Source organism: Neoarius graeffei, chromosome 21, assembly GCF_027579695.1.
Source record: "Neoarius graeffei isolate fNeoGra1 chromosome 21, fNeoGra1.pri, whole genome shotgun sequence".
In the NCBI taxonomy this organism is placed as follows: Eukaryota; Metazoa; Chordata; class Actinopteri; order Siluriformes; family Ariidae; genus Neoarius; species Neoarius graeffei.
In genome coordinates this window covers 55,606,201-55,678,289 of record NC_083589.1, presented here as the reverse complement: position 1 = coordinate 55,678,289, position 72,089 = coordinate 55,606,201, and the positions used below count along the sequence as shown (strand labels likewise).

Genomic DNA, 72,089 nt, shown 5'->3' with positions numbered 1-72,089 from the left:
GCAATGACAGAGGTCAAATGTTTTCTGTAAGTCTTCACAAGGTTTTCACACACTGTTGCTGGTATTTTGGCCCATTCCTCCATGCAGATCTCCTCTAGAGCAGTGATGTTTTGGGGCTGTCGCTGGGCAACACGGACTTTCAACTTCCTCCAAAGATTTTCTATGGGGTTGAGATCTGGAGACTGGCTAGGCCACTCCAGGACCTTGAAATGCTTCTTACAAAGCCACTCCTTCGTTGCTCGGGCAGTGTGTTTGGGATCATTGTCATGCTGAAAGACCCAGCCACATTTCATCTTCAGTGCCCTTGCTGATGGAAGGAGGTTTTCACTCAAAATCTCAAGATACATGGCCCCATTCATTCTTTCCTTTACACAGATCAGTCGTCCTGGTCCCTTTGCAAAAAAACAGCCCCAAAGCATGATGTTTCCACCCCCATGCTTCACAGTAGGTATGGTGTTCTTTGGATGCAACTCAGCATTCTTTCTCCTCCAAACACGACAAGTTGAGTTTTTACCAAAAAGTTCTATTTTGGTTTCATCTGACCATATGACATTCTCCCAGTCCTCTTCTGGATCATCCAAATGCTCTCTAGCAAACTTCAGACAGGCCTGGACATGTACTGGCTTAAGCAGGGGGACACATCTGGCACTGCAGGATTTGAGTCCCTGGCGGCGTAGAGTGTTACTGATGGTAGCCTTTGTTACTTTGGTCCCAGCTCTCTGCAGGTCATTCACTAGGTCCCCCCGTTTGGTTGTGGGATTTTTGCTCACCGTTCTTGTGATCATTCTGACCCTACGGGGTGATATCTTGTGTGGAGCCCCAGATCGAGGGAGATTATCAGTTGTCTTGTATGTCTTCCATTTTCTAATAATTGCTCCCATAGTTGATTTCTTCACACCAAGCTGCTTACCTATTGTAGATTCATTCTTCCCAGCCTGGTGCAGGTCTACAATTTTGTTTCTGGTGTCCTTTGACAGCTCTTTGGTCTTGGCCATAGTGGAGTTTGGAGTGTGACTGTTTGAGGTTGTGGACAGGTGTCTTTTATACTGATAATGAGTTCAAACAGGTGCCATTAATACAGGTAACGAGTGGAGGACAGAGGAGCCTCTTAAAGAAGAAGTTACAGGTCTGTGAGAGCCAGAAATCTTGCTTGTTTGTAGTCGACCAAATACTTATTTTACCGAGGAATTTACCAATTAATTCATTAAAAATCCTACAATGTGATTTCCTGGATTACTTCCCCCCATTCTCTCTCTCATAGTTGAAGTGTACCTATGATGAAAATTACAGGCCTCTCTCATCTTTTTAAGTGGGAGAACTTGCACAATTGGTGGCTGGCTAAATACTGTTTTGCCCCACTGTATAAGTAAAACATTTTACTTCGGTTGTAAATCGTAAGAGCCCTGCTCACGTCTGCGTGCCGAGGTTGTTCGTTTATAAATCGTATAATTTACGTGATTTCATTCTTACTCTTTTATAAAGGAGAAATGAACTTCTGAAATATTAAATTGTAATTTAAACAACACCAGAGGTTAAAAATATCGGGCTGTTCTTAGCTTTGAAAAACAGGATACCTGTTGCTATTTGACAGTTATTCCTTAAAATCAAGTCGTACATGGCTATAAGCCATGTATGCCAAGATTGAGTGGAATAACTATTTTATTCTATCTACAGTCACTGGATTTTGAGAAACGGAGAAGTTTTAGTTTTTGCAAATTCGATCAATAAAAACTTTCTACGGCAATCAATTAAAAAAATCTACAAGATGTTGGCGTTGATGTCAGTATTAGCATAAATGTCGTCGATGCTTTGGAAGCTGATCTGTTTGAGCAAAGTGTACAGACAGGACTAAAGCGCCGCCGCATCACTCTATTTAGGTAGAGATGAAGCGATGGATAAATCCACTGCACCAGTAATGGCAGATATTTGAACAGCATTGTGAGTAAAGTAGGAAAGCGTGAAGTGAAAATAGTCCAACGTGTCCAACAACTGAAACAAATACAGTGTTTTAATTATATTTAACAGTTATTCCATGAAATCGAGTCGTACATGAGCTGATAGCCGATGAGCCGCATAGCACCGAGTTGTCTATAAGCCATGTACGATGAGATTGAGTGGAATAACTGTTTTATTCTATACACATTCACTGGATTTTGAGAAACAGAGCATTTTTATTTTTATTTTTTGCAAATTCAATAAATAAAAACTTTATACAAAATATCATCTCATGATCTCTAGCCGCTTTATCCTGTTCTACAGGGTCGCAGGCAAGCTGGAGCCTATCCCAGCTGACTACGGGCGAAAGGCGGGGTACACCCTGGACAAGTCGCCAGGTCATCACAGGGCTGACACATAGACACAGACAACCATTCACACTCACATTCACACCTACGCTCAATTTAGAGTCACCAGTTAACCTAACCTGCATGTCTTTGGACTGTGGGGGAAACCGGAGCACCCGGAGGAAACCCACGCGGACACGGGGAGAACATGCAAACTCCGCACAGAAAGGCCCTCGCCGGCCACGGGGCTCGAACCCGGACCTTCTTGCTGTGAGGCGACAGCGCTAACCACTACACCACCGTGCCGCCTACTTTATACAAAATGTCTGACAAAATCATTTCTGTTTAGAATGTAAACAAACTGGCGAAATGACAAGTAATTTGTGGAAAAAATGTGATGATAATAATTCTTGAAAAATAAAAAAAGCTATGTTCTTACCAGGGCGGCACGGTGGTGTAGTGGTTAGCGCTGTCGCCTCACAGCAAGAAGGTCCGGGTTTGAGCCCCGTGGCCGGCGAGGGCCCTTCTGTGTGGAGTTTGCATGGTCTCCCCGTGTCCGTGTGGGTTTCCTCCGGGTGCTCCGGTTTCCCCCACAGTCCAAAGACATGCAGGTTAGGTTAACTGGTGACTCTAAATTGACCGTAGGTGTGAATGTGAGTGTGAATGGTTGTCTGTGTCTATGTGTCAGCCCTGTGATGACCTGGCGACTTGTCCAGGGTGTACCCCGCCTTTCGCCCGTAGTCAGCTGGGATAGGCTCCAGCTTGCCTGCAACCCTGTAGAACAGGATAAAGCGGCTAGAGATAATGAGATGAGATGTTCTTACCATCAAATACATTTATTCCATATTTTGTTGCTTTTTTTAATATATTTTTTGGGGTCTTCTACTTCTTCTTCTTTTGGGTTTTTTGGTGGTTGGCAAACCAACTTAAAGGTGCGTTACCGACTGGGCTGGAGTGTGGAACAGGCGATATTTGGGGGGGGGGGGACCTACAGTATATTCTTTTAGCTATTTCTGTCTTTTTTAAATACTTAACAATTTTGTGGTTTTGTTTGCGAGTCGAGTTTTTATTTCGTCCTCGGGTTGGTTCAGCAACACGCTCCGCCATTTTGTTTTTCTCTACTCATGGTATATGAGCTGATATCCTAGTAGTAGCCAATCAGAGCATGCGATTGCTCATATCCAGTGAATGTGGACAGAATAATAAGCAGACAGCTCCATATGGCGGACACCTGATCCAAAATGTATGAAGGGAGAAGATGAAAAGGAAAGATGGTTGTATGTCAGCAGTACTTACAGCAAACGCTGTGTCGTGCTTCACTGTGTGACTGCTGGAAGGTTTCCCCAACCACGGGTAGGTACGAGGTGTGAAACGGAAGTTATTCCCCCCCGTATTGAACACCTGTTTGATTGTGTATAATTTATTACAGAGCTCATGATAAAGCACCAAAGCAAAACCTACTCATTTGTTCACTCGGTTTGTTAATTCATGCCTTGTAGCTTTAGTTTTTTCTCTCTGCTTTTAGCATGGATCGTTCTGGTACACGCAGATCATTTCACGGTCGATAAAGCTAAATAAACTCTTCTTCTTTCAGCTGCTCCCATTAGGGGTCGCCACAGGGGGGTCTGTTCCGCATATTTGATTTGGCATAGGTTTTACACTGGATGCCCTTCCTGACACAACCCTCTGGGCTTGGAACCAGCACTAAGTATGTACTGGCTTGTACAACTCCAGTGGCTGGGTATTTTACCTCATGTACATGTCTTTGGAGGAAACCCACAGGGAGAACATGCAAACTCCACACAGAGAGGCCCCGTCAGCCATGGGGTTCGAACCCGGAATCCTCTTGCTGTGAGACGACAGTGATAACCACTGCACCACATCTATTACCAAGTGCCCTTCTAGTCAGTTCTGCGTGTCTATTATAAATATACAGTCACACCTAAATGTCTCATAAATCACAGCCCATTAGTCCTGACATCCACGCCATAGCAATGATCAATAATATTTATTAGTATAAATACACAGGTGATTATAGAAAATCGTGTGCTGATTGGTCGAGAAATTCTGACTATTTCTCGATAATCACCTCGAGCGACTCGGCAAAATGGCGGCCGATCGCTGTGTCACCGTAAGTGAGGAAGAATTACAAATGATGAAAGAAAACGCTGTTCCTAAAAGCAATAAAGATGCTATGAAGTTTGGTCTAAAACTATTCAAAGTAAGATGGAATTGTGATATGTGGCTCGACATAGATAAGTGAGACAAGTCTGCGCCACCAAGTTATTACATTTACATGTCGCTTTTGAAGTTTGAAATAAAAAAGATTTAATGCGATTTTTTGTGTTTCTTTTTAAATAATCATCTGTGTATTTATGCTAAAATAATTATTTGCCTCAATCTCAGTGAATATTTAAATAACATTGGCTAGTGTTGAGTGGTATATCCGATATATTCCATTCAGCTAGCATGATATTGAACAAGTCAAAGACGAGGAGCTGAATGGAATATATCTGATAGGCCACGAAAAAAAGCCAGCCAATATCTCATCTCATCTCATCTCATCTCATCTCATCTCATCTCATCTCATCTCATGATCTCTAGCCGCTTTATCCTGTTCTACAGGGTCGCAGGCGAGCTGGAGCCTATCCCAGCTGACTACGGGCGAAAGGCGGGGTACACCCTGGACAAGTCGCCAGGTCATCACAGGGCTGACACATAGACACAGACAACCATTCACACTCACATTCACACCTACGCTCAATTTAGAGTCACCAGTTAACCTAACCTGCATGTCTTTGGGGGAAACTGTGGGGGAAACCGGAGCACCCGGAGGAAACCCACGCGGACACGGGGAGAACATGCAAACTCCGCACAGAAAGGCCCTCACCGGCCACGAGGCTCGAACCCGGACCTTCTTGCTGTGAGGCGACAGCGCTAACCACTACACCACCGTGCCGCCAATATTATTGTTATTATTATTATTATACATTCCTTTTGGGTGTTCAACGCATCTTTCTTTTTCAAAATTCTCTCAAAATCTTCCGTATTTAACCAAGCAAACCTGGCGGCCATCTTTGTTTACAAATTGTCCCAGTCGCTCACTAGCAAGTTTTACATCTCTGACATGTGACGTCATGTTGTCTTGACAACCATGCAATATCCATCCATCCATTATCTGCAGCCGCTTATCCTGTTCTATAGGGTCGCAGGCAAGCTGGAGCCTATCCCAGCTGACTACGGGCGAAAGGCGGGGTACACCCTGGACAAGTCGCCAGGTCATCACAGGGCTGACACATAGACACAGACAACCATTCACACTCACATTCACACCTACGCTCAATTTAGAGTCACCAGTTAACCTAACCTGCATGTCTTTGGACTGTGGGGGAAACCGGAGCACCCGGAGGAAACCCACGCGGACACGGGGAGAACATGCAAACTCCACACAGAAAGGCCCTCGTTGGCCGCTGGGCTTGAACCCAGGACCTTCTTGCTGTGAGGCGACAGTGCTAACTACTATACCACCATGCCGCCCCATGCAATATTGTAAACTATTTTCAACGCTCATTCTCCATTGGGTAGAGTGACATAATACATGTCGGATAAGCGATATGCTAACAATATTGCTTGCTATCAAACCAAATGAATGAAACCCGCTAGAAGGGAATAGAATACGTTTTTATTCCATCAAAAACATGTCCTGTATGTATAATCTTCTTCTTTTGGCTGCTCCCGATTAGGGGTCGCCACAGCGGCTCTTTCGTCTCCATTGCTCCCTGTCTTCCACATCCTTCTCTACCACACCTGCCACTTTCATGTCCTCTCACCACATCCATGTATCCCCTCTTTGGCTTTCCTCGTTTTCATTTGCCTGGCAGCTCCATCCTCAACATTCTCCTTCCAACATGCTCTGCATCTCTTCTCAGGATGTGCCCATACCATCTCAGCCTCATCTCTCTTAACGTAATTCCCAAGCTCTCCACATGTGCTGTCCTTCTGATGTGCTCGTTCCTTATCCTGTCCAACATCCTCAACTCCGCCACCTCCAACTTTGCCTCCTGTCTCTTCATTAAGGGTCCGGTCTCCAATCCATACATCACAGCTGGTCTGGATTGGAGACCGTACCCTTAAGGAAGAGACAGGAGGCAAAGTTGGAGGTGGTGGAGTTGAGGATGTTGAGGTTTGCGATGGGAGGTTGGACAGGATAAGGAACGAGCACATCAGAGGGACAGCACATGTGGAGAGCTTGGGAAGTAAGTTAAGAGAGATGAGACTGAGATGGTATGGGCACATCCATACCATATTATACGGTACATACACGTCCTGTATGTATAATAATGGTGAATAATAACCTCAACTTTCTTTGTCTCAGATATTATTCACAGCTTCAGCTTCAGGGAATAATTGTTCATTAAGCAAATAAAACTAGACATTACAGGGTAATTGTACGTTCTATGCTAAATATTAGATACATTTCTTTCTTTCATTTCTTTCTGGTCGCAGGTTCCGCTGTCCGGCCTGTAAGACCCAGAGGAGGAGAGCTGTACAATACTCTCGTGCAATATCACATGTCCTGATGTGCAATATTACAACATCACCTTGTCACTTTAACTACAATGTCACTCTAATCATATTGTCATTTTAATTTTATCCACGCGTCATTTTATTTATTTGCCATATTTTATCTGCTGCCGGGCGGCACGGTGGTGTAGTGGTTAGCGCTGTCGCCTCACAGCAAAAAGGTCCGGGTTCGAGCCCAGTGGCCGGCGAGGGCTTTCTGTGTGGAGTTTGCATGTTCTCCCCGTGTCTGTGTGGGTTTCCTCCGGGTGCTCCGGTTTCCCCCACAGTTTCCCCCAAAGACATGCAGGTTAGGTTAACTGGTGACTCTAAATTGAGCGTAGGTGTGAATGTGAGTGTGAATGGTTGTCTGTGTCTATGTGTCAGCCCTGTGATGACCTGGCGACTTGTCCAGGGTGTACCCCGCCTTTCGCCCGTAGTCAGCTGGGATAGGCTCCAGCTTGCCTGCGACCCTGTAGAACAGGATAAAGCGGCTAGAGATAATGAGATCACAAAGCAGTTTTACACATCCTGATGAACACTAAAAACAACAACAACAAAGGTTGTGTCCATGACACTTCCTCTGGCTGTGGTGATCTGCTCAAGTGAACACATTTGACCCTTTAGTACATATTTACCACAGAAAATGCATGTAGTTTACAGTTTAAACATTTACAGTCCATTAAATCATTCTTGGATGGCTACAGCTAGTTTAGGCATGGTGGTGTAGTGGTTAGTGCTGTTGCCTCACAGCAAGAAGGTCCGGGTTCGAGCCCCGTGGCCGGCGAGGGCCTTTCTGTGTGGAGTTTGCATGTTCTCCCTGTGCCCGTGTGGGTTTCCTCCGGGTGCTCCGGTTTCCCCCACAGTTTCCCCCAAAGACATGCAGGTTAGGTTAACTGGTGACTCTAAATTGACCGTAGGTGTGAATGTGAATGGTTGTCTGTGTCTATGTGATGACCTGGCGACTTGTTTTTTTTTTTTTTTTTTGCCCACCCATTTTTGTGATTATATTCTTTTTGTGATTTTATTTTCTTGCTCTTTTAATGCACCGCTCTTCGCCCTTCTAATTGCCCTTCGGGGATAAATAAAGTTTTGTCTAAGTCTTACTGGTGAATCAAAGGAGTCGGACTCGACTAAGAATCATTTGAACCGAAAGAATCGAATCACTCAAATGAATCATATTGCCTATCCGAGCTCTATAAGAGACCGTGCTGCCCCCTTGTGGCCAAAATGCTGAAGTTTCCCTGATGTTAATTGTAGGCTGGGCTTTATTAGCTCTGAATTGGTTGCAGGTGTTAAAGCTGGCTGGTGTTCTGACCCTGGCACCCTGTTTCAGTTGGTGGTGTGATGATTTATGGGTTGTTTTTTGAAACTGTAATTCTATGCAAGAAAGCGATGTTGGTTATTGTATGCCTCGTTTTCACGTTATTTAATAGTGGAATCGGTGAGTTATGTGCTTCTGTTTATTCTTTGAGTGGTTTAGGCAGGTAGAATTCAAGGTGTTCTAAAAAAAAAAAAAAAAGCTGACGTCACAGCATGTCATCATTATAACTTGCTATTTCATAATAATGAGATGTGAGTAAATCACAAGTCATGGTTATAAGAGGATTTGGTTATGATCTAGCAAGTCATTATTATGAGAGATGTCATTGAGTCTAATTATGAGAATGATCTCATATTATGAGATCAAAGTTATTATGGGAAACCTCATCATGGTGGCAGAAATGGGTTTTCACAGTTTAAGCTTTTGTTTCAAAGTAAAAACTTTGTCAACAGCAATTAATTTTGTCTCTCTCTCTCAACATTGAAGCTGGCAAACTTCCCACTCTGAATGGAGCTACATCACATCAGGTTTATTATAGAAACACGACATATGGGAACAATTTAGATGGTATGACTAAACTATTAAGCATTTTTGGAAGTCACTTGTATCTATTATAATGCTGCTATTAAGTCTAACATTTTCCTGTGTGCTACAGCTATAGCAGGTGTGAGAGCTTTCATTCATGAGGACGAGGCAGAGTCATGGACTGTGGGTGGGAAAGAGGCATGGCCTCACTCATGGCCATGGCAGGTAGTATTGAGTTTTGCCAATGTGCCAGTCTGTGGTGGTGCCATCCTCAACCGGTACTGGATCGTCACAGCCAGCCACTGCTTCAAGCGGTAAATCTGTTTGAATGCAAGTTGGATTGGAAATGAATTTGGTGACTTGTCCAGGGTGTACCCTGCTTCTCACCCATAGTCAGCTGGGATAGGCTCCAGCTTGCCTGGAACCCTGTAGAACAGGATAAGTGGCTACGGATAATGTGAGCAGAACCTTTCTCTGGAGGCGTGGGATGGTGGTGCAGGAGGTAGCTTTGCTGTCTCCTAGCTTAGGGTTACTGGTTTGATCCTGGGCTTGGGTTAATGTCCGTGTAGAGTTTTGCATATTCTTCCAAATGTTCTTGTGGGTTTCCTATTCTCTGGTTCTGTTCCACCTCTAGTGGACGGATTGGCTATGCTAAATTGCCCCTGTGTGTAAATGGTGCTCTGCAATGGATTGGCATTCGCACCTTGTTCCCAGTGTTCCTGAAATAGATTATGAATCCATCTTGACCCAGGATGGTTACGACTATATGAAGTATCATCTTGGCACTGATCTAATACGGAGTCAGTCACTGCTGGTTGTGATCCCTAATATCCACTTTGAGCTATCCCATTGATCAATAAAGTACTTTTGTTTGGAGTTCTGTGCTTTGTATGATGTACAGAGAAATCTGAAGTGTGCTGGAACACTTGAATTTTGGTAATTTTGTCACTCTGCTTCCATTGGTAGATATACTAAAGAATCACTCTGGTTAGTGAGGGCTGGAAAACATGATTTGGGGAATGAAATGGAGTCCTGCCAACAGGCAAGTACATACATGTATCTTAACCCTTTTCCTACCTCGGTGTTTAGTTTTATTTCAGCTCTGAAACTGTTTTGTCCGAGCTGCGCTGGTTATCTGTATCTCCCAAGATCAGATTTAAAAGCCTTCAGTGAATGTCTTTCTACCGATGACCTGAGATCTGCTACTGTATCCTTCAAGAACAGGTCTCTGTAAAATAGACAAAGGTGCGAGGTCTCGTTGCTGCTCTGCTTCAAAACTGTGGAACTTGACACCACTTTGCATTAAGCATTCATTCTCTGTACACTTATTTTTTTTAAAAGGCCTTTATTTGAAGGCACTTCCTCTGTTTTTGTATTTATAATTTTATCTAATTGTTTATGCCTCTGCCACTGTGGTATGTTTTTTCGTCCGAGAGCCTACTCTCTTGTTAGTGCTGTAGCTCAAGAACAAGTAGTTGAATGTTGGATATAGAGACTTGAATTTATCTAAGGAGTGTCAATCGCAGTACGGCCAAATATGAGTGTGTTGCAATAGTTTCCTTCCTGTTTTTGAAGTGTATATTTAAAAGCTAGACAGCCTTCCGATTTCGTGAAATTTGGTTCCCTCTGAAATTTGGTCATTGTGATGTTTTTCTGTAATATTTCACAAAATATCAGACCATTATGTGGCTGGGAAGTTATTTAATTTGTGAGGGTTCCCGAGCAAATAATATGCATGAAATCGCTCGCTTCGTGCAGTCAAGCAGACAGAGGAAGTCTGTGTGTGCGCATGCGCAGGTTTGCCTTTGACCGTTCCATCGTTCTGTTGCTAAACGAACAGCTGATCACACCGAGGTGCTCGCTGAGTGCCGATGTTTGTTTATTAGTTTGGTCCTGTTTCCTTTCCTTCGTATATAACATAACGTCTTCTCGCTTTCCATTACTGTAATCAGTCTTTCACATTTCGCACACTCAGGTCCTCTATTTTTCTCTCCTGTTTCAAGTTTGTATCCCACAATGCCTTGCGCGAACGGGGGAAAGCCCACCATGTGACGATGCATTATGTAGTATCTTGAATTGGGTCATGGTGAAGCAGGAAAAAATAGCAGGGAATTTGGGGCCACATGGTGCTAAATTCATTAACTTTTTTCTATTTTAAAAAAATAAAATTGGAAGTCTGTGACTTTGAATTCAGTAGCTTTTGGTCCACTAAACAAAAATAATTGGGTATCGAGGAAAATGTATGACCTGCACTTAAAATCTGAAAGGCCGTCTAGCTTTAAGGCTTTTTCGGGCAAACAATTGGTAACGAAGGACTCAACTTATTTGTACCAGTGCATCACTATCGAGTTGTATTTATTGCTGATTATTTTTTTTTTAATACTCTCTCACTTTAAAAAAAAACACTTGATCATTTGTCTATTCTATTTAGCTACCACATGTAAGAAAAGTGCTCTATAAATATAATTTGATTTAATCTATACTCGTATCTTCAGGATGCCAAAGTGGATAAAATAATCACTCACAAGGGCTATAACAGCATAACCAAACAGCACGACATCGCCCTGCTGAAGCTGCAGACTCCACTGCTGTTTGATGAATGTGTGAGGCCCGTTCCTGTCTGGAGCACAGACTTGCCTTCACTGAAACGATGCACCGTTACAGGATGGGGTTCCACCACTGAGAGTAGGTATCTATCCAGTGACCTTCACCAGGCAGATACAGAACTGGAGAACATGTACCGTACAATTGAGTGCAGGCTTGCACTCCCAATGTTCTTTTCTAAATGGGGGGGGAAAAGGAAAATGTGCCCGTTTTTAGTTATTTAACAAAATTGAGTTGTATGTGCTGATGGCTATAAGCCATGTGTGACAAGATTGAGTGGAATAACTCTTTTATTCTATCCATATTTGCTGGATTTTTAGAAATGGAGCATTTTTATTTTTTGCAAATTTGATAGCTTTTTTTATATAAAACGTCCGATAAAATCACTTCCGCTTAGAATGTAAACAAACCGGCGAAATGACGGCAGCAATTTGTGAAAAATGATGATTCTTGAAAGATGTGTTCTTGCTGTCAAATACTTTTGTATTTTTGGGGTTTTGTTTTCAAGTAGTTATTTCATCCTCGGTTGGTTCAGGAATACATGCTGCCATTTTCTTTAGGATTTTTTTGGTGGTTGGCAAACTAACTTAAGTGCATTACTACCACTGACTGGGCTGGAGTGTGGAAAAGGAGTTGGGTTTTTTTTTTTTGGGGGGGGAACTATATTCTCTTAGCTAGATCTGTTTCTTCTAAATACTTGATGCACTCTGCCATTTTGTTTTTCTTTACTCACGGTATATTAGCTGATATCCTAGTAGTAGAGTAGCCAATCAGTGTGTGATTGCTTCTATCTGGTGAATGTGGATAGAATAAAGCTGGTTATTATTCAAGTACAATGTGCCAAGAAGTTCAGGAAAGATTGATGGTTTTTTGTCTTAACACGCTCAATTTGACCATTTTGCACCTTGTGCTGGTAAACCTCCTATTTTATTTATTGTTTTTTTTTTTTTTTTTTTTTTTTTTTTTTTAAATAACCTTGGTGGAGGCAATTAAGTTTGTTTTAGGTTTGTCTGTAAGCAGGACTGCTGAATGACCAAATTTCCATGAAACTTGGTGGAAAGGTGTTGCATGGTCCAAGGAAAAACCCATTAAATCGGAGAGGCTCAGTCATGGGGCAGATCCGTGAATTCACTTTCATGAACGTTGCGAGATATGGCATTTGGCCTCGGCAGAAGTCTGTGTTCAAAAAATGCCGTATGTTTTTAAAATCCAGTAGATGGCCATCAAGTTCGATAGTAGAAAAAACATGGCCAGTGTAGAAATATGATGACTCCATGTTCACAGGTACCAGTAATCCTCTGGGATGCATGTAGGGGCATAATTCTAGTAGTTCTGGAAATATCCAAACTTGTATAATGGTTGCAGGTTCGCATATCATACAAGAGTCGGTTATTGTCCACGGTGGAGGTCTGCACTCTGAGTGCCCTTCTAGTTTGTTCTTGTGTAATGTCATTTTCCATCACCAACCCCTTCCTTCTCTCTCATGAAGTAAAGACAAAAATATTCCACCTTCTCATGTTATTAGGAGACCACAAAACTGTTCATCCTGACAATTTTCATGTTGGAGAACTGTAACAGGGTTCTGACACTGGAGACTCCTTCTATAAACTCAAAATAAACTACTTTCAGCTGCTCCTGTTAGGGGTCACCACAGCAAATCAATTTATGATCAGCATCTTTGATTTGGTATAGGTGTTTTTAACAAAAAAAAAAAAACACGCATGCAACCAAACTCCAAACATGTCTGTGTATTTAAAAAATAAATAAATCACATCAAATTTATGCATCTCTTTTCCTCAATATTTGTGGCATGTCACTTTTTTTTTCCTTTAGAAATGTATTAAAATGAACACCTTTTAGCATATATCTGTTGATGCTGCTGTTAGAGAAAATCAACAACTTCTGGCCTGTATCAGCAGCATTGTGGTATCGTAATCTGTAATTGATATTGCATGTATGACCTGTTTTTTCTAACATGTATTCTTTTAGACATGAACAGATGCAGAACATTCAGTGACTTTGTTCACTGCAACCTCACAACAATATTTGAATCTTTAAAAAAAAAAAAAAATGCTAAACAGCTCTCATCTGCCCAGGTGGCCCCCATGTCAACAGGCTTCAAGAGGCCAATGTTACCATACTGGAGTCTGATACATGTGTCATGTTTTATGGAGGGCTTATCCATTCCTCTATGGTGTGTGCTGGAGACATGACAGGACGTTTGGATGCGTGTCAGGTACACTATAGGATTTTGTTCAGATAAGAGCTGCACTGTGTCCACTTGCAGATTTTGTTGCTGCATGTTGACTATTAGCTTCTTGTTAGTGGGTCTATTGAAATTTGTTTAGTTGAACTTGGTTGTGACAAATGAAGTCTTTCCCATTTTCTTTTGATTTTAATTTCCCCGAACTTGGGTGAAAAGGTAAAGTGTGCAGTTTTTTCTTTCTTTGTGCCCCCCCCCCCCCCCCCCCCCCCCAACCCCACGCTTTCTGAACAGGGGGATTCTGGAAGTCCTCTGTCCTGCTTCACAGGAAAGGGGTATGAACTTGCTGGAATTGTTAGCTGGGGAGCAGGCTGTGGCCAGACATGGAAACCAGGGGTCTACACTAAGGTTGTGTTTTACATCAAGTGGATTAATTCCGTCATTGATGGTATGAACCCCCCTCAAAAAATTGAATCATAAGTAAGGTATGAGAGAATCTACCAATGCTCTTTTCCACCTTATGGTCAAATTGGACCTGATGGTTTGTGGAAGGGATTAACAGGTTATGATGTTTTGAGACATTGTACTTGATAAATACATTAGTACAATACCTTCTATAACATCAAAATTCTGGATTTAAGATGAGAACCATGGTCTACTGCAAAAAAAAAAAAAATCAATCAGCATTCTGTATTTAAAACAGACCTTGAGCATGAACTAGCCTTAACATTCTATACTCTGTGCAACCACACAACTTGGTGTGACTTGAACTGTGTACCGTTCTATATTTTCTTGGAGCTATAGGAAACTTGAGACCTTTTCTTTAGCTAAAGATGATTCAGTGTTATGGGTATAAATTTGTTCCAGCTGTGCGTTCCATGCAAGTGACAAAGTGTGGCCAGGCCAAGGTGAAACCCTGCAGGCTCGATCAAGGCTATATAGGTTTCAAGTCAACTGAGCCCAGTGGAGAGCAGAGACTGGTAAACCTGACTGAGGCATGCCCTCACTCCTGGCCCTGGCAGGTCAGCTTACAACGTGAAGACTCCCACTACTGCAGTGGTACACTCATTGACAAATGCTGGGCTCTAACTTCACGCCACTGCCGTGTTGTGTAAGTCAACCAAGCAGCATACGTTTAAACTTTATAATAAACCAAGATGTGATATGGGTTTTTTCTTTTTGTACCTTTTGACTGTTCTAAGTAAGAAATTAATTCCATTTGAAGATCTTATTTGAGCTCTTCTGCAGAGCTGGAGATACGGTGGTGCTTGGTGCCCATGAGCTCAACTCCACAGGAAGTCAGCATGCATCAGTCAAGGCGGTCTACAGCCAGGCTTATGATAGCGGCTACCCTCCACTGCATGACATTGCTCTCATCAACCTCAGTGTTCCAGCTCGACTAGGTACAACACCCTAGACTATAAGTTCCCAAACCTGGAGCTGGAAAACACCCTGTCCTGGACATTTGGGGGTTTTCCTTGCTCAAACACATCCACTTCAACTCAGGAAGGGCTGTTAATTAGCTGATTGTTTTGAATCTGGTGTGTTTGGAGCAGGGAAAACACTAAAATGTGCAGGACAGGAAAGTACCCCTTGCTGCAAAACCAAAAGACCAGGAAATGGAGTCAGACCTGATCCAGTGCCTTCTACCTAGAGCTAAAAATCCACAGGGCAGAGACTACTTGGTGTTTCAGGCTGGATAGGTGTGTGCTTTGTGTTGTACAGTGCCTCATGGGTCAAGGTTAGGCTTGTAGGAGTTGAATCAGGTCCAGCTAAACCCCCTGGAGTTTTGGTTCTGCAGTAAGGACTGTCTCAGAGCAGATTGTATTCCAGGACCATGGTTGAACAGTTACCCTAGACTGTTTTCTTCAGAATGATGTTTATTGGTTTTTTGATGGTATGCTGGGTTTCCTCCAGGATCTTCAGTATTCCCAGTTTGTATCCCAGATAAAGACATGAGGTTTGATCACCACTCATCTTGTGTGACCACAGGATGGGGTTATAAAAGGTCAACACGTAAGCATCACTATTTGCTTCAAACATGCATACCCTCTATCTGCTCGCTTGTCACGTGACCACTAGAAGTTTGACCCTTTTACTTCTGTCCCTCTTAGCAAACCTAAGACCTGATGTTCTGCATCAGGCCCTAGTGAATCCACTACAGGAGCAGGCCTGCTGGAGTGGCTGGGGTCAGATTTTCAGCTCCAGTGTCCTCCTGTGCACACAACCTGCTGCCTCATCATCCTGCCTGGTACTGTAGTGCAACTGAGAAGAATGAATAGACCTCAGCAAGGGCCACTGATCACATTTTGGATATAGTTAAATATTTATGAATTACTGAAAGTTTTGGTGGATAACAAACTAACATGAACACCCACTCTTTGATCCCTGTTTCTTCCACATAGGGTGATGCTGGAGCACCACTTTTGTGCCAAAAAAATGGCCGGTACTATCTGGCTGGCATGATGGCATTGGAGGTAAAGTGGTGTGATCTCCAGAAACCAGCCATCTTTACTAGTCTTTCCAGCTTCCGGTCCTGGATTGAGAATATTATGACCAATGAAGGACTATAATAAAAAAATGCATTTTTTAAATGTTTTGTACATATTGGAACATTGTCTCCATTGAAGACCTTCAAGGAAGTGTCACCCTGAAATGCATTAAACATGTTTATACTACACTTTATGATGCTAATTTGTTGACTGTTGCTGTATTTCTGTTGTTCGTTTTGTGAAGTTAGTGGGTTTGTGCCAGTCTGATGTCACAGGGGGATATTACTATTGCAGTTATGTTTTGTTTTAATAGGAAGAATGAACTCCGTAATTTTGGACATGGTCAGGTTTTGCTGTTTAGCTCTTAAGAGCAAGAGAATGTAGTGTAGTTTTATGGTGTATCTGTAACAAGTTATGTCAGAGGTGTGACTTGGCTATTTAGCAATCTACAAGATGGCAATGTGACATGACGGTATTAGCATGAGAATTCTGAACCCTGGTAGCTGATCTTTTGGAATGGAAAAGTAGGAGGAGCTCAGTGCAGATCTGAGAAAGAGGATTGTAGATTTACACAACTTAAGAATGTCTCCTGGAGCCATTTCTAAATGACTGCAGATTCCAAGATCATCAGTTCAAACAATTGTACAGAAGTACAAGTTATTGGGAGGTGTGGCCATTTTGACAAGCCACTTTAATGGAAGAAGACCTAAACTATAAATCTTAACTGAGAGGAAATTGGTTTAGTTGGTCAGAAAGAACCACCAAGGCACAGGTTTACCATTTATTATTAGCTTATTTGACAGGGACCATGTACAAGACAACGCTAGTACCAGAGTTAGCTAGAAAGCTAATTTGCATCTGTGGTCTGAAACCATGAGCTGAAACACTGTAATCAAGCAAGTTTTACATCACCCTGGACTGGGAGGGTGCCTTCCATGTAGGAAGATCCTGCTCCAAAGTTGACACCTTCAACCTTGACAAAAGTTTGCAGCAAACCATATGGACCGATGAAAAGCCTTATGGAGGAATGTTTTATGATCAGAAGAGACACAGATTGAGTTGGTTGGCCACAATGACTGAGGTACAGAGGAACACTTAAGCGTGGTGGTAGTGGGACATTTAACCAAATATTAGGTGTGAGATATATATAGACTCTGTTGATTTCAGAAAATCCAAACTAAATTAACCTGTACACCAAGTTATTTTTTTGTATTCAACATGCATAATCATTCTACCACAGAAAAATAACAGCTCAAAGAAATCACTGAAAGCCGAATAGTGCCATGAAAGTAATGTCCATGTATGTAAACTTTTGACCTCAAGTGTATATTTTGGGTTGGACCTTATTCATTTTTGCAAAACTTCACCACCACCACTTCACAGTGGCTAGTTCTGGATCATTAAGTTATTTTTATCATTCTGAAGGGGTTCTAGAAAGGACCATCTTTGAAAGGGACAGATTATAGAACAGTGGGCTTGAATAACTGGTAATTGTATGGATGTCCACCACGAGCTGGCCTAGTCGTTAGCATGTCTGCGACTCGATTGGCAGATCGTGAGTTCTACTTGCAGTTGAGTCATACCAAAGACCATCATAAAAATGGTACCTGCTGCAATCTGGCAAGGCATGCTGCGATACAGATGCGAGTGGGGAGTCAAGCTATCATGGTTACTAGAGGACTAGCCCCTCACTGTAACTCTAGCTATATAGGCAAGAGGCTGAGGGCTATGAAAACGGAGATCAGCGCCACCCAATGCGCCTTGAGGGCCTGGTTAGTACTGGGATGGGAGACTGCCTGGGAAGACCAGGTCCTGGCACAGGAAGGACTTATGACTTGTATGGATATCCCCAGCTGCCTCTCAAATAAATACACTCTATGAAACTAGTTTTAACCTCACACCCTTTGGTTTAACGTAGAAAGCTACAAAATGTAGGGATTCTCTTTCAGAAAAGGTTCCAGGAAGAGACTTTTAAGGAACCCTTTCTTTCTTGAAAGTTATATTATAGCTTTTGCTCAGAGATGTTACAATGGTGGTAGCTGACTCAAACTTCACCAGCTACTTTACACTTTCTCTGGATTTTTTTGGGGAGGTTAAAGGCTTTCAGCTTTTTAAGTGTTGAACTTGGAACCATCTCTGAAAGGGAAACAAGGTGTTGTGTAGATTACTCCAGTAGTACGAGACATCCTCCCTTGGGTGGGACATGTATGTTCTAGAGAGAATTTAATTGGACAAAGACTTGTAGAAATGAATTATCAAAAATATTCTTCCAGAAATTACAAACTCTAAAATTAGAATGAAGTTATCTCCAATACTGTTTAACATCAGGGCCACAACCAGACATTTTACAGCAGAGTGGCAACGTTTATTGGGGTGCCAATGTAGGCTGGAGCAAAATACTAATCTGCCTCCATAGGAAATTACAATGTGGCTACTTATTGTGTACAGCCTGAATAGGTTCACCATTGAACATAAAAGGCATATGCCTAAGCCACATTTCTGTTATAACTCCAATATAATATTAGGCTACATCTTATGAACTGCAGTAGTGTTATGAACTCAATATCTTTAGCTAATAGAAGCTTTAAAAAAATAATGTGTTAATTTGGCATATTAACTGCTCCGTTGTTTCAGCTTTCCAACCGAGATCATGACAACACAACAAATCTCAGTCTAGACCTGGTCCTGTGGTCTACCTCAGAGAGGTCTTTATGCATTGTCGAGCTAACAGTAACTTGGTAGGCTGCAGTGGGTGAAACATGTACACGTAGCCACTGAAGCAGTACAGCTGGGGTGGAGAGCACGAGTGCTCCCAGTGAAGGTGGGTTGCAGAGGTTTTGTGGCCAAATCAACTACCGGACTGCTGAAAGAGACAGGAGTGTGAAGGTAGGCCCCATGGCAAGCCATCAGCAGTGGGTTTCCCAAAAGCCTCTTAACGCTAAGAGCATCTTAACTAGGAGAGAGAGCGTTCATTGTGCTGCTCACGCTACCATTTAACGATGATCTTTGTGCTGTGATGCTTTTGGGAATCTCGGCACAGGTCATTACTGGAGGCTGCTGAGTGTAGCAGCAACTGGCTTTGCCTGAAGAGAAAGGACCTGATCTGGGGTATTGCAATGCAAGTGTTTCCCCAAGACCATAGTTCAAACTATTGAGGTAACTACATTAATAACTTACATGTGGGCTGCAATATGACCATCGACCTTTAGGAAGGGGTAAAAGCAGAGTGGGGCGCATCTGGGACACCTGATGTTGCCATTGAGCCCTCTGGAGGTGTCATAGGCTTATCAATGAAACACCAAATAAGGAGGATGCCTACCTGATGACCCTGAAGAAGTGATTACACCCCCACCCCCCTCAAGGAATCAAGGCAGTGCTGATTATTGCGAGGGATAGTTACAAGAAGTCATATGAGCTCAACTAATTATTTAAGTCAGGCAAAATCATCATCTGCTGGCAGGGTCGTGTAGAGGGTAGCACTGTTGCTTCACAGCAAGAAGGTTCTGGGTTTGAGCCCAGTGGCCAACAGGTGCCTTTCTGTGTGGAGTTTGCATGTTCTCCCCGTATCTGTGTGGGTTTCCCCCACAGTCCAAAGACATGCAGGTTAGGTTAATTGGTGGCTCTAAATTGACCGTAGGTCTGAATGGTTGTTTGTCTCTATGTATCAGCCCTGTGATGACCTGGTGACTTGTCCAGAGTGTACCCTGCCTCTCACCCATAGTCAGCTGGGATAGGCTCCAGCTTGCCCACGACCCTGCACAGGATAAGTGGTTACGGATAATGGATGGATGGAAAATCATCTTGTTTTATGGTGGTTGGCATCCACCTGATTGGTGCATTACCACTAACTTCTGCTCCAGATCAGACAGTAGATTTACAATCTAATCCCCCCCCAAAAAACAAACAAACAAAAAAACCCTTCACATATCCCTCAGTCTACATTTTGTCCTCCATGTTTAACAGCCTAGCCTGATCCATGTCATCCATCCTAACACCTTATTCCCACTCATCCATCATATCCTATTAAAAAAACCCTTTTCCCTTATAAAACCTAACAGAATCCTAACCTGTGCCCGCTCACTCGTGCTCAATAATCCTTTTAATGTGAAATCCTGTAGCTCTAACCCCCTCAGATTAGTCCTCCAGCAAGGCAAAATAAACAAAACCAATAACAAAAAAAGGTTTCTAGTCTTCTTCTTGCAGCTGCTCCCATTAGGGGTTGTCATGATCCACATATTTGATTCGGCATAGGTTTTACACCAGATGCCCTTCCTGATGCAACCCTCCCAATCTATCTGGGCTTGGGACTGGCACTAAGTATGCACTGGCTCATGCAACCCCAGTGGGTAGGTATTTTACCTAATCTGTGGGGGGAAACCGGAGCACCCGGAGGAAACCCATGCAAACACAGGGAGAACGTGCTAACTCCACACAGAAAGTAAAGGCCCCCCCATCGGCTAGGGGGTTTGAACCTGGAACCTTCTTGCTATGAGGTGACCATGCCAACCACTACACCATCGTGCCACCAAAATAAGGTTTCTACGATCCATCCATTATCTGTAACCACTTATCCTGTGCAGGGTCACGAGCAAGCTGGAGCCTATCCCAGCTGACTATGGGTGAGAGGCGGGGTACACCCTGGACAAGTCGCCAGATCATCGCAGGGCTGACACACAGAGACAAACAACCATTCACACTCTCGGTCAATTCAGAACCACCAATTAGCCTAACCTGCATGTCTTTGGGGGAAACTGGAGCACCCATACAGACACGGAGAGAACATACAAACTCCACACAGAAAGTTAAGGCCCCCATCGGCTGTGGGGTTCGAACTTGGAACCTTCTTGCTGTGAGGCAACAGTGCTCACCACTACACCACCAAAATAAGGTTTCTACTATCCATCCATTATCCATAACCACTTATCCTGTGCAGGGTCACGGGCAAGCTGGAGCCTACCCCAGCTGACTATGGGCGAGAGGCGGGGTACACACTGGACAAGTTGCTAGATCATTGCAGGACTGACACATACAGACAAACAACCATTTACACTCATGGTCAATTTAGAGCCACCAATTAGCCTAACCTGCATGTCTTTGGGGGAAACTGGAGCACCTGGAAGAAACCCATGCAAACTCCACACAGAAAGGAAAGGCCCTCGTCGGCTATGGAGTTCAAACTCAGAACCTTCATACCCCTTTTCCACCAAATCAGTTCCAGGGCTGGTTCACAACTCGTTCAACTTGCGAGCCAGCTGAGAACCAGTTTGCTTTTCCATAGCTTGGGGTGCTAAGGGGAGCCACGTCATTACGTCACTGTATATGTCAGTTACGTCGCTGCGTTTGCATAAACCTTGGCGCGAACATCGAAGCAACAACAACACGGAGAAGAAGAAGCAGCAACAACAACAATAATAATGGATGACTTCGCGTTTGTACAGCTGCTGCTTCTGGCTTTACGGTGCTTCATTGGGATCAGAAAACGGCAGATCCAATATGTTTGTGTTGATCGACAGGTTTTGAGTGGACGACGATTACGTTCTAAATAACCTAATAACATTTTGACTCGATGGTTATGTTAGCCTTTGTTATGAGCTAACGTTAGCCGGCGTTATGTTGGCTTTGGCGGTCTTGCTATTGTTGTTGGTCTTAACAACTCCGCCCCCCCCGCTGACATAAGCAGTTCTTTCCTCTAGCCCAGCAAAGAGCTGGTGCTAGCCTGGAACCGGTTTTTCTGGCCCCAGAGCCAGTTCTTTGTCAGTGGAAACAGAAAACTCGGTTCCAAACTAAGCACTGGGCCTGAACCAGCCCTGGAACTGATTTGGTGGAAAAGGGGCATGTGAGGCAACCAGGCACATGCACACATAGGGTTTTAGGGGTGCTTGAGCCCCTGCCCTTTTTGCCTTGAATTAAATGTTGCCCTTTTAAAATAATAATAATAATCCTAATAATAAATAATACAGTCCTGTTAGAAGTTTAAAACAACGCTGGTACAAAAACTCCACGGCAATCTACCAATTTTCTTGTAATACGGGGTCGTTGTGTGCGTTGAGCTGCCGCTTCTCTGTCCATTGCTGCTCCGCTCGAGTGCGGCCAGAGAGAGGGGGCGCGCGGACGTGAGTGAGAGGGAAGAAGCCGCTGCGCTGCTACAATGATAACAGAGGAGACGCGACAGTGAGGCAGCTTGAACATGTGAGTTATGGTCTAACAGTTAGGCCTTTCAAACCGTATGTACATGACATTTGGGCGTTTGTAGGGCTACTGACATTTGTGCGAGTAATGCCCCTGGAATGTTAGGCTTCTACCTTATGAGAGAAAGGACTGATTTTTATCATTTTGTCCATTAGGCTATTTACTTATTTGTTCAAAGTTCAGGTTTCACTGTTCAATGTTAAATCTTTAATAATAAAAAAGCCTAATAATGCACCAGTGTTTTCAGGGTACCCCCAGGATTGTTAAACCAAAATTTAAGACTTTTTAAGACTTTTTTAATGCCATTTCAAGTGAAATTTAATACCTTTGTCGCACTCATTAGGGAAGAATAAATCATATTGAGCACCAGATTAAAACTCAAATAATTACTATTTACGAGTGTTTGAAATAACAAAATTACATTGATTATTTTAATAAATCAGAATTCATTCTACTCACACCCCCTGGACACCATGCAGAGGAGAGCACCCCCACGTAAGTCCAGACAATCACCCCTCATACATGCATACACACACACACACGCCAGAGAAGCATTCAAAAGACAAAAAGAATAGTATAGCTATAATAGTATAGCTGCCTGCTTCTGAATTGTGGATGCAAACGAAATATGTTTACCACTTTTCATGTGAGAATCCAGAGCTGTAAGCCCCATTGTCCCTAGTTGAAAGGTTTTTTTACACAAAGTGCATAATGCCTCACGGTCATTATTTGGAACCCCCTTAACCCAGGCGTATTTAGGCCCCGGTCACACTGCCCGAACTTTGCTGGAGCGTTCCTGGAGCGGTGAAAAAAATTCATCACCGCTCGTAACCGTTCACCACCGTTTAACAAAAGTTGGCCCCCGTTAAAGCAACACCGTATACGCTCGGCCACCGCTGATGTTTCTCGAGGGGCCCTCCTACCGCTCCGAAAGTTTTGAGCTGCACAAAATATTGCGAGCGGTGAGGAGGGGGCAATTTTCCGCCCTGGCAAAGTTCACCCCCGCTCCACCAACGCCCAGTCAAAGTTTGGCACTGCTAGACGCAAGTTCGTGGACGCTTGGGTCCACTAGGCCAATGCAGAAATCTTGAACGCTGGACCACCGCTGCTTCGCCAGCGTTGCCCGGGCGGCGATTAAACGTTGCACAAACTTCGGTGGAGCGGTTGTAAGCGTTTTACGAGCGGACACGGGGTTGCTGGAACGGTGTCGGGCGTTGAAGCAGCTATCCATGGCGGCGATGAACTTTGGTTTGGCGTTGGTATAGAGGTGTCGGAGCGGGACCAGAATTTGGCTATAAATACGGGAGAAATGGACCAGGAGCTCATTTGGAATCCAGCTGCCGTTGAGTTCAGACCTCATCTATATCGAATTTGCTCAAAGTTACAGTAAAACTGTATCACCATGGATGCTGAGAGACTTGCTATGATTGGTGCTAAACCAACTTTATACCCCCGCCGAGCCAAAGCCCGCATGCGCAGAACGCCGCTATACCAACGCTCGTGTCACCGCTAAACCAACGCTAAAGCAACGCCGGCTTCAGCGGTGCACCGCTAAGCCAACGCCCGTGTTTTCGATTTTTTTTTCCATTTTGTGCGCGGTGACGAGCGTTGTTGAAATTCGGCCCCCCCTCCCTACTGTTCAAGGAACGCTCCAGCAAAGTTCGGGCGGTGTGACCGGGGCCTTAGGGTCGATCGGCCACTTCGGGTTGAATCTGCACTTCCCCATGCTCTCTCCCCCTCACCCTCTCTGCTCTATGTGCCTGCTGCTCTCGTTTCGTGTGAACCCTTTACGGCGCGACGTGAATTTCCCGCTGTTTGCGTGTGAATGCCAGGGCAGCGCAAAACATTTTAGATTTTGCTTCATTTTCACCACAGAGAATTTAATCTAGGTTACGCAACGATGTTAGACTTTCTTTGGAAAATTAAGACCTCTGTGGAAAAAATTAAGACTTTCAAGATTAAATTTAATACTTTTAAGGCCTTAATTCTGGAAAATGAAATTCAATACTTTTTTAATACTTTTAAGACTCCGCGGGTACCCTGGTTTTATTGCTTTGCATGTCTTCCAAGCCTATGATAATGTGAGTGGCAATTTTGCTGACACAAAAGAAATGGCAATTGCATATCACTTTCACCAACACAGGACACATAGCTAAGTACTTACCTTCCTATTAGTACGTTAATTTTAATTCTACATTTCCATATTTTGGAAGGGACCGGGGAAAAAAATCATGCACTTACTGCCCTTTTTCTGACTTTGAGCCCCTGCCCCTCTATAATCCTGTGCACGTCCCTGGAGGCAACAGTGCTAACCACCATACCGCCAAAATAAGGTTTCTACCGTACAAGTCCTGTCTAATTTTTCTCCTTACTAAAACCATTTGAACACACAGACTCTTATCGGGGTGGCCATACTTGACGCTCGGGTGGCACTGGACACCCCTTAGCCACGCCCATGTGATGTTATATGACATACCCGATGTTATAATTCTTCCAAAGATTCCTATCAGACCCAAGACCCTGAACAACCAACGTGGTCTCGATCTCAACGTGGCGCTCGCGCTGCTTTTGCTTTGCAGACGAGACGTCACGTCGGTGCCGCACGCGCATGTGCTCCATGTGCGGAATAAGCCCCACCCACGCGCTTCCACTCCACTCCAAGTGCGACTTCCCGCTCACGCGCCCAGGAGAGGAAAGATTCAGTTCTGTCTTTTATCCAGAACTTCAGCACATCTGATCTGTCGCAGTTCAATTCGGAAATGGGGGGAGTTCGGATCCCAAGGCAAATGTTTCTGTGGAGCATGGCGAGCATATATTTATTTGCTTTTGCGTCTCTCTACGTCCAGATACCAGGTAGGAAGTGACCCTCAGCCATGCATGGAGGGTTTTTTCTGTTCATGGGCGCGGCGCTCATTAAATCACACAGCTTGCCTGTTTGGTTTTTGTATGAGATGCGTGTGAGTTTTCATGCTCGTGCATGCTGTCAGGGGAAAGTCAAGTTAACATGTTTTTATAGATTTTTTTTTTTTTTGAACCACATGCCAGTCTGCAAACTGATGCAAAACCTATATCGAGTGCATATCTGAAAACGGGTGTGTTTTAACCACCACCCAGAAAGCGTGGTGTTCATGTCAGCTAGAAGAGCTGCTGCACGCCAACATCAAGCGCATGCGCAGTCTTCCTTTTTTTTGGGGGAATGCGCGCGCGCTAAACTGACCCGTCATCATTGTGCGTGCGCGATGACGTCACTCCTAAGCAGAAGCGTTTGTGGGATTGCATGCTCTTTGAATTTCAAAATACAATCTACACTCTGCTAATATTAATCACTTGTTAATTTAATATTTTATATATTTTTTTATGTATTAGACAATTTTGTTTTAAATTGCAAACTAACTTTATCTCTATCATTATTCTTGGCTAAGGTCATATCACTGTTCCAGTCCTTTATATTTTGTTAAATTGCATTTGTTTATTTATTTTTCTTTTTTCCTATCCACATGCACTGGATATGAGCAACCGTGTGCTTTGATTGGCTACTCGACTACGAGGATATCAGCAAAACAAAATGGCAGAGCGTCTTGCTGAACCTACTGAGGACGAAATTAAAAACTCTACTCAAAAACAAAACCCCAAATATACAAAAAAAGCAACAAAATATGGAGTAAAAGTATTTGATAGTAAGAATATGGTGTCCCCCCCCCCCCCCCCCCCCCCCCAAGAATTAGCATTTTTCACAAATTGCTCCAGTCGTTTCGCCGGTTTGTTTACGTTCTAAGCAGAAATGATTTTGTCGGACGTTTTGTGTAAAGTTTCTATTTATCAAATTTGCAAAAAATAAAAATGCTCTGTTTCTCAAAATCCAGTGCATGTTGATAGAATAAAACAGTTATTCCACTTAATCTTGTTGGACGCAGCTTATTGCCGACTCGGTGCTATGTGCCTCGTCGGCTATCAGCTCATGTACGACTCAATTTCATAGAATAACTGTTATTTATTTGTTTGGTCCGGTTTCCATCAAATCCTGTGCTCTGATTGGCTGGCGAGTGGATCCGTATCCTACGATACGGACCCTGGATACGGACCTCTGGTGACTCGCTCGTTCACAACAACATAGTAGCAATTTTTGTCAACATTTATTTTCACAGTTCTCAAGAGAACATTAATTTTATAGCATGAATAGCGATAACGACAGTGTTCACAGCGAAAGCGAGTTTTACTACCCTGAGGAAGAAGAAATGAAAGAAAACATTTCAGGAGAAAGTTAAAAACCTGTAGCTGGCTGAATCCTGAATGACTCAATTTTGTATAAATAGGGGACTACATAGGTGGCAAAATGTAGTTTTTTTTTTTTTCCTGCCATGGAAGTGCACTTGTATACCAAGGAGGAAGCCATTTGCATTACAGCCGTGAATGAGGATTCAAAATGGCGGCTTGCCTTGGCTCGGTTTTCCCTTTCGGGTGCTCTTGTTTTCTGTTAGAATTTGGTCAAGAAAAAATAAATATATTATTTACCAGCTTAAGGTCGGTCCATATGGTGAAATACCGTGACCTTGGCCTTGAATACTGACCTCAGCCCAAAGGGCCTCACTCAATACTTTCAAGACCTCGGTCACAGTATTTCACGATACGGACCTCCCAGCTGGTAAATAACACACTAGAGTATCTCAAAATATTCCAATATTTTGAAGTTAATTTTTTCATAATTTGAATTCAAAAATGTAAATTTCATACTTTCTATATTCATTATACATAAAGTGAAATGTTTCAATGCTTTTTTCCCCCCCTAATTTTGATGATTATGGCTTATAGCTCATGAAAACTAGAAATCCACTCCCTCAAATTATTAGAATATTTCATTTCAAGTTTGAGTAAAACGGTATGAATACCATGTATCTTTCAGTCTAGGTCAGTACACAGAACTATGTTGAAGACTGCTGACTTGACAGTTGTCCAGAAAATGATCATCGACACCCTCCACAAGGAGGGTAAGCCACAGAAGGTCATTGCTGAAAAGGCTGGCTGGAAAAGGTGCACAAGCAACAGGGATGAGTGCAGCCTTGAGAGGATTGTCAAGAAAAGTTGATTCAAGACCTTGGGAGAGCTTCACAAGGAGTTGACTGAGGCTGGTGTCAGTGCATCAAGAGCCGCCACCACGCGCAGATGTCTTCAGGAAAGAGGCTACCACTGTCACATTCCTAATATCAAGCCATTCCTGAACCAGAGACAACGTCAGAAGTGTCTTACCTGGGCTAAGGAGAGAAAGAACTGGACTGTTACTCAGTGGGCCAAAGTCCTCTTTTCAGATGAAAGTAAATTTTGCATATCATTTGGAAATCAAGCTCCTAGAGTCTGGAGGAAGAGTGGAGAGGCACAGAATCCAAAGTGTTTGAAGTCCAGTGTGAAGTTTCTGCAGTCTGTGGCGATTTGGGGTGTCATGTCATCTGCTGGTGTTGGTCAACTGTGTTTGATCAAGTCCACTGAGTAACAGTCCAGTTCTTTCTCTCCTTAGCCCAGGTAAGACGCTTCTAACGTTGTCTCTGGTTCAGGAGTGGCTTGATATTAGGAATGCGATAATGGTAGCCTCTTTCCTGAAGACGTCTGTGCGTGGTGGCTCTTGATGCACTGACATCAGCCTCAGTCAACTCCTTGTGAAGCTTTCCCAAGTTCTTGAATTGACTTTTTTTTTTTCTTGACAATCCTCTCAAGGCTGCGCTCATCCCTGTTGCTTGTGCACCTTTTCCAGCCAGCCTTTTCAGCAATGACCTTCTGTGGCTTACCCTCCTTGTGGAGGGAGTCAATGATTTGATTGAGAACGCGCACGCACACTATCCAGCCAAAAATATGTGACCATCACACCTATATGTGGTTCTTCATCAAACTGTTGCCACAAGGTTAGAAGCACCCAGTTGTATAGGATGCCTTTGGATGCTTTAGGATTACCGTTTACCTTCAGTGGAACCAAGAAGCTAAACCTTGTACACAGGAGCATGATAGTGCCCTACGTACAATCTGAGCTCTATGAAGGCATGGTTTGCCAAAGTTGGAGTGGAAGAACTTGAGTATCCTGCACTGAGCCCTGACTTCGACCCCGCTAACCCCAGACTTCCTCATCTGACATCAGTGCCTGATTTCACTAATACTCTTGTAGCTGAATGATTATGGGGCGGCACGGTGGTGTAGTGGTTAGCACGGGCGCCTTGCAGCAAGAAGGTTCTGGGTTCGAGCCCAGCGACCGGCGGTAGCTTTTCTGTGTGGAGTTAGCATGTTCTCCCTGTGTCTGCGTGGGTTTCCTCCGGGTGCTCCGGTTTCCCCCACAGTCCAAAGACATGCGGTTAGGTTAATATGGGGTGGCCTTGAGCGAGGCACCTAACTCCCGACTGCTTCCCAGGTGCTGTTAGCATGGCTGCCCACTGCTCTGGGTATGTGTGTGTGCTCATTGCTCACATGTGTGTTCACTGCTTCAGATGGGTTAAATACTTACTTACTTGGGCCCTTTGCCCCGATCGGAGCATAGGCCACCGATGATGTTCCTCCATTGCACTCGTCTCTGGGCCTTCTTCCTTAGGTCGTGCCAGCTGTTGCCTGTACTCCTCATCTCCTCCTCTGTGTCCCTTCTCCAGCTGTTTTTTGGCCTGCCTCTCTTTCTTCTGCCCTGTGGATTCCAGGTTAGGGCCTGGTATGTAATGCTGGATGGTGGCTTCCTGAGTGTGTGCCCTATCCAGGGCCATTTCCTCTTGAGGATCTGGCTTCCAACTGGGTTTTGTCCTGCTCTATCCCACAGCTCCAGGTTGCTGATCTTGTCTGACCACTTGATTTTAAAGATCCTTCTCAGACAGGTGTTTTATGAAGGTTTGTATCCTGTGCTGTGTTGCTTTTGTTGTTCTCCATGTCTCAGATCCATGGAGCAGTACTGACTCAGGGTTTTTTCTAGAAAAAATTAGTATGAGCGCGCTCACCATGGCGAGGGAGCGAAGCGGGGGGTGGAGATGGTGCTGGTTCCCCCCCCCCCCCCCCCCCCCCGTGCAAAGCCTTTGAAAAATGCTCCAATGGGACATTCTGAGGCTATCTGAGAGGGAAATTGTAACAAATTGTCTGTCAACATTGAAAAAGAAAGACGTAATCATCTTCTGCCCCGGACAGTCTTTGGCTTTCTTCCGCTTCGTGCTGCGGGATGACATCTTTAAATGCCCAAGTGTCAACAAAAACAACTCGCGAACTACTTCTGTCAAAAGCTCCCGTGCCGGTGGGTGAAAGGTCATTCAGTCTCGAGAAATCTCACTCTACAAGTCAGCTGACCTTGTATGTAACCCATGTCAAATCTCGCGAGAGTAGCCGCGACAAGTAAACACCTAAACAACATGGCGCCTCAGTCTGGAAAACGCCAATTCGGATTGTTTTTGCACCGTCTGGCGGTGTATCTACTATGATTGGAATATTTTTGGAGCAATTATAATGTATTTGATGATCAGACACATTGTCACGTAATGTTGCTGGGATGTTTTCATGGAGTCGGTAAGGGGGCGCACGCCGAGAGTAAGAGGGCGCAGCGCCCCTGTTCCCCCGTTTAGACGAAAGCCTGCTGACTTGACATTAGAGTTGAAGATGGGTTAAATGCAGAGAGGAAATTTCACAATAAATCCCCACATCCTCACTCAAATCTAAAGCCTTCCCAGAAGAGTAGAGGTTATTCTAACAGCAGAGGGACTAATGGTCAGGTGTGATGGTCAGGTGTCCACCAACACCTACTAGAAATGAATGAAATTTGAGCTCTTATTGCTGGTTCTGTAATCAGCGAGTTGCAGCATGTTAAACTAAGCTTGTTGGTTGTATCCCAGCAGTGTTTTTAACATGGCTGAGGTTGTAATTCCTGTTTAACATCACCGAGCCTATTGCGAAACCCAAACAGACCGCACTGACTAAGCTAGGCCATCGATTTAATCTAATCATTTGTACCACCTTTGTTTCATTTTTAACCTTAATGGGTAAACAATTCAAAAGATTTCTGCAGTTAAGAAGCTGCATTTGTTTGAGGGCTGAAACTCAGTCGCTGTAGTTGTCTCCTTTGAATGGGTGGAGTAGCTTGAGTCACACTGTCTTATAAAGAGAAAGCAAAATGGTAGGGAAATATAACAGACACTCCCATGTATACACCTATGGAAAAATTTGAGACTATCTTGAACAGTGGTCACCATTAAAAGTGGTCTTTTTTTATTTTTTTTAAATTTTTTTTTCTCCTATAGCTGTATTTACTCACTCTTATCAACCTGCCAAATACACACACGATATTGCACATCCTACATGCTTAATGGAGCTTTCCTTGTACTTGAGCGTGTCTTTGTGTTCAGAGCTGAACAAGATTAACTCGAGGAATATGACGATACGGAAAGGCAAACTGAGTGGCACTCGTATATACTTGTGGTTGTTTTCATACAGAGAAACTCCAAACTTGTTTGGCTGGATAAGTGGCAGCTGCAACTCAAAGGCCCATATAGAACGGACAAATTTTTTTTTTTTTTTAAAGTCATGTGATCATTATTTCAGAGGTGCAGAAACATCCGGGTAGCTTTGAAGAGTCAGGTTTGAGGTTGGCGAGTAAAATCCAGCAGCACAACATGTGTAAATCCAACTCGCTGTGCTTTCCGAAGTGAAACAAAAATGCTGTTTGAGATGGTAAAATACACACACGAGTTTTTTTTAATTTTTTTTTAATTTTTTTAATTTGTATTTATGACATTTGGCAGGCATCCTTATCCAGAGCGATTTTTGAAGCCTCTATCAGTTATTATTCTGTCCACATTCACTGGATATGAGCAATCACGTGCTCTGGTTGGCTGCTTTACTACTAGGATATCAGCTCATATACCATGAGTAGAGAAAAACAAAATGGCGGAGCGTGTTGCTGAACCAACCGAGGATGAAATTAAAACTCTACTGAAAAACAACCCCCCCCCCCCAAAAAAAAAAAAAATACACAAAAGCAACTAAATATGGAATAGAAGTATTTGATGGTAAAAACATATCTCCCCCCCCCCCCCCCCCCCCCCAAGAATTATAGCATTTTTCACAAATTGTTCCTGTTGTTTTACAGGTTTGTTTACATTCTAAGCAGAAATGATTTTGTCGGAAGTTTTGTATAAAGTTTTTTTTTTTTTTTTTTTAATCAAATTTGCTAAAAATAAAAATGCTCTGATTTCTCAAAATCCAGTGAATGTGTATAGAATAAAAGTTATTCCACTCAATCTCGTCATACGTGGATTGTAGCACTACCAGCTGATGTCTGACTCAATTTTGTGGAATAATTGTTAAATAGCTAACAGTCAGCGAGTCATTGACCAGCATTTGGAATATGAGCTTTTATTCTATCCATGTTCATTAGATATGAGCAATCGTGCGCTCTGATTGGCTACTCTACTACTAGGCTATCAGCTCATATACCATGAGTAGAAAAAAACAAAAATGGCGGCACGTGTTGCTGAACTGACTAAGGACAAAATAAAAACTCTACTCGAAAATAAAACCCTCCCAAAAAATAAAAAAAGCAACAAAATATGGAATGAAAAGTATTTGATGGTAAGACCGTATTATTATTATTTTTTTTCCCTTCCCCAAAAATTTATCGCATTTTTCACAAATTGTTCCTGTCATTTTGCCGGTTTGTTTACATTCCAAGCGGAAATGATTTTGTTGGATGTTTTGTATAAAGTTTTTATTTATTGAATTTGCTAAAACTAAAAATGCTCTGATTCTCAAAATCCAGTGAATGTGGATAGAATAAAAGTTATTCCACTCAATCTCGTTGTACATGGCTTATAGACAACTCGGTGCAATGCGCCTCATCAGCTCATGTACGACTCGATTTTGTGGAATAACTGTTAATTATTTTCTGATGCTGATTCACTGCGAGGTGAAAAAATCCGTATTCTTGCACAGCTTTGGAAAAGTGTGGGGTTAAATTTGCCCATTTTCAGACCTGGAAAGTCATCAGATATCTTTAAAAAGTTTGGATTTTTTTTTTTGGACAAGTTTTTAAATCTGTTGTCCTTGGACTAGAAATGTCGGGATGTAACAGGAAAACAACACATTTGCTAATACACGATTAGTAAGTGTTCTGTTGTTTGGGTTTATTTTATTGCTTCCCACTTGAGCGATCCTGTGGGAAGCAATAAAAGGTCACATGACCAGGAGGGTTTTAGTCACATCCTTAGTAACTGCCTGGTCAAGGTCAGGGTTGTATCATCTCATCTCATTATCTCTGTCCACTTTATCCTGTTCTACAGGGTCGCAGGCAAGCTGGAGCCTATCCCAGCTGACTACGAGCGAAAGGCGGGGTACACCCTGGACAAGTCGCCAGGTCATCACAGGGCTGACACATAGACACAGACAACCATTCACACTCACATTCACACCTACGCTCAATTTAGAGTCACCAGTTAACCTAACCTGCATGTCTTTGGGGGAAACCGGAGCACCCGGAGGAAACCCACGCGGACACGGGGAGAACATGCACAGAAAGGCCCTCGCCGGCCACGGGGCTCGAACCCGGACCTTCTTGCTGTGAGGCGACAGCGCTAACCACTACACCACCGTGCCGCCCACATATATATGAGAGAGATGGATAAGAAATTGCAATGCTGTGTTTGCTTTTTCTTTCAGTACTTTTTTTTATTACAAAAGCAGACACATTTAATAATATGACAGTTTAATCAACTGAAACTTGTACAAAAACTGTAAGTTAGCATTTTAAATGCTGACTGCAACATTTGCAAAACTTTTACAAAGGTACTTAAAATGTCCGACACACGGACTTTTTGTAGTTCTAAATCGAGCGTTAGGCCTAGTTCGGATGAAATTACACTATTAAAATGATCACTGAATGATTTGTTTTTCTGAATCTTTACTATTTTGTTGTTCGCTAGAATACCATTTTGTGATTTCACACTTAAGCAAATGTTTGAAAACTCCGGATCTGCTTCCTTCATGGTGGCTGCCATTTTTTGTGCCGCACGGCGCATGCGCAGAGCTGATTCAATTCTATATTCTGCGCGGAACGCAGGGCTTTCCACAAGCGCCGGCTGCCGGCCATACAACCGACTACACAATTAAGTCCAGCCGGCTGCTTTAATGACTTATTTTTGTAGCCTACAGGCTCTAAATATTAATTTTCGGTTTTAATAAAATTAAATGTTTATCTAACGGACTGACAATGTCAAACTGAACCGCACTCATTTAAGTTGTGATTCGCGCTGTTTGTACCGATAATAACCACAAATTCCCCGCCGACTTCGTTGATCAAGGGAGAGTAACTCATCCGCGGCCCCGACATGCGGTGTGTGCGCGCACTCGGCAGAGGCAGTAGTGTGTCGGAGGTGACATCGGAGGGAACAGAAGCAGAGATGACGCTTATTTTGTCTCTGGTAAACCAGTCTTCTCTCGTTCAATTACGTGCTAGCATCAAAAGACACCGCTGGTTGTAAATGAAACCAAACTGAGTGGTTGGAGTGTATTTGCATACACAAATGGAGAAATGTTGGCTGAGTGTGTAATTGTGTAGCCCCACTGCAGACCGTTGTCGTTGTTAATTCATAGCATGCTCAGCTGCGTGAATGTGTCATGCACCGAAAATAAGAGATTTACAAGCCAGGAACGCCTCATGATGCAATACGCAAGAAAAGAAAGATTTACTGCCATTTTACTTTGTATTTGAGTAAAGTGAATAAATAAATGGTCTGCGGAAAATACATTTAATCCTGGGAACTGCGTGCACAGGAGTTTATTTTGTGTTTACTCCCCCCTGGCTGGCTACTTATTTGTCATGGCTGGCTAGTATGAGCCTTAGTGGAAAGCCCTGGGAATGCGGAAATGTCAAGTTCAATTTTAGATTTACGAACCCGAAAAAAATGTCGAAAAAACGGCGTTAAAAAAAAAAAAATTCAACGGCACAAACGGCACTCACCCGGCCGGTGGACCGGAAACAGAACATTTTTTAATAATGGCCTGATGGTTAATGATGCTTACGAGTCAGCTTGGGACAGTAATCATAATAGGAAGTCTGCAATGTTTAAAAAACAAACAAACATGGAAACCAGGAATGGTCAAGAACTATTTTATTGCATTTTAGTACACAACCTTTTTGAAACATGATTATAAGGGAACCTGGGAGTGTTAGCCCTGGATGCTCCACCCAGCAAACATGAACAAATTGATCTCGGTTCCTTTTAGTTGTCTTAACTGTTATTTAACGCTTGAGTTTTTATATGCCTGGGTTGTGCATACAGTAAGGTGTGTGTGTGTGTGTGTGTGTGCGCAGGTCTGTATGGTGAGGATGGTGTAAAGCCAGTGCGTGTACCCCGAGTGGGGACGCCTCTTCTGGAGAAGCTGCAGGACATCCCGTCCCTCCTGTGGCTCGCTCCGTCCTTGGACATCGGACCTCAGCAGGGTCTGGAGCTCATCTGTCTGTTGGGGGCGCTGCTGAGCTTGGGAGCCGTGCTGCTGAGTGGCCTGAGAGACAGTCTGGTTTATCTCTGCCTCTGGGCACTTTACCTTTCCCTTTACACTGTGAGTTTCTCTCTACACACCTCTTTCTGCTTATCGCTCACCAAAGATAAGCTGGGCTGATGCTGATGACGTCTTGGTACTGATATTAATCACCTTACTCCTGCGGAGGGAAAGAAACAAAGTTGAATACATAATTATTGTCTTATGCCACAATGTTGATGAATTCTCTGTTCTGATCGGTAACAAGGTGTTGATTAATTTTCTAGAACGGCAGCTCTGACTGTAATTCCGGCTGTTGTTTAATTCCCAGGTTTATTAACCCCGCCGACAGTAGTCGGAGGGGTTATTATTTTCACCTGCGTCAGTCTGTGTGTGTGTGTATCTGTCTGTCTGTCTGTCTGTCTGTCTGTGTGTCTGCAAGATATCTCAAGAACCAATGGATCGATTTGGACCAAATTTTGTACGTGTTGCCAATCACCCAGGAAGGAAACCATTAAATTTTGGAGGTCAAAGGTCAAGGTCATGGCAGAACTTCGAAATTTTCGCCCAATGTATTTTAATAGGGAAAAGGCGGGGTTTGCACTCGTTAGAGTGTCCCTGTCTAGTATTAATACTCCTTTTCATATGTTATTGTGAATGCTCTGGAAAAACGGTCAGTACAAAAAATCAGCAGTTTGTGTTAAAGGGGTAAAGCCAGAGATGCCTACTAGTACGGATTGGCCGTATTTTGTACGGAAAAGTTACGTAAATACGATGTTGCGGCAAACAGTGTTATTTTGTACGGAATTATTATAAAGTCTTAAAAAATTCCAGTGAGTTGTTTTTAAATGTCCAAGCGACTTTTTCAATCCATGCGCGATTCACGGCCATTTATTTTTATGACAACCGCACGTGCTGTGTGTGACATGCGCAGATTCCGCACATTTGTTCGTGCTATTTTCGCTCGGCATCACACACGCATGGTGCTGCTTCTCAATAGTGGAAATGAAACGCTCAGTATCGGGACAAGTGAAACACAGGTCTCAGGTGTTCCTCCCACGATATACGGTAGAATGGCCGTGCATTACACCCAGTCAAAAGGGCAATGGATACGCGCACTGCAAACCGTGTAGAACTGACATTAACATCACTCATGGTGGTCGCGATGACTGCACGCAGCATGTCAACTACAAAAAAAAAACCAAACATATGGAGTATGCTGAAATGGCGAGTCAGGCGGAAAGTAAATCTGGGGGTATCCAGCAGTTTTTTACGAAATCTGTGGATGAAAAGACACGGAACGTGACGCGTGCTGAAGCGGTGATGGTTGACCTGTGCTTGGAGTTGAACTTGCCGATTAGTGCCATGAAATGTGAGTTAAACTTATTCAGTTTCTTTTTACATGTCTGATTTTTATTCACTGAAATATCAAACACTGGCTGTACTTCTTTAATTCAAAGTCTTTTCAGTGTTGCAAGTGCAAATGTACATGTAGTATGATCAAAAACAGAATTTTATGATTAGTGTTGTTGGGATTGTGGCAAAAAATTGATCATTCCAGTGTTTTAAATACAATTATAAATGTCATTTTATTCAGTGTCTCTTCTGAAGCATTATGCTGGAGTATTTATATATTGGGACATTAAGATAACAATGTCGGACTCTCTTTGGCATGAAATAAGAATTTTTTTTTTTTTTTTTTTAATATTATTAGAATCCGTTAACAGGTAGAACATTTTGCCAGGCAATATAATATAATACTTTTGAGGAGTTACATTCAATACCAATGATTGGTAGTCAACCGTAATGTCTGCAAACAGGGAACACTATTGTATTTATAAAAATGTGATATATTGTATACTCTAGAAATTTGTTGAGTGGAAATTCAATTGAGATGGCTGCTCGCGTTTTGTTTATTCAATTAACAGTTCTTTTTAATAATTTAAATGTTAAACATATTGGTATATACACCTCTTTATAATGGCAATGCGCATAAATTAATGTTACTGAAATAGAGCTGTGCAATATATCGTATTTTTATCACTATATCGATATTGGTGTCAAACGATATCAAAATTCATAATATCGATATGAAACGATTTTTTGTCATTTGTAAGGTAAAACAACCCTTCTGTCCCCTAAGGCACACCGTAGCCTTGTATACGTCATCCATTCTACTCCCGCGATATCTCCGCAACAGTAAAAAATCGGTTCTTCTGTTTTCATACGTGTCGGGTGATTTGATATATTGATTTCTTAATATGTAGTTTGATTTGCTTGCTAATAGTTATAATAATACAATTAACATATATTTACGTCATATTTTTGGATGTGGGACTGGGTAATGTAAAAATGGCATCTACGGAAGAAAACAAGCACAACAATATTAGCACATATCCAGCTTGCTAGCTGTGTTAGATGTGTTAAACCGTGTGGATTTAAGTGGAATAATTGCGAGTCGTCCTGTGGTCAAGGCAGCGTTTTAAGGTAAGGCAATTTGGTTATTAATGTTGCCCGCCGCGGCATGTTTACTTGGGTTCATTTGATTTTGACTTGTGCATCTGCAGCTAGCATCATGCTTTGAAGTAGGTTCTGCTAAGGACGGGTTTATTGCGCGATGTAGACGGACTCAGATGTAATTACATTGTTTTTAAAATTCCGTGCGCTTAAAACGGTGTCCCCCTGCTAATCATGTAGCCCTAATCATGTGTTGCTTTTACTTTTCCTAATGGCGAGTGAAATATCTCTGCAAATGGTATTTCAATGCTGACATGCCAAAAAGATAGCGGAGTCCACATTTGGAAGATGAAGGAAGAGAAGCCTGATGCTTGAAAATAGATCGCTTAATCCACAACGCATATCTGTATTTGAGACATAACCTGCAACTAGTGGGGATGTTTTGGAATGACTGTGCGTAGGGTGTTTTTGGCCACAGAACACTAACCCACAGTAGTAGGAGGACTACTGGGTTCGTGGATTTTGTCTGTTGACTGAGCGACGCATGGTGTTTGCCTTGTGCCATTTCACGTAGCATCTAGCCGCAGTGCCACCTACACTTTCAGGGAATGTTTACATGCCGCTGAGCTATTTTCATGTATGTTAATTCTTCAGGACTTGTCTCTATATTGTGCGTGTTCACACACGGACTGGCCATCGGGAGTAGCGGGAGTTTTCCCGGTGGTTCAGTGTGGGCCGGCGGAGAAAAAAACAAAACAGTTGCGCGCTGGCCTTTAATATGATAAGCAATGTTAACAGTTTCTTTAAGAAACTGTTAACATTGTTTATTACAGTTGCACGCTGGCCTTTAATATGATAAGCAATGTTAACAGTTTCTTAAAGAAACTGTTAACATTGCTTATCATATTAAAGGCCAGCGCGCAACTTTTTTTTTTTTTCTCCGCCGGCCCACAAACTCCCGCTACTCCCAATGGCCAGTCCGTGTGTGTGCGTGTTTAATGTTGGTGTCTTAACAACACACAAGCTTACGTTGTTGTGTGTGTGTGTGTGTGTGTGTGTGTGTGTGTGTGTGAGAGAGAGAGAGATTTTATCCTTGGCTGGCTACGAGCCAGTGTGGACGTTACGCAGTAATCACTGGTAATACCGGCGCTGGCTCCATCCTCTGTGATCGGAAATGTTGAGTGAGGAGAACGTGAGCCTTGTGCAGGCGATAGGACCTATGCAAAGTATGCGCTTGCACAGTAAATAGTTTAAGTAAAAGGCGTTTCAGGGTACAACGGGAAGGGTTGACAGGTAGCCTATGAGGCCTGTACTATAAAAATGTGGCCCGGTGCCTCGGGTGTTGATGATCGGGGCTTTAAAAAAAAAGTGTATAAATATCGTTTTAAAAATCGCGATATCGATATTTACTGAAAAAATCGTGATATTGATTTTTTCCAATATCGAGCAGCCCTATACTGAAAGTCATTCCAAAATACTGAAAAATGTTTTCAAGAATACTGAAATTCAAAATTTGGGGTAGGCATCTCTGTAAAGCTATAAACAGTGTCGTAGTCAAGTCACTAAACCTCAAATCCGAGTCCGGTCTCGAGTCCCCAGTGTTCAAGTCCAAGTCATTTAAAGAAAATTTCAAGCCAAGCCGAGTCGAGTCCGAGAGCAAGACTTCAACCGCACCATTTGACGGCGGCTGTTTTAGCGCCATTAGCATTAGTTTGTTCCTGAACGTGCCGTATGAACAGGTGAATGTGCTTCTCTTTGTCAGGGAGTGTGAAGTATTCTGTCAGAGATGGTTGGGAGACGGATGTAAGTGCAGAAGGTGTGTTTATTAATACAAGTGAAGATGGTAAACACTCCAGAACGGCAGGCAAAATGTCGAGCGAGGCACAAACAGGCTATCGTACACTCGGCAGAATCAAAGACAAGAAACAGGAAACCAAATAAGGTTCAATAATGTGTCAGCAACGTGACTTAATACTTCACAAAGTAAGCGTGTTTTCAGTCTTTTATATAGGCGCACTGGTTGGGCCTTAATCCTGTGCAGGTGAGAGTCTGCTTGGCGCTCGCACTGTCCGTAGCGTGCCCGAGAGTCTATCTGATGCACGTGCCAAGGCGCGTAGGTGTGACACTCTTGCACAAAATTAGTACAAAAATTAACGTAGATATAAATATCTTATGGCAAATTATTATGGCATGTTACAAAAAATACTGTAAAGAAAATACAGGGATGAGAGTTTTCGGCGGATTTCCGCTTTTTCTGAGCAAAAATCGATATGCCAAATCCGTTGAGATTTTTTTTTCATTGAGGGGGGTTGGGGTATGTTCCTTCGTGATACTCAAGCGTACGATGATGTTACAGGTTTACAGTTTCGCCATCTTAAGTCTCGCGGTAGAATAAGTGTTATCTACAATGTAATTGGCCAAAACATCGCTGGCGAGAGCATGATAGCCAATCATAACAGTTCTTACAAGAGTGTGGGAGAGAACTAAAGCCAATCATAACAGTTCTTACAAAAGTACTCGCATCAGTTCTATTTTATCGAAACTTGCACATGTTCATCGTCGCTGCGCTTCAAAAATACGTTTCTCTTTCGTATCTGCTTTTTTACTCAAAATGCCGAATACAATTGACAAGCGAGACGAAGCGAAGGTACGTGAAATCGATGCTGGTATAAAAAACAGAGAGACAAGCTGACAAGCTTTTGTCTTTGGCCAAAAGGCTGAAGAAGTCGAAATGATCAAATGAAAATGAGAAGTGACTGTGAACTATAAATAATTGTATAGTGTACATAGACATTATCCCATAAACTTGGCATTCGTTTGATTTAATACATTGAACATGTATATGATAGTCAGTAAATCTGAATTAATGCTGACAGTTTTGAAAACTTAAATATTTCAAAAGACTTTTTGAAATCATATGCAACTAATGAGGACATAGGGTGACTGACCTTTTCTCCCTAAGAAATTTTATTTAATATATGAACATTTTGATAATTAATAAAACTTGCGTTTAATGTGAATTTAGTTTGTCATTTTTGTCGATCATGAATTATAACCATACCCTTGAATGTAGAATGTGATTTTATTTTGAATTCAAACAATACTCCTATTGATTTGAAACATATTTTCATGTAAATATATAAAAAAGACAACAGATTTTTTTTTTTTTATCTACTACAGCTCAGATTGCAGGAAAAGTGGTTTGTAAGGCCTTATTTTTCAAAATTTTCCTGGGGGGGGGTATCCCTCCCAGACCCCCGGCTTCGGGCGCCATCTTGTTTTCTGCTTTTTTGGGCACCACCCACTCTCATCCCTGAAAATATCAGAGTCCTCGTCTCCGGTTTCCGAGTCCAAAGGCAGTTAACGTACAAGTCCGAGTCATCAGTGCTCAAGTCAGCTCGCGAGTCGGGTTTGGGTCCGAATCCTGGACTTGAGTACTACAAGCCTGGCTATAAACACAGCAAAGTGTTCAGGATGGAGGAAACGTTGTGTTTATCGCAAACATGTTGAGCTGTGTTTTTTTTTTTTTTTATTGTGTCTTAACTTCGAGAGGAAGAAGGGAAAAATGTGACAAACACAAGTGACAAACTTTCTAGTTTCAGTTTTGTGGCTGTTCCACAACATTAAACGTTACTTGAAATGAATAGAAAGTACGACATATTGTTCTTTTAATAAATAAAAATGTTTGCATGGTAACAGTAACTCGAACACCAATAATTTTGCACACCGTGCATTTGTGTGACTTTAACATACCTGGTTAATGAGCATCCATTCCAGAGCATCCAGGTTAAAATTCCAGCGTGTGTAAGGTAATGGTGTTCATCTGCATGACCTAATACTCGTTTCTCTTGTTTTTCATGCTGTATAACAACTCGTGTGACGTGGCAGTGATTCCTGCTCACTTAAAATTCGAGGATTTGTGCTCAGCCATGTTTTAGCTAAATCTATAGACTTGTCTCCTTCACAATATTCTATCCACATTCATTGGATATGAGCAATTACGCAGTCTGATTGGCAACTACTAGGATATCGGCTCGTAGGGCTGCACGATTATGGAAAAAATGATAATCACGATTATCTTGATCAAAATTGTAATCACGATTATTCTTGATGTTAGGGAAATCACTTAAATTTTATTTCACTATATTCAAACAAACAATATGAACAGCTTTCAGTGCAGAATGAAATTTAAAAGAGAAATTCTGATTTCCAAATGACAAACAGTGATGGGAATAACCGCGTTAGAAATAAACGGCGTTACTAACGGTGTTACTTTTTTAGTAACGAGTAATCTAACTAATTACTTTTTACATCGTTATAACGCCGTTCCCGTTACTTACAGTAAAATACTATGCGTTACTTTATTAAAGCTGTTCTCATCTGGCACGCTGCTCATTCAGCCTTTCTTTACTCTGCTTTCGTGTGGGGCGGGGAGACGCGAGACAACGGCACAGTAAGCCAATCAGAGTAGATTTGGACAACATACGTAGGTAGGCCACGCCTACTGCACTACTGCGCACTTTCAGAGCGAAGACAGAGCGATGGCGAGCGGTCAGCCCAGCACTGCGCTTTCACATTGGAAATACAGCCATTACTTGAAATAAAAGGCAAGAGTGTTTACGTGCAATGCACATTATGTCGAGGAACAAAGCCTCGTCAGTGGCCAGCAATTAGTAACAATTTTAATAACTACAAAAATATATTAAATTTGATAGATGTCTTATCTCACATTGTTCCACAAAAATATTAATATAGCGTAGATAACATTACTAACTGGTTCTGTTAAGTGTCCATTTCAGTCATTAAACACATTTAACATTCACTTTTATTATGATTACACTAATTGAATTTGATCTTTTTTGAGGGGGAACAAAATGTAACGGAATAATTACTTTCCCTGGTAATTAGTTACTTTTATGACAAACTAACTCCGTTACTAACTCAGTTACTTTTTGGGAAAAGTAACAAGTAACTATAACTAATTACTTTTTGAAAGTAACGTGCCCAACACTGATGACAAATAAATGAAATTTTTATCCAAGAAATTACCAAAGGATGAAGGAACTGAAAACTCAATTGCAACAATTACATAGCATTATACTGAGACCTACAAGTTTTTAGCTAGAAAGACCAGCCTATCAACATGCTCTAGCTTTAAACATGAGTGAAGGCAGGTCACAGCATTGCCTCCAGTGCTAAATAGTCTGTTGTTCCGACGTAGTTAGCTTTTCTCTCTCACCTCAATCTGCTACCTACTCTCACGCTATCACCCCTTGAAGAAGATACCGCCGCACTGAAGCTCTGCGCACTTGGCCAGTGTTGCCAGATGCTGCTGACGTTTTCCAGCCGAAAATATGTTCAAAACCCGCCAAAATGCACTTAAAACCGCCCAATCTGGCAGCACTGCACTTGGCTTGCTTGCTTATTTAGGCGGAGTAATGAAACCTTACATGCATCGGTTCGCCCCCTAATGGTTTGGTGGAGTACTGGTCAAAAAGTGCTTGATCAGATATGCAGCAGAGCTCGCATTTTAAATGGAAATAAATCGCGATTTTCATTTAATTTAATCGTGGCAGCCAAAATCGCGATTTTCGATTAAATTCGATTAATTGTGCAGCCCTATCGGCTCGTATACCGTGAGTAGAGAGAAACAAAATGACGGCACTTGTTTCTGAACCAACCGAGGACGAAATAAAAACTCGACTCGAAAACAAAACCCCAAAAAAGAGCAAAAATATAGAATGAAAGTATTTGATGGTAAGAACATACCCCCCCAGGATGATTATCGCATTTTTCACAAATTGCTCCTGTCGTTTCGCCAGTTTGTTTACATTCTAAGCGGAAATGATTTTGTCGGATGTTTTGTATAAAGTTTTTATTTATTGAATTTGCAAAAAAAAAAAATGCTCCGTTTCTCAAAATCCTGTTAACGTGGATAGAATAAAACTTGGTGCTACGCGCCTTGTCGGTTATCAGCTCATGCAGAGCTTTCCACTAAGATTCATACTAGCCAGCCATGACAAATAAGTAGCCAGCCGGGGGGGGAGTAAACACAAAATAAACTCCTGTGCACGCAGTTCCCAGGATTAAATGTATTTTCCGCAGACCATTTATTTGTTCACTTTACTCAAATGCAAAGTAAAATGGCAGTAAATCTTCTTTCTTTTCTTGCGTATTGTATCATGAGGCGTTCCTGGCTTGTAAATCTCTTATTTTTGGTGCATGACACATTCACGCAGCTGAGCATGCTATGAATTAACAACGACAACGGTCTGCAGTGGGGCGACACAATTACACACTCAGCCAACATTTCTCCATTTGTGTATGCAAATACACTCCAACCACTCAGTTTGGTTTCATTTACAACCAACGGTGTCTTTTGATGCCAGCACGTAATTGAACGAGAGAAGACTGGTTTACCGGAGACAAAATAAGCGTCATCTCTGCTTCTGTTCCCTCCGATGTCACCTCCGACACACTACTGCCGGGGTGGGCAGTTATTTTTTCCATGGGGCCACATGAGAAACAGAAAATTTTGTGGAGGGCCGGACCAAAAGGCTGAACTAAATTCTGCATAATATTAATTGTATTTCTTTATAGAAAGCAATAAATAACATTGTTTTCACAAGCTGCTAAACCTGGTAAGAGTATGGAAAAAACGAGGTTGCCTTACAAAAAATGTAATTTATTCAATCAAATTTCCCAAAACAATGGTTAACAAAATGTAAACGTTTGTACCTTTTTTTTCCCCCCCCAGTCACATCCACCCCGAAACACAATAAAGACATCACAATATTTTCTTTCTACTCCAAATATCAAGCAAGATACGTCATATTATAATAATGATGCCCACATTTGTAGTCTAATCACCTATTTTGGTGTTTTTCAGTTTTTCGGATCTGCTCTCCGCAAACTAAACACACGGCTTTATCTCTGACTTCAGTAAATAAATACTTAGCAGTCCATGTTTTGTTGAAAGCCCTGCATTCGGCATCTACCTTTCTTCTTTTTGCGGACATTTTGGGGGCTAAAGTCTTCTTGTGACTTGCTTGCAACAACGTTGATTCGGTGTAGGTATCAGATCTATAGATCGGCTCCGGCGCCTGCTGGTGACGTCATACTATGTGATTGGCTGGACCGTTTGAAGGATGACGTACAAGTTTGTGGTTGGTCTGGACAAATTACGGAAGTAGTTATTGCGGGATTAGGTTTCGTGGGATTTCATGTCGCGCGCATTGCGTTTTTGTTGAACACAACTTCAAAATAAAAGCAATGCACATTCAGAAAAGTAAAAAAAAAAAAAAAGAAGAAACCGGTTGTATGAATCGCTATTCAGTCCATGCATGAGGTAAAATTAGAAAATACGTTTATTTTGTAATTTCTAATTAACCTTACGCGGGCCGGTCAGAATGAACCAAAGGGCCGGATGCGGCCCGCGGGGCGTAAAATGCCCAGGTCTGCACTACTGCCTCCGCCGAGTGCGCGCGCGCACACCGCATGTCGGGGCCACGGATGAGTTACTCTCCCTTGATCAACGAAGTCGGCGGGGAATTTGTGGTTATTATCGGTACAAACAGCGCGAATCACAACTTAAATGAGTGCGGTTCAGTTTGACATTATTGTCAGTCCGTTAGATAAACATTTAATTTTATTAAAATCGAAAATGAATATTTAGAGCCTGTAGGCTACAAAAATAAGTCATTAAAGCAGCCGGCTGGACTTAATTGTGTAGTCGGCTGTATGACCGGCAGCCGGCGCTTGTGGAAAGCCCTGTCATGTACGACTCCGTTTTGTGGAATAACTGTTAAATGTACTGATTGAATTTTTTTTTTGCAGGTTGGGGGAGATTTTCTTCAGGCAGAGTGGTGAGTCGTTTCCATCCCCTCACCTGACTGTATTGTCGTAGTGGACAGCGTGCGATGTTTTCAGTTTCACAAGGACCATTCAGTTATTCATTCAGACCCTGAGTGTGTGTGAGAGTTTTCTGTAATTTGTTCTCCACTTTATTTTTAGGGACCGTCTTCTGTTAGAGGCAGGTTTTCTGGCCTTCCTGGTCGCTCCATGTGGTTTAGTGCGACGCTCCTCTGCCCCACATGATTCTGTGACCTTCTGGTTGACCCGCTGGCTGCTCTTCAGGCTTGTATTTTGCACCGGAGTGAGCAAACTGGCCAGTGGTGACCCGTGCTGGTGGGACCTCACAGGTGTGTATTTGCATTGTGGACAAACCTAGAATAAAGTGTGTTTTTGAGGTTTATTTTGTGTTAATCTCAAACCATCCCTGAACAATCCACTCATCCCGTTTGCAGCGCTGAGTCGGCATTATGACACCCAAGCAAACCCCACACCCTTGGCCTGGTACGCCTATCAGCTTCCTGATTGGCTGTCGAGGCTCGGTGCAGTTTGCATATTGATGGTTGAGATTGCTGTTCCGCTTCTGATGTTCTTCATTCCTGTTCGTGGATTAAGAATCAATGCCTTTTCCATCCTGGTGGGACATTTTACACGTTACATGTTACAAACTAAATGCCATTATTAAAGGAGAACTGAAGTCATTTTTAAACTTGCTTTATTTCCTAATTAGCGTGTTATTCAATTACGTTCTCTGTTTTAGTAACCTTATATCGTGACTCGTATTGGCAACGAATTGCAATTAAATATTATACTTATCGGCCTATTCGGTTTTTAGCCGTGTTGAATTTAGTTCGTTTGGTCCACGGCAGGCGTCGCTTATCCGCGCGATCTTCACGAGACTTGTGCGAGACTTCGAAACGTGAAGTGTCAGCGCCGCCATTTTGAAAACTGTTTTCCAAACGAAGTATTGCACAAAAACGAGTTTACATGACAATTACTGCTGACTTTTTTTCAAACTTTTCTGATTGCTATCAAAACAAACAAAACTTCCGGCTTGATCACATCAGCATTCGAAAGAGGGCGCGCACGTCTTTTGAAAACGTTGGCAGATGTTGGTCACTTTGATTTCCGCTGTACGTTTTACTTCCGTCCTACGATGTCTCACACAGGTCTCAACGAATCTTGTTTACGGCCATTGCTTTGACATATGGACTGATGTATTTATTTCAAACACTCAGAACTTGCTGTAGCAGTGACAAAACGGCTGTCAGAAATGCATTCCGATATTTAATAAAACGAGAAATGGAATTTTGATGATAAAAAAATTTGCCTTCAGTTCTCCTTTAATGGATAAATAGTCTAGTATGATGTGTTGTAATTTAAATAAAAATATTATCAGAGGTAAATTGCTGTTTTCGGACAGTAAACAGTTTCTGGGCGTGAGTAATTGTACTGCATGTGGTGTTGATTTAGTTTCCTATAACTGCATGTGCCATGTGAGTTATTCCCTCCTGATTTAAGGAATCATAGATAGATAGATAAACTTTATTTCAACAAGGTGGCCCATTCAGCACAGCTGGTATCCATAGGGGCCCTGAAAAACTATACTAATTTACAATTTCAAAAATACGTCACAATAATCTTTAATAATCTCATTAATATGATTGTCTAAAAATGAATTAAAGCTACAATTATGGTCTTAAGAGGAAGGGAAAAAACCCAATGAAGAAAATTTAAAAGAAAAAGATGTATGAAGGTAACAAAATTTTCATAATTACAGTTGTGGTCAGAAGTTTACATACGCTCCTCATGGGCGTGAATGTCATGGTAATTTTGGGCTGTTAATGATTTTCCTTGAACTCTTCCTTTTCCAGGGTGGAATGATTATACAGTGTACATCTTTAACGACTTTAAAAAAACAAGAATTGAGTGCACAAGTTTGAATTTATTTTGGATTTTCTCTAATCCACACAGGGTCAAAATTATACATACAGGCTCAAATATATACATACATACATACCCCCACTAATATTTGGTTAAATGTCCCTTAGCAAGTTGCACCTCGACCAGACGCTTTGGGTTGCCATCAACAAGCTTCTGGTTGGATATTTGACCACTCTTCTTGGCGGAATTGGTAGAGTTCATTTAAATTGGTTGGTTTCCTGGCACAGACCCAGCTTTTAAGAGTAGTCCATAAATTTTAACAGGGTTGAGGTCGGGGCTTTGGGAAGGCCATTCCAGAAGCTTAATGTTGGCTTGCTTTATCCATTACAAAACCAGTTTTGGTGTGTTTGGGATCATTGTCCTGTTGGAACACCCAATTGTGTCCAAGTTTCAACCGTCTGGCTGTTGATTTGAGGTGAAATTGAAGAATTTGGAGGTAGTCCTCCATTATTCCATCCACTTTGTGCAATGCACTAGTACCACTGGCAGCAGAGCATGATGCTACCACTGCCATGCTTGACAGTTGGTGCAGTGTTCTTAGGTTTGAAAGCCTCACCTTTTACTCCTCCAAACATTCCTCTAGTCATTGTGGCCAGATAGCTCAATCTTTGTCTTGTCGGACCATAAAACTTTTCTCTAGAAGGCATTTGGCTTGTCCATTTGGGCAGCTGCAAATTTCAGTCGAGCTTGAAGGTGTCGATTTTGGAGCAGGGGCTTCTTCCTTGGTCGGCACCCTCTTAGTCCATGGTGATCTAAAACTTGCTTCACTGTGGACAGTGATGCTGGTGTTCCAACAGTTTCCAGTTCATGGCAGGCTTGAGCCTTGGTGGTTCCTGGGTTGTTCCTGAACATCCTAACCAATTTCCTCTCATCTGAGAGTGACCGTTTGGTCTTCTTCCAGACCTTGCCAAAGTGGTGACGCATCCGAATAATTTGTACTTGCGTACAGTTGTTTGAACTGATGATCTTGGAATCTGCAGTTGTTTAGAAATGGCTCCAAGGGACCTTCCCAACTTGTGTAAATCTACAATTCTCCTTCTTCGATCTTCACTGAGTTCCTTGGACTTTCCCATGGTTCTGAGTATTGGTCAATCTAATGACTGCTGTCAAACAAATCCTTTTTATGCTGGCAAAGAGAAACTACCAGTTGTAGTCAATCATGATCACTAACGAGAAGTTAATCGGCTTTGGCCTTGTCAAGTTAAGACATTGTAGAACCTTCAGCACCACTTATTAACAGATTTAAGCGAATGCATGTAGCCTGTATGTATAGAGGGTTTCCGCATGACGTCACCGCGCCGCGAGATTTCGGTAGTCGCCATATTGGAAGACCACGTACACATCTATGCAAGTACATACATACATAAAACAAACTACACCTGAAATGTAGCCAGGGCCGGTTCTGCCCTAATCTGGACCCGGGTGCAACATCGCGCAAACCCCCCCCCCCAAAAAAAAAAAAAAAACAACACACCAGTCTAAATCAGGACAACCAGGGTTCGAACTACGGGGTACTCGGGGGATCCGAGATCCCCTGAAACGGACATGAGATCCCTTGAAAACATGATTTGGGAAATGTTGGGGGGGGGGGTCTCTAAAATATTGGCAAAATGATGTTTATTGACATAGCAATCGTGTGTAACGGGAATCATTTGCATATCCGAAGTGTTGTGTTTACATCAAAGATAAAATAAACCGATATGACAACGACTGCTGCTGCCAGGTTGGTTGTTGAGTAGCCTGACTTTTTTTTTTTCCTTGCGTGTGGTATCATTGTTGACGCGAGGTTGTTTTTTGAACATGCCAATGCGGACACGATTTCCCCTGATGAGTTATGACTTCAGACGCGATGCGTGTGTGGAGTCCGCGTGATATGTGCGCAAGATAGGCTTCTCATGTGTTTGGAGATCCGTGCTCCGAGACAAGTGCAAGCACCCCCCAGGGAAAAAAAGGGACCCCCCGAAAATATCGGCATAGTTCGAACACTGAGGACAACCATCACATAACTATAAACATTTTAGATTAACTATTTTAACTAAATGGGCTATAATAAATAAGCCTGCAGGCCGCCACGGCGGGCTGCCTCAGGAAAGTAACCATTTGTCCTACCTTAACTCGTTTTGCTTTTTCTGCCTCCTTTTTTGTATTTTCGACCCTGGGTTTATTTTCTTTCCTTTTCTGAAAACCCGATTTGTGTCCAGACATTTTGTTCTGCTACCAACGAACTAACTCGTCAGGTCTCGTCTCTCGAGTCCGCGATGATTCCCGTGGGAAGGGCAACAACTGATACATTTTTATAAACAGCCAATAGGGAGGTTGCAACGTTCAGGCTCTCCTTTGCTCACAGACACTCAGTAATGCACTTATTCTCTGTCTCCTGGCAGAAAGCTCCTTGGTTTGCTTGTGTCTCAATCACAGCTGGTATCTGTAGAAAGACTTCTTTTCACCTTTCCCATCAGCTTTGTTGGAACACCCTAACACAGCACAAAAGTTTACCATTGTAGGTTTATGATGAATCAAGTGCCTCGTGGGTTTAAATTCCGCGCGCTGCCGTTATTTCCCCCTGATCACGAGTTTGTTGGTCTTCCAATATGGCGCAGGGTTTGTTTACTTCCGGTTTCCGGTGACGTCAGTGGGAAGGGTCTATACATTGACCCTGTGTGGATTAGAGAAAATCCAAAATAAATTCAAACTTGTGCACTCAAGTCTTTTTTTTTTTTTTTGAAGTCGTTAAAGATGTACGCTGTATAATCATTCCACCCTGGAAAAAAAACAGTTCGAGGAAATCATTAACAGCCCAAAATTACCATGACATTCACGGCCATGAGGAGTGTAACGTAAACTTCTGACACCTGATTTGTAATATAAATAAGACTATGAAAAGTATGACCTACTGAGCCTTTTAATTGATTTAGAGACAATTGATTTAATATTTGCTGGCAATGAATTTAAAAAGTATTGAACCTGAATATCTAAAAGTTTGTTTACTGAGCATAAGCTTAGGTTTTGGGAAACGCAGGTCAGATTTACTTAGCGTTAGAACTATGAATACTTGAGTTCCTGGTAAAGTAATCGCTCAAATGTTTAGGAACGAACTTATGAAGGCATTTAAATGCTAGTTGTAATTTTCACGCTGTTTTCCGCACACTTCTGTTTTCCAGGTCGTTCTCCAGCTCGGTAACATCCTCCTGGGCGGCTGCAGTCTGTTCCACCTGCTGACCATCGCACTGGGCTTCTCGCTGCTCGACGATGAGGCGCTCAGCTGCTCGCCAACCCCCAAGAAAAAGGCCAAGACTAAGAGTACGATCTTATTTTGACTGGAACCTGTACTTAACTGCATTCACATCGTAGATAAGCATGTGGGGGAAATGTGTGTTTAGTGATGATATTGCATTAGATAGGAAAATCCAGAATTGTAATAATCTATCTCTCTCTGTCTCTCTGCCTGTTGTTTTTCAGCTTGGGGCCAGTTTTTCGTCTCAAGTCTGCTGTTTCTTTTCAGGCTAGCTGTCCATCTTCTTCTTATTTTCAGTGCAGTAATGTTCTTCAAATTGGAGGTCGATTGGGAAAAGATGATCGTGACGTCGAAACCAAGTGAGTCTACATTTAACCTCAGCTTCTCTGGAGTGGTTTAGAATTGCATGGATTTTTTTCCCCGACCCACAGCTACCATAGTACAGCTTCAGTTCTTTTTCTAAGTAAAATGAGCTACAGTTCAGTGCAAAAGTTTGCAGTTCTGATGTATGCTTTGTATTAGCGTTAAGAATTCATCAGCCTGTAATCTCTTGCAGTCGGGACAGTCTGACTCTGTAACGTTTTAGAAAAGAACTTAATTTGATCTAGTTTGAGCAGATTCAGCTCGTCAGAAGGGCAGTAAATCAAATCCAGTGGCCGACTGGGGTGCTATAGGTGTCAAGTCACGCAGCTGTTAATCATGACAAGTCACCATTAGTTAATCTAAATTAAAGCACTCACTGAAATATGACTACAGGGAGCAAGGCTTTCCCCAGGAAAAAAAATATACTGTATATCCGAGCGGTGCTACCGATACGGAGCCCAGCCCGAAGGGGTCCATAGCCCCGGCTGCTGAGGGGTCCGGGGGCATGCTCCCCTGGAAAATTTTGAAGTTAGAAACTTCTTCATATGCTGCATTCTGGTGGCATCTAGGGCTGATTTAGGCCCAATTCAGTATTAAATTTGCTGGTTTTTTTTTTTTTTTTTTTTACCTTGTCAAATATGCAAGGGGCAAAATTTAAAGCGCAAAATTAGATTCGAAATGAAAACACTGGAAACAGTCAATTCAGAGAAATATTTAATCTTATTGCACAACACAAAAATGCATAATATTGAACAATATAGCAGCTGAAATTAGAATATTAGCAATACGGCGCTCAACTACAAACCTACAACGCAACATCGCCATCTAGTGGCCAGCGCCTAGAACGTGGTTTTATGTGTGGTTATGAATGTCAGTCAGTGCACGCAGCGAAACCCTTTTTCACTTCTGGGTTGAGTACCAGGCTAGTCTAGACGTAAATAATGGCCCTTTTCCACTACCCTTTTTCAGCTCACTTCAGCCCGACACGGCTCGCGTTTCGACTACCTCAGAGCAGCACGACTCGGCTCGCTTCAGTCCCGCTCAGCACCCAAAACTCGCACGGTTTTGGAGTGGGGCTGAAGTGAGCCAAACCGAGCCGAGTGGGGCTAGGGGCGTGAGGAGACACTCCCCTGTGCACTGATTGGTGAGGAGGAGTGTCCTCACATGCCCACACACGCCCCGCGAGCACGCTGGGATCTGTAAACCCGGAAGAAAAAGAATTACGATTTCTGAAGCCTTATGCGCCTCGCCTAATATATACGCTCTTGCCAGTATCTGTCGGCGTTGTCGGTGACAACAAGCCACAGCACCAAGACCAGCAACACTAACGACTCCATGTCCTCCATGTTTATTGTTTACTATCCGGGTCGTGAGACTACCGCTTAAAAGGTCACTGATGTCACTGTTTGCGCCGCCTAACGACATCACGTGACGTCCACCCACTTTCGCTAACTCCACCCAATGTGTCCACCCACTTCCAGCCAGCACGGTTCAGCGCGGTTGTAGTCGAAATGCAACTCCAACAGCCCCACTCAGCTCGACTCAGCACCGCACGACTCAGCCGCGTTGGTAGTGGAAAAGCGGCATATTACAATATCTTCCCATTTCTATAGTTATTACTCATTTTCAGAGGCGAATAGGAGATATTTAGGTGCGGAAAGTACTCTACATTGTTCAATTTATGGTATTGGTTTCTTGTTTTGGGGTGTGCAAGTGACAGCGCGGTGCTGATGTCGCACAGTGCGGCGGAGCGCTGTGTATCCGCGCTTTGGGGAAAGCCCTGGGGAGAGTAGCATAGTCGCTCATGCTAGCCTTATAACACCTTGTTCTGCCAGTCGTCTTTATTTAGCTTCATTTATACACCACAATGCCACACTACACGTGTCTCCAGATTTAAAAAAAAAAAAAAAAAGGAAAATGTATATCTAGTTGTGGCAGTGACGAGTCCAGCCGCCTCACAAAACATTAATAATTGTTAATTTATCCATCCCCTGATGAGATGTCCGTTGCTCTTTCTTTCTTGCAGCCTTTACCAAAGAAGGCTTTAATAACTTTGTGTACCAGATCCAGGTTCCTAGCATTTGGATCGGAGTGCTTTCTCTGACTTGGGAAGCTGTAGCTTCCCTGCTGAAGTAAGACATTTATTTATTTATAAACTCCACTGTGAAGCTAATCATGGAAAGTGATGATCAGGTTGGAAGAAGTTTACAGTAACTGCACACTTCTCTGCGCTGTCTGACTTTGCTAGGTGTTTGTATGTACGAGGTGTCCTGGGCAAACTGTGGGCGTTCATCCAGTGGGTCACTTTCACTGCTGCCACTGTGGGGGTTTTTGCTCTCAGCCTGGTAAGGAACAATTCAGAAACATGAGTCACTGTGAAATTGGCTTTATTACTCAACAGAGGCAGAGCAACCTTTCAGACCTTTACATGTTTTGCATACGAGCTCTGCATTTTAACACTGATGTGAGCGATCACTCAGAAATGCACGAAAAGGGTACTTTTGTTTTTCCACAGTAAAAATGACAAAAGTTAATAGGTATATGAATCTGGAGTTCTATAGACACGAGTGTTTTACTGGGAAATGCACCACTCGTATTTTTCATACGAGCTCCATCCGGGACATAGAGAACCAAAACCGTGACCTAAATCTCTCTAGACCCTTTTCAGTCACGTGACCTTCGTAAACGCGACCACCATTTTGGACATGTAGTGTACTTCGGCTCGAATCAGTTTGAATGCGAGGAAGGCGACAAACGAAAAACATAAAAGAAAAAGGAGCGAGATGCAGAAAACACCTTCACTATCCGGCGACGTAGGGCATTTACAGGGCGAGCAGAGGGAGAGGTATTTGCAAAAATTGAGGTTAGCAGGCTTAGAGAACGACGTTTACCTGCTTCCACCAATTGTTCACTGACGTACGCTCCGGCTTGCTCCCCCTCAAATTAAGCAGCACGCTCCAGCTTGCTCCCCCTCAAATTAAGCAGCACGCTCCAGCTTGCTCCCCCTCAAATTAAGCAGCACGCTCCAGCTTGCTCCCCCTCAAATTAAGCAGCGCGCTCCGGCTTGCTCCCCCTCAAATTAAGCAGCGCGCTCCGGCTTGCTCCCCCTCAAATTAAGCAGCGCGCTCCAGCTTGCTCCCCCTCAAATTAAGCAGCGCGCTCCGGCTTGCTCCCCCTCAAATTAAGCAGCGCGCTCCGGCTTGCTCCCCCTCAAATTAAGCAGCGCGCTCCCCCTCAAATTAAGCAGCGCGCTCCGGCTTGCTCCCCCTCAAATTAAGCAGCGCGCTCCGGCTTGCTCCCCCTCAAATTAAGCAGCGCGCTCCGGCTTGCTCCCCCTCAAATTAAGCAGCGCGCTCCGGAACCTCGGCTGGAGCACTCCAGGAGCAAGCCGGAGCGCGCTGCTTAATTTGAGGGGGAGCAAGCCAGAGCGCGCTCCAGAACCTCGGACGTTGGCTCCGGCAGCTATTTACACTGGATCTGGTGTAAATAGCTACCGGATCATAATTACAGTAAACTAGTAAATACAGTAAAGGAAAAACTTGAGACTGAAAGGTTTTAACAGTCATCCAAATGACTGAACGTAAACGTTGCTACAGTAACATACTAGCTACTATGTTGTTGACATTAGCTAGTCAACAATAGCTACTACAGAAGAACAAAGAGGTTACAATGGGTTATTTTAACCTATTTGGTTACACACTCGCCGCCACAGAATGTTAACAGCAGTGTAATGCCTTTTCTGGCTAATTTTATTCGTCTTACCTCCAACAAAGTGGTCACTACACAAGCGTTGGTATGCCGAGGGCTGCCAATCTTTCCTGTTAATGGTCGCTATCCATCTTCTCCGTCGGGATCCGATAAAATGATAAACCCTTGCCTTGTTTGTTGATGGTTACTACATCCACAGGGGTGATAGCGTTCCGGCGCACCGTGGCTGGGGAAAAAAAAAAATCTAGTTCGCCCATTGTCCTGTGTCATTCTGAGATGCGCAGATAGACAGTAAAGGGAATTCCGAATTCCCTTTACTGTCTATCTGCGCATCTCAGAATGACGCAGGACAATGGGTGAACTAGATTTTTTATTTTTTTTTCCCCCAGCCACGGTACGCCGGAAATCCGGCGCGGCGCCGGAACGCTATCACCCCTGCATCCAGGTGCACAACAATATAGTGGCATGATGGAAGAAAAAAAAAAAATCTAGTTCGCCCATTGTCCTGTGTCATTCTGAAATGCGCAGATAGACAGTAAAGGGAATTCCGAATTCCCTTTACTGTCTATCTGCGCATCTCAGAATGACGCAGGACAATGGGTGAACTAGATTTTTTTTTTCCCCCAGCCACGGTACGCCACGGTACGGTACAATATAGTGGCATGATGGAAGAAAAAAAAAAATCTAGTTCGCCCATTGTCCTGTGTCATTCTGAGATGCGCAGATAGACAGTAAAGGGAATTCCGAATTCCCTTTACTGTCTATCTGCGCATCTCAGAATGACGCAGGACAATGGGTGAACTAGATTTTTTTTTTTCCCCCAGCCACGGTACGCCGGAAATCCGGCGCGGCGCCGGAACACTATCACCCCTGCATCCAGGTGCACAACAATATAGTGGCATGATGGAAGTCTTGCTGAAAGTAAAAACTTTCTTTGCTGCCGTTCCTCAATGTTGGCTGTGGTAAACTACTGGTAGTACATGTCCAAAATGGCGGCCGCGTTTGTCGTGATGTCACGTGAAAAGGGTCCATACGTCACTCGTGAGGAAATCGATGAATTGTTTTGATAAATTTGGGGACTTTTTGTTTGTGAATGTGTCGCTATAATAAAAAGAAAATCACACATTGCCTTGAAGATATGAAGTTTATCTTGTGTTGAAAAAGTCGCATTTAAATAATATTGGCTGGCATTGAGTGGTATATCAGATATATTCCATTCAGCTAGTATGATACTGAATGAGTCGAGTCGAAGATGAGTAGCTGAATGGAATATATCTGATCTACAATGGAAAAAAAGACAGCCAGTATTATTATTGTAATTCATACACATTTCTTTCGGGTGTTCGATGCGTCTTTCTCTCAAAATCTTCCGTATTTAACGAAGCAAACCTGGCGGCCATGTCTGTTTACAAATTGTCCCAGTCGCTCGCTAGCGTGGAAGTTTTACATCTCCGACGTGTGACGTCATGTCGTCTTGACAACCATGCAACATCGTAAACCATATTCAACGCTCATTCTCCATTGGGTAGAGTGATGTAATACATGTAGGATGAGCAGTATGCTAACAGTATTGCATGCTATCAAACCAAATGAATGAAACCCGCTAGAAGGGAATAGAACACGTTTTTATTCCATCGAAAAAGTGTCCTGTATTTATAATAATTCCCGATATTTCACTATGATGACGTCACGCCTAGTGTTTTCCCGCTGACTAGAAGTGCTCTCAATGGTGAACCGGTTCAAAACTAAAGTTCTTTTGATTAACTTTGTGTGTGTGTGTGTGTTGGGGTTTTTATTTATTTATTACTTTTTATTTTTGTGGATGTGTCCATATAATATAAAAATGTTACACAGTGGCATGAATATTTGAAGTTTATCTTATGTTGAAAAATATTTTTACCCATTCGCTTTGCTCACTCGTGAAATACACATTCACCACTCAAAGGTAAACTTTTTTTTTTTGCAATTGTAAAGCGGCCTTGAGTATGAGAGAGGCACTATACAAGTTGAAATGATCTCATCTCATTATCTCTAGCCGCTTTATCCTTCTACAGGGTCGCAGGCGAGCTGGAGCCTATCCCAGCTGACTACGGGCGAAAGGCGGGGTACACCCTGGACAAGTCACCAGGTCATCACAGGGCTGACACATAGACACAGACAACCATTCACACTCACATTCACACCTACGCTCAATTTAGAGTCACTAGTTAACCTAACCTGCATGTCTTTGGACTGTGGGGGAAACCGGAGCACCCGGAGGAAACCCACGGGGAGAACATGCAAACTCCACACAGAAAGGCCCTCGCCGGCCACGGGGCTCGAACCCAGGACCTTCTTGCTGTGAGGCGACAGCGCTAACCACTACACCACCGTGCCACCTGAAATTATTATTATTATTATTATTATTATTATTATTATCTCATGTATAAAAATATTTTATACTCTAGATATCTAAACTAAAACAGATGAGGTAGAGGCAGTTGTTGTGTACACACACACACCACTATTCAACCACAGTACACTCTTGGTTGGTTATTTATGGCTAATGGATCCTTATTCACAGCCCGAACATCTGGCCAGTGGCGTGTTAAAGCTAGACGGCCTTTCGATTTCACAAAATTGGTGAAATTTGGTTCCCTCTGAAATTTGATCATTGTGATTTATGTTTATTTCTGTAATATTTCACAAAATATCAGGCCATTCTGTGGCTGGGAAGTTATTTAATTTGAGGGGATTAAAGCAGATAATGTGTGTGAAAAGTCCGTGTGTGTGTGTGCGCAGGTTTCCCTTTGAGCGTGCACTGACAGTTCCATCATTCTGTCGCTAAACGAACAGCTGATCACACCGAGGTGTTCGCTGAGCGCCGATGTTTATTAATTTGGTCCTGCGTTTCCTTTCCTTCGTATACAACATAACGTCTTTTCTCGCTTTCCGTTACTGTAGTCGCTCTTTGACATTTCACATTTCGCACACTCACGTCCTCCATTTTTCTCTCCTGTTTCAAATTTGTATCCCACAATGCCTTGCGTGAACGGGGAAAGCCCACCACGTGATGATGCATGATGTAGTATCTTGAATTGGGTCATGGTGAAGCAGGAAAAAGTAGCAGAGAATTTAAGGCTATGTGGCTGTAGTCATTAATTGTTCAATTGTATTAGTTTTTTTTTTTTTTAAATAGTCTGATTCGAATTCAGTAGCTTTCGGTCCACTAAACACAAATAATTGGGTGTCGGGGAAAATTCTTTTTATGACCTGCACTTGAAAAATCTGAAAGGCCGTTAAGTTCATCTCATCTCATTATCTCTAGCCGCTTTATCCTTCTACAGGGTCGCAGGCAAGCTGGAGCCTATCCCAGCTGACTACGGGCGAAAGGCGGGGTACACCCTGGACAAGTCGCCAGGTCATCACAGGGCTGACACATAGACACAGACAACCATTCACACTCACATTCACACCTACGCTCAATTTAGAGTCACCAGTTAACCTAACCTGCATGTCTTTGGACTGTGGGGGAAACCGGAGCACCCGGAGGAAACCCACGCGGACACAGGGAGTACATGCAAACTCCGCACAGAAAGGCCCTCGCCGGCCATGGGGCTCGAACCCGGACCTTCTTGCTGTGAGGCGACAGCGCTAACCAATACACCACTGTGCCGCCCCCAAAGGGATCAATAAAGTTTTATCTAATCTAATCTAAAGCCAACCCTCTCTCTCCGCCTCTTCTCTTTCGGAAAAAGCCAACCCACTCGCTCCGCCTCTTCTCCTCTTCTGGAAAAAGCCAATCCACTGTCTCCGCCTCTTCTCCTCTCTCGGAAAAAGGTAAAAACTTTTTCCTGAACCGGTCCCGTTGTTACAGTTCACTGCACAACAATAAGGCATGGGGGGTTTTCTTTGGAAATTCCTGAACGCACGTCTGCACTCAAGCCGAACGGCAATGCAAGTAAACTGAAGTGGACTCGACTCAAGCGGTTTGTTTGGCTTAAATGACGTCATGCGCCGAGCGGTCACGGAAATAGCCGACAGAAATTCGCCGCGATCCACGCTAACTTTATTTTAATTATTACTTATTAACAATACTTCTTGGGACCAGAAGAAAATTACAGAAGTTTTTTTTTTTTTTTTTAACATGTGCATAAAATTAAAACCGTTGCCTATGAGCTTTAATAGTTTTATTTTTCGTGTGTGTGTGTGAAGGTTCCGTACACTGCTCTAGCAGGAATGTCCAGCAGTAAAATTTTACCCGGGGTGAGGGAGGCCTATGAAGCTGTGGAGAAGTTTCACCTGGTCAGTTCATACGGCATTCAGCACCGAATGATTCCTCCTGCAGGACGGCCGGAGATCGTCATCGAGGGCAGCATGGATAAGAAAACATGGACGGTTAGAGCCTCTTTAAATTACACACGGCTTCGATCTCCTAGTAAAAGAGCAACAAACCTGTTTTGCTTTTGTCTTTTTAGGGTTTCAGGGAATTTTAAATCTGCATGAGCACATCTGGAACTCAGCTAATTGTGCATTGATATAAATTTAATTGTAATTGATATAAATGAACATATTGATGGCATTACAATGGTGGAAAAGTTTCGGACAAATTAAAGCTTGTAAGCAGAGACTTGATTATCGACCTCAGACTTGTTTAGATACTTCAGGCTGAAAGACTTGTACAGTGAGGACTTGAATGACTCGTTTGCGTTGATGTGGTTAATAGCTTTCCATCAATCTGAGTGACGTGAGATGATTTGTCACCCGACTTCCTCTCGAATATCACCTACATTTCAGCGTACTCATCTCATGCTGTTTTCTGCTGGATTTCATTCTCAGCGTCGTCATGACATGCTGTGCTGTCTCTTTCCTGAGACAGACTCTTAACACTCTCTTGCGTGTGTGGCTCTTACAGGAGCTGAGCTTCATGTATAAGCCCGGCAGTACGAGTGGCGTTCCTGCAGTTCTCGGGCCTCATGAGCCGCGGTTAGACTGGCAGCTGTGGGAAGCTGCTCGACAACAACATGACCAGAGCCCGTGGTTTACAGGCCTGATCCAGCGCCTACTGGAGGGCAAACAGGACGGTGAGCTAACATGGACGCGCCAACATGCTCCAAAAGTCAGAGTTCATTATCAGACCGTTGTTACCAGAGGTGGACAAAGTACCCAACTTCATTACTGAAGTCAAAGTACAGATCCTTCTGGTCAAATGTTACTCCGATACAAGTGAAAGTTGTCCAGTCAAATTTTTACTTGAGTTAAAGTACTGAAGTACTTGCTTTTAAAAATACTTGAGTATTAAAAGTACAGTTTCTGTCAACGCATCGTTGTATTATTGCCACAACGCTTACAAAACCTAATGCCGCTGAAACAACTGACTGGATTTACAAAATAAACGCATGCTGTGCCATTGTGGTGGTTTAACGTTAAAGGGCATATTCTGAACCAGTTTTTTTTTTTTAAATTTTTTTATATGAAAATATGTCCCTTTACACACTCCTCCAGAAGGGTAATTTTGCACAAGGCCATCTGTCTACAGCAGAAAAAAATAAAATAACAAAACGCGTCTGGAAAAATCCCAAGGGAGTCTGGAGCCAGATTCGTGACATCACCTGCGGAAGCGCCAGCAGGCTGCGAGAGCTTTGCACGGTTTCAGTGCACAGCCTGTGTAGACCAAGCGCTCCCATTTCTCTCTCATTGTCCGGTCTTTTGGGAAACGATGAGTACTAATCCCATCAAGATTGGTGTTGCTCCACCCTCCTACGATACATCTGTTAACCATTTTAATAATTACGCGATAACGTTGAAGAAATTTGCAGAAAACCACCAGGTCGTTTTCTCATAAACAAACCAGCGCTGATGTAGGATTCAGAAAGAGGCGTCCCACACGCGACGTCACGAAAATCAGTGTTTGCCGGGAAATCCAAATGCCGAGTTTTTTCAGAGGCGGACCAATTCGCCTCAAATGGCTTGATTTCAACTGAATTTTTCTGGTATTGCGCAAGGTAAAAAAATTGCGCAAAATGTGACAGATATTTGACCAAAGTTTAATATAAAATAGGAGAATTACATTGATCTTGCTCCTGAATTTACCCGTGATATGCACTTTAAGCTAGCTAGTCAGTGAAACTCCAGCTGGCATGCTAGTAAACTCTTTTCAAATTCGAAATCATACTGGGTAGCTAACGCTACTAGAAAAAAGATTTCTACATTCTGTTTATTTGGCAAGATTATGCTAAAACATTTCTGAAAGGACTTCAGATAAGTTAACGTTATTCATGTTAGCGTAACTCCATGTTTACATGCTAACTAACAGTGTCCAAGTTAATGTTAACGTTAGCCGTGGACAAGGCTAGGGCAACTTGGCGGGCAAATCCGTAGAAAGTCATTTGACTAACCAGACTGCATAACTATTGCAATGTTATCGCTAGCTCTAAAAGCACACATGACTTCATTGCAAGCTTTCTCTTGGAATAAAACGTTTATATACCTCAATATGCTTCTGCAGGTTGGACGGCGAGTTTTTGTCGGCCGTGATGTGGTTCGTTTTAGGCAAACAAAGCAAACATTTAAAATGAAATGAATCTTTAATCCTTTCAGAAAACTGAAACATGGGTTCATGGGCCATGGGTGTGTTCGTTCTTCAGAAGAACCGCCTCCTTCCATTCCGCCATCAACTGGTCGTGTTAAATAACGCTGCTGAGAAATCACTGAACTTGATTTTATACAGTCTATGGACGTGACGTGACCCGAGTGATTACTGATCGGCTGTCTCAGTGTCACCTGCGAAAAAAACGTCACGTTTTAGAAAAGAGATCCCCTCCACTTTCAAAGCTGCTTCATAGGCAAGGCAAGTTTATTTATATAGCACATTTCATACACAATGGCAGTTCAGTGTGCTTTACAGAAGTAAAAACAAAAACAGTAAACAATAGAGAAATAAAATTACATAAAATAATTGTATTTTTATTCTAAAACAATTAATTAAAAGAATTAAAAGAAAATAATAAGAATTAAACAATAGTAGAAATAAAATAATAAAATGAAGTAGAAATAGGAGGAGAAAAAAAGAAACCAGCAGAATAGAATAAAGAATAAAATAGAATAAAGTTAAAATTAAAGTAAATTTAAAACATTATAAAAAAAAGACAATATTAATTATTTAACAGAAAGCATCTGAATATCTTCATAGTAACGAGGACCTTGATAGAAATGTAGTGGAGTGAAAAGTACGATATTTGTCTTTCAAATGTAGTGACATTAGTCATAAGTTTCCAAGAAAAATAATAAAGTAAAGTACAGATACACAAAGTGTACTTAAGTACAGTACTCAAGTAAATGTACTTCTTTACCGTCCACCTCTGGCTATAATGCAGTTTGGTTTAGTTGTATTACTTTAACAGGATTGTATTATTCTTATATAACGTACGTGTATAAAGCCTAGGTCACAACCGGACGTACGATTTTTTTGGCTGTGTGTTTTTTTTTTTTTTTTTTTGGCGTTTCCCAAATCGCTGTTTTTTTTTTTTTGTAGTAGAGAAAGACGCACATTGGCCGTAAGTTAGTCTTGCAACCTGAAAAAACGTAAGCGCCCGTAGAGTTTGTTTGACATGACAAAGAACCTCTGCGGCCGGTCTACGGCTCGAAAATCAGCACAGCACACCCGCGCCCTCCGTGCATTTCTTGCGTTTTTTGCACGTAGACCGGCTGTAGGAGCACATACGGCCGGTTGTGACCGAGGCATAAGTAAGGAATAATAAGAAGAAAAAGAATCAGTGAAGTGATGTGATGTGTCCCAGATTGAAGTGGAGTTGCTGTTCTCACCTCAGAATAAATTATTTTCCAGTAACTCTGTGTGTGTAATCAGAGTTTTGTGTGTTTTGAGTCTGTTCACACATCCAGCAAGACAGAAAGTACAGTGTTAACCTGAACAGGCTGATTTGTTGTAAAACCAGTGAAAGTGTTCTCATGGTGTGTGTGTGTGTACGTGCTCTGCTATAGTGGTAAGTCTGCTGCAGGTGAATGAAGCTCAGTACCCCTTCAGCTCCAAACCACCAGCTTTCATCAGGGCTAAAGTCTACCACTACCGTTTCACCCACACGCCTGAAGACGGGTGAGTTGGACACCGTGTTCACACCATCAGTCAGGGTTTATATCCACATACACCGTGGTTACTTTTTACACGGTATGGTGTCGGCATATAATGACCCAATTCACAATACTGGGTTCATGAGTCACTTTTCTCCCACTTACATTTCTGTCCACATTCACTGGATATGATCAATTGCATGCTACTCTACTACCAGGATATCAGCTCATATACCGTGAGTAGAGAAAAACAAAATGGTGGAGCGTGTTGCTGAAGCAACTGAGGACAAAATAAAAACTACTCAAAAACAACCTCCCACCCCCCAAAAAAAGCAACAAAATATGGAATAAAAGCATTTGATGGTAAACTTTTTTTTCTAAGAATTATCGCATTTTTCACAAATTGATCATCATTTTGCCGGTTTGTTTACATTCTAAGCGGAAATTATTTTATTGGACGTTTTGTTTAGTTTTTATTTATCGAATTTGCAGAAAATTAAAAATGGTGTTTCTCAAAATTCAGTGAATGTGGATAGAATAAATAAATATTAACAAAAAAAAGTTATTCCACTCAATCTCGCCATATGTGGCTTATAGCCGACTCGGTGCTACACAACTCATCAGCTATCAGGTCATGCACGACTCGATTTCGTTTAATAACTGTTTTTTATTTTTATATATATATATAAAATGAAATTGTATTACAAAACATTTCATATGCAGCATTTATTTTCCTATTCTTTTATCAACTTATTTAGCTAAATTAATAAATCCCCCCCCCCCAAAAAAAAAAAAATGAACAATTTAAAAATCACAGAAGTAAAATATACCAAGTGTCTGTACTTTTATATTATTCTACTCTTACAGTTCTCGAAACTGAAACCATAGGGTACCTGTTTTTTTTTGGCAATATCTTCCTTTATGGCGGCATGGTGGTGTAGTGGTTAGCGCTGTCGCCTCACAGCAAGAAGGTCCGGGTTCGAGCCTCGTGGCCGGCGAGGGCCTTTCTGTGCGGAGTTTGCATGTTCTCCCCGTGTCCGCGTGGGTTTCCTCCGGGTGCTCTGGTTTCCCCCACAGTCCAAAGACATGCAGGTTAGGTTAACTGGTGACTCTAAATTGAGCGTAGGTGTGAATGTGAGTGTGAATGGTTGTCTGTGTCTATGTGTCAGCCCTGTGATGACCTGGCGACTTGTCCAGGGTGTACCCCGCCTTTCGCCCGTAGTCAGCTGGGATAGGCTCCAGCTCGCCTGCGACCCTGTAGAACAGGATAAAGCGGCTACAGATAATGAGATGAGATCTTCCTTTATATTCATCATAAGTGCTACCAGCCGAGGTTTGTTTTGCCTGGCAACAGTTTTTATTGTTGTTAACTAAAACATTCCTTTTATTCAAAATGAAAAAGTGAATAGCAAATAGGCCTTTTTCTTAATAGACCTTTATGAACAGTTGTACTGCTTCCATTTGCTTCTCTTTTCTTTAGCTTTCAGCAGTCTGTCAGTTTCAGAGAGCTCTGATCACTTGTTAAATCTATTTCTACAGTCATAAGACCTTCCCCCCCATTTATATCGTTTGTTTATTTGGTGCATGTTCTCCACAGTATTTGCGCTGTTACTTCAGCCCAGCCTAGGGTGAAGTCACACGTATTCCAGCTATTCTACATTATTTATGTATTCTGCCTACATTATATGGGGCCCTCTGCTGTCTAAATAGCAGTTATTGCTTGGAAAAATGAAGATTGTGCAGCCTGATGATGCTCATGATTGATTTTTATTATTATGCCCCTGGCCCAACTTTAGTTGGCGGGGGCGTTATGATTTCACTATGTCCGTCCGTCTGTCTGTCTGTCCGGAACACTCGCACAACTTTTTTTTTACAGTTAAAATTGACCTACGTGCACCAAATTTTAATTTTGGGGTCTATCTGGGGATGACCTAGTATGAGTTTGAAAGGTGGCGAGATTGACCTACTTTTAACTGGGTCAGAGGTCGGGAAATATGAACTCGCATAACTTTTTGGGTGTTAATAATAATAAATTAAATTTATATAGCGCCTTTCAAGAAACCCAAGGATGCTTTACAATTATAAACAAGGAAAAATAAATAAATTAAAAATAATTAAATAAATAAGTAAAAAGTCCACCAAGTAGGGGTCAGGATGTAATTCCCGTGGTGTAGCAGCCACAGTCCCACCAAAAGGCGGACGAAAACAAGTCCCACATCTCCAGCACCGCCGCCGTGACGCCGTCAGCAACATCGCTCGAACACCACGCCATAGATCCACAAAGCGAGCAGAGAAGCTCCGCCATGCAGAGCGCTGGTATGTCCAAACAGCCTGCACAGCCGCCGTGACACCACCGAGCAACATCACTCAGAACATCACGCCAAGTGTTAAAGCATAGAGCGCTGGACAACCACGATGTAAAATGAGCAACGAGCTCACTGCAGTCCACAGCTGGGAGCGCAGGCATCACCCACGGCGAACCAAGGCCTGGAGGGAACCGACACCCAAAACTGGGTCTGGAGCTACACCACAACCGGCGGGCTAAAACACACAAACAAACATCAAACTACAGAAATACACAGAAAAAAATAAATAAATAAAATGAAAATAGAAAAAGAAAGGAAAAAAAAAAAGCTCTGGTGAGAAGCGGCAGCCAGAACGCGCACGACGTACTCTCAAACGGAAACGAAAAAAAAAACCTTGGAATGCAGGTTAGAAAGCATACCAATATCAAATAGAAAGCATACCAATATCAATGCTCATTAATAGAAAGCATATTAATATCACTGCTCAGCCACCAGGTGTGGTATGTAGGTTTGCCTTGGCAAGACCTTACTCGAGTTCGAATGGTGGCGAGATTGACCTACTTTTAACTAGGTCAAGTTTATTTGTATAGCGCTTTTAACAATAGGCATTGTCGCAAATCAGCTTTACAGAATTTTAATGACTAAACATGAGCTAATTTTATCCCTAATCTATCCCCACTGAGCAAGCCTGATCAGGAAATATGAACTCGAAGAACTTTTTGGGTGTTGATATCGATGCTCACCCACCAAATGCAGGTTTGCTGAGGGAAATCGCATAACTTTTGGAATGTTATCCATCCTCACCTACCAACGGTGATTCGGAGATTCATGCAACTTTAAACTGGGTCATAGATTTGAAAATATGAACTTGCATAACTTTTTAGTGCATCATTCTGGATGCGACCTACAAATATTCAGGAAATTTTTCAAAAGCAGCAATTGGATTCTCTCTCAAACTGCTCAGCCGGGGGCATCTCTGCTCCTTTGGACACATCTAGTTTTCTTTAAATTTGAATCCTCACAAATTCGTATCATGACTTGTCATCGCACGGTAGACATGTTATGTGCCTAGTATGGCGGTAGAGTGGAGCGTTTCTGCCTCACAGCTCGAGGGTCTCCAGTTTGATCCTAACACACACACAGGAAAAATCCCTTCGTTTTACTGGAAGCAACTCCTCATCTGTTTTCACTGATAACTTTTTTTTTTTTTTTCTCTTTCCTGATTAGTCCTATATTGTATTGTACTCAAACACCTCCGTTATTGTATTGTGTGGCAGGACGGAAGCACTGACCTGGTGGAAACGGCAGTATGTGAGGGATTTCTTTCCCACGGTGCACTTGAGTGACCCGACACTCAAAGAGTTGCTGAGTGAAGCTGGACTTAAGGTAGATGATTTAATGTAGACATCCTGATCTTAATGAGTTTCTCATGTTTGTATGTACACTTGTGTTCAAAATAATAGCAGTCCAACACGACTAACCAGATCAATCACTGTTTTTGGTGGAAATTATATTACTACATGGCAAATAATTTACCAGTAGGTGTAGTAGAGTCATAGAAAACCAACAGACCCAACACTCATGATATGCATGCTCCTGAGTCTGTGTAATCGAATAATTAAGTGAAAGGGACGTGTTCAAAATAATAGCAGTGTGGAGTTTAATTAGTGAGGTCATTCATTCTGTGAAAAAACAGATGTCAGTCAGGTGGCCCTAATTTCAGGATGAAGCCAGCACATGATGTTCATCCATTTCTCTCTGAAAACCTGAGAAACATGGGTCGTTCCAGACATTGTTCAGAAGAACAGCGTGCTTTGATTAAAACGTTGATTGGAGAGGTAAAACGTATACTGTAAAGAAGTGCAGAAAATGATGGGCTGCTCGGCTAAAATGATCTCCACTGCTTTAAAATGGACAGCAAAGCCAGAGAGACGTGGAAGAAAACAGAAGACTACCATTCGAATGGATCGAAGAAGAGCCAGAATGGCAAAGACTCAGCCAATGATCAGCTCCAGGGTGATCAGAGACAGTCTGAAGTTACCTGTGAGTACTGTGACAATTAGAAGACGCCTGTGTGAAGCTAATCTATCGGCAAGAAGCCCCCGCAAAGTTCCACTGTTAAAAAAAAAAAAAGACGTGCTGAAGAGGATACAATTTGCCAAAGAACACATCGACTGGCCTAAAGAGAAATGGAAAAACATTTTGTGGACTGAGGAAAGTAAAATTGTTCTTTTTGTGTCCAAGAGCCGCAGACAGTTTTTCAGACGACCCCCAAACACTGAATTCAAGCCACAGTACACTCTGAAGACAGTGAAGCATGGTGGTGCAAGCATCAAGATATGGGAATGTTTCTCTTACTGTGGTGTTGGGCCCATTTATCGCATACCAGGGATCATGGATCAGTTTGCATTAGTGCTGTCAAGCGATTAAAATATTTAATCGCAATTAATGTCGCGACTGTCATAGTTAACTCGCGATTAATCGCACATTTTTGTCACATGAAAAACCATTGTAATTCTCTTATCAGCATAAAAACGTGAATGGGCTTGCTTTTGTATTGCAAAGCATAACACGTCTTGACACAGCCACTGCAAAGTGAAACCTAAGCCGAACACTGGGGCTAGCAAAAGAACCATGAGTGAAGTGATCTACTGCTTGAGTTAGTCTACAACTCTAATCAGAGAGACAGGTTACACAGTGACGGTAGGCTTGACATGCTTGATTATAATATAAAGTACACTATTATATTAACTTTAAGTTGTTCGTTGATAAATATTGCATTGATTCTGATCTTTACTGTTTCAGCTCACTTAACACATTTTGTACTTTTACACTTTCTGCCTGTTGATGCGTCGCGCTGTCCAATCAGAGGCGGCCAAATTTGCATATTACAGGAAGGATTTCTGGGATAGCATTGAGTTTACAGTTCAGAGGGATCTGGCTTCTTTAGACGCTGTCTTCTTAAAACTGAATAAATATTTAAAAAGAGCCAAATGAGCCAGTCTTTTGAACGGCTCTTTTCAAAGAACGGATCACAAAGATGCGGATCCCATCAAAGAGCCATAAATCCCATCTCTACTCGCGCGCCCTGCCCGCGCTGATTCTTTGGGGGGGAAAGGAGGGCAGAGGACTCTGGCTGTGCGGGGCATTACAGTCTAGCTGCTATCGTTTTTCTAAGCAAAGTCTCTGTTGCAAGTTCCTGGCAGTTTCAAAAGCTTATGAAAAACCTACATGTCACAGAGCGTTAATCTCGCGATAAAAAAATTATCGCCGTTAAAATTGAGCCAAGTTAACGCGTTAATAACGCGACATTTTTGACAGCACTAGTTTGCATATATCAAAATACTTGAGGAGGTCATGTTGCTTTGTGCTGAAGAGGAAATGCCCTTGAAATGGGTGTTTCAACAAGACAACGACCCCAAACACACCAGTAAGCGAGCAGCATCAGGGTTCAAGACCAACAAAATGAAAGTTATGGAGTGGCCAGCCCAATCCCCGGACCTTAATCCGATAGAAAACTTGTGGGGTGACATCAAAAATGCTGTTTCTGAGGCCAAACCAAGAAATGCAGAGGAATTGTGGAATGTTGTCAAATCATCCTGGGCTGGAATACCTGTTCACAGGTGCCAGAAGTTCTCAGAAACCGTGGTTATACAACTAAATATTAGTTTAGTGATTCACAGGGATACTAAATCCTTAAGATTTTTTCAGTTTATACAGTAAATATTTGGAGTTTGTAATGAAAAATGCAGACACTGCTATTTTTTTGAACAGCCCAATGTTCATTTTTCTTCATTTTCTGTAAAGTAATTAAAATATTCATACATTTTTCTTCATATTTTGATGTAGAATATAATGTGCAGTGTTCCCAATGCATGGAAATAAAAACTATTATAAGGATTTTGAGCTTTACTCACGTTTTTAAAAACACACTGCTATTATTTTGAACACAACTGTACGTAAGGAATAAAACACACGGGGTGTGATGATGTAGGACAATAATCAAAAATATGGTGGTGTGATCCAGCATGACCACATTTACAGCTTTAGACATCTTGCTGTATCGTGTTACCACGATGCAAGTTGTTTAATGTCTCATTGCATTGGTGATAAAGTAGTGCTTTGTGTGTGTGTTCAGGAGGAGTTCCCGGTCCATCGTGGCTCCGACACGCCTCTCTCACAGGCTCTGAGTGTGCTCCAAAGCCAGTCGAAGGGTCTTTCTGGACACCTCCTGACTTCGAGCCTGTTCGCCACCGTGGTGTCCATCCTCCTCATCAAACTTCTGTTCTCTCGAACCAGGAGCACTAAAGGCACAAAACCCAGACCGTCTGCATCCGAACAAAAGAGTAAGAAATCCAGAGAGCACACTGAGCCCTCTGAGAAAAGCCGCGGTGCCTCCAGCCGAGGAGGCAAGAAGGAGAACTCGGAAGACAGGAAGCTTGACTCCTCTGATAAAAGCCCGCGGAAGAGGAAGTGAGCTCCGGAGCGCCACATCCGGCAGAGATGACAGATTTATTCTCAGGTGTATGCTAACTACGCAATTACCGTCCAATTCTATCCATTAAATTATTTTTCTAAACCCCCTCTCGGAATAGTGAAGTGTTATTTGGTCTGATGTTCACGGATTGCAGCTTTAGATCATGCACTCTGTAACAGAACCACTGAATGAACCAGGGCTTCGGATGATCACACATCATCTTAGGGCAGTGTGTGATTTTTGTTTATTTTTCTCTGTAAGGGCTTAAAACACTAGCACTTTCCCTGGTAACGCTATTTGTCATAAATTTGTTTTTGAAGTCATTGGAGATTATATTTTTAATAGGATTTTTTTTTTTCAAAAGCAATCTGCATGATGTCCTTTAATCACATTCATTTAAAAGAAATAATGAGATGTATTTTATCCCATGGTCTGAACCTTTGACAAATATTAAAAGTATGATGTTTCTTAGTTGAGTGAGTGAGTTTTTTTTTTTTTTTTTTTTTTATTATTATTATTATTTTTTTTTTTTTTAACTGAATGAATGAATTTACCCGTTCTCTATTTTTGGAATTTTCCACATTTCTTCATCCTGGTTGGTTAGATGGTTTTGATTAATTATCTATAACAGCAGCTCTGATTGGTAGTTTTGGCTGTTACTCAAATAATACATTTATATTAACATACCATGGCCTAATGGTTAGAGAAGCAGCTTTGGGACCAAAGGTTGCTGGTTCGATTCCCTGGACCAGCAGGAATGGCTGAAGTGCCCTTAAGCAAGGTACCTAACCCTTAACTGCTCCCCAGGCTGTTCTGTAATGTAGTGTACCTGCTCTAATTCAGTTATCACGGTCATCTCACAGCAAGAAGGTTCTGGGTTTGATTCTCACAGCCAACGGGGGCCTTTCTGTGTGGGGTTTGCATGTTCGGTGCATGCTTGCCACCCAAGCCAGGATAGATTGGACAGGGTTGCGTCAGGAAGGGCATCTGGTGTAAAACCTATGTGTATCAAATCCCTGATCTGGGTGGAGTACAGAAGCACGGCAGGCGGAACCTGAAGTTCTTACAAACGTTTTTTTTTTTTTTTAAAGGGGAACAGAGGGCAATATATAGAGTAAATATAACACTAAAACACACATTAACGAACCTTATTCAAGACTTACAAAAGTTTTTTGTTCTAAGGTTGGAAAGTTATAGTGTTTTGAAAGTAGCTCGAGCAAACTATTTCCGCAGTTTGAACAGCCCGCCATGATATTAATTTTATCCAATCAGAATGCACGTTCATTTTCTCTGCGTAACACTCATGACGTATGTACGTGCCCAGTTGTGTTGGCTCATTGAGGTTGGGAATAGCATGTGTGAATCGGAAAGTAGGACGAACTGTAAGTGATCGGCTACACAAACTGGTACCCTTCTAAGCCATAGCCTGCTTGCAGTGTGTCTTGCGGGATCTCTTCGTATGATTCGACAGAGCTGTCGCTTTCACTTGATGCGCCCGACGCCATGATTACACGCTTCTCTCCTAGTGCAGTGGGTAGCGCTGACGTCACGGTCTTTTAAAAATGGCGACTCTTGTGCCGTTTAGTGTACCGACTATTATATTTACAATTACCAAGATATTTCGTTGTTTTCTTGTATATAAATTTGATAGAATACTTAAGAATACGTTACTTTGTCACATCACCAACTGTATATATTATATTTGGTACCCCTTTAAAGAGAGGTGTGTATGGCTTTTCAGCCTCACACACATACATTCTGGTCGGGAGCCTCTTTTCTCTGCTCTCCTCCTTTTATGCTCCGTCCCTGTAACTCTCTCACACACACCTTGACAGCAGGTAGAATGACTCAGCCACTTACCTTCCCTGACCCCGCCCTCCATTCACAGACTGCTGCTTGGCCACGCCCCTGCTGCCACACTATGCCAAATCAAATATGCGGAACGGATCCGCTATGGTGACCCCAATGCCATACGTTATTGTTTCTGGAGTAACAACTGACTTACAGGGACTGATATTTTGATCATAAAATTTATTTTTAAAACATAATTTAACAAAAGTTCATTATCATTTTGGTGGAATTTTCTGTAAGGAGGCGTTTAACATTTACAGAAGGAGGCTTCAGTGTCAGCTCTTTGTAACAGTAAGTTTTTCCACCACGTGAAAGTCTTCAGTTCAGAGGACTTTGCACTTTCTGGTTTCTCTGTAACATGATTGTGTTTTTGTTTTCTCGAGGACATTCAACAGCATTAAATGCAACTATAAATGGATAAATGTACAACATCTGATTAAAGCTAGATGGCTCCCTCTGAAATTTGGTCATTGTTCTGTAATACCCCCCCCCCAAAAAAAAAAAAAAAAACGCAGCCCATTCTGTGGCTGGGAAGTTATTTAATTTGAGGTGATTTAAAGCAAATAATGTGCATGAAATCACTCCCTTCGCGCAGTCAAGCAGAGGAAGTCCGTGTGTGTGTGTGCGCATGCGCAGGTTTACCTTTGAGCGTGCACTGACCGTTCCATCATTCTGTCGCTAAACAAACAGCTGATCACACCGAGGTGCTCGCTGAGCGCCGATTATTTATTAGTTTGGTCCTGCGTTTCCTTTCCTTCGTATAGAACATAACGTCTTCTCGCTTTCCGTTACTGTAGTCGCTCTTTCACGTTTCATTTGCACGCTCACGTCGTCCATTTTTCTCTCCTGTTTCAAATTTGTATTCCACAATGCCTTGCGTGAACGGGGAAAGCCCACCACGTGATGCATGACGTAGTATCTTGTATTGGGTCATGGTGAAGCAGGAAAAAATAGTGGAGAATTTTGGGCCACGTGGCCTTAAATTCATTAATTGTTCTATTTTTAAAAAGCTAATAAAATTGGAAGTCTGTGATTCGAATTCAGTAGCTTTCAGTCCACTAAAGAAAAATAATTGGGTGTTGGGGAAAATTCTTTTCATGAACTACACTTGAAAAATCTGAAAGGTAGTATAGCTTTAAGTATCAGATGAGAGTGTAATCGTTGCCAAAGTGCTGTG

At 42.5% G+C, this 72,089-nt stretch overlaps 2 protein-coding genes across 2 annotated transcripts; both read left to right on the top strand.

The window, feature by feature from the left end:
• The first annotated feature begins 8,139 nt into the window (after positions 1-8,139).
• Positions 8,140-16,158, top strand: ovch1 (ovochymase 1). Its single transcript, XM_060903386.1, has 12 exons — positions 8,140-8,286; positions 8,653-8,733; positions 8,822-9,005; positions 9,658-9,733; positions 11,187-11,376; positions 13,392-13,531; positions 13,793-13,946; positions 14,366-14,609; positions 14,747-14,901; positions 15,416-15,514; positions 15,613-15,749; positions 15,904-16,158. The coding sequence occupies exons 1-12, from the start codon at positions 8,190-8,192 to the stop codon at positions 16,069-16,071; spliced, it is 1,725 nt and encodes a 574-aa protein (XP_060759369.1). The 5' UTR covers positions 8,140-8,189; the 3' UTR covers positions 16,072-16,158.
• Positions 16,159-24,812: 8,654 nt separating this feature from the next.
• lmf2b (lipase maturation factor 2b) lies at positions 24,813-69,532 on the top strand. Its single transcript, XM_060903384.1, has 14 exons — positions 24,813-25,032; positions 34,487-34,734; positions 44,947-44,975; positions 45,124-45,311; positions 45,417-45,598; positions 50,067-50,205; positions 50,365-50,499; positions 52,530-52,635; positions 52,752-52,848; positions 58,406-58,588; positions 59,106-59,274; positions 62,192-62,303; positions 65,862-65,970; positions 68,723-69,532. The coding sequence occupies exons 1-14, from the start codon at positions 24,939-24,941 to the stop codon at positions 69,059-69,061; spliced, it is 2,130 nt and encodes a 709-aa protein (XP_060759367.1). The 5' UTR covers positions 24,813-24,938; the 3' UTR covers positions 69,062-69,532.
• The last annotated feature ends 2,557 nt before the right edge of the window (positions 69,533-72,089 follow it).

Excerpts from the sequence above, each read along its gene's own strand:
- ovch1 (XM_060903386.1), top strand. The coding sequence starts at position 8,190 with ATGATTTATGGGTTGTTTTTTGAAACTGTAATTCTATGCAAGAAAGCG. Across the intron at positions 13,532-13,792 it reads GACGTTTGGATGCGTGTCAG|GGGGATTCTGGAAGTCCTCT; the intron begins GTACACTATAGG and ends CTTTCTGAACAG. Across the intron at positions 14,610-14,746 it reads TCACGCCACTGCCGTGTTGT|AGCTGGAGATACGGTGGTGC; the intron begins GTAAGTCAACCA and ends GCTCTTCTGCAG.
- lmf2b (XM_060903384.1), top strand. The coding sequence starts at position 24,939 with ATGGGGGGAGTTCGGATCCCAAGGCAAATGTTTCTGTGGAGCATGGCG. Across the intron at positions 25,033-34,486 it reads TCTCTACGTCCAGATACCAG|GTCTGTATGGTGAGGATGGT; the intron begins GTAGGAAGTGAC and ends GTGTGTGCGCAG. Across the intron at positions 50,206-50,364 it reads GAAAAAGGCCAAGACTAAGA|CTTGGGGCCAGTTTTTCGTC; the intron begins GTACGATCTTAT and ends GTTGTTTTTCAG.